This window comes from Haematobia irritans, chromosome 3, assembly GCF_050003625.1.
Source record: "Haematobia irritans isolate KBUSLIRL chromosome 3, ASM5000362v1, whole genome shotgun sequence".
In the NCBI taxonomy this organism is placed as follows: Eukaryota; Metazoa; Arthropoda; class Insecta; order Diptera; family Muscidae; genus Haematobia; species Haematobia irritans.
The window spans coordinates 186,569,932-186,642,020 of NC_134399.1; the positions used below are offsets into that span (position 1 = coordinate 186,569,932).

General features: G+C 32.6%; 1 protein-coding gene across 1 annotated transcript; it reads right to left on the minus strand.

Moving 5' to 3' along the window:
- Window positions 1-14,465: 14,465 nt before the first annotated feature.
- LOC142231348 (uncharacterized) lies at window positions 14,466-48,472 on the minus strand. Its single transcript, XM_075301961.1, has 4 exons — window positions 47,757-48,472; window positions 46,944-47,360; window positions 43,690-45,951; window positions 14,466-14,625 (listed from the first exon to the last, which is right to left on the minus strand). Exons 1-4 carry the CDS (start codon window positions 48,470-48,472, stop codon window positions 14,466-14,468), a joined length of 3,555 nt encoding a protein of 1,184 aa, XP_075158076.1.
- Window positions 48,473-72,089: the final 23,617 nt, after the last annotated feature.

A 72,089-nucleotide genomic window follows, 5' to 3' on the forward strand; every position in this document is an offset into this window, starting at 1 on the left:
GGTTCCCAAGGACAAGAACCCATCCAACACGCCAGAGCTCCGCCCAATTGAGAAATACTGGGCTATTGTCAAGCGGAACCTAAGGAAAACCAAAAAACTGCTAAGGACGAGCAGCAGTTCAAGGCAATCTGGCGTTCTGCGGCGAAGAAGGTGGACAAGGTGGCTGTACAAAATCTGATGGCAGGTGTCAAGCGTGAGGCCCGGCAATTCGGATTTGGAATAGCGAAAGCCTAACTGAATATTTTTCCTGAATTTTATACCAATTGAACTTGAAAAAGAAATTTAATTTGATTTTTTAAATAAACGATTTAACCGATTTACACGCGTTTTCCCTTGACCAAATTTTGACCGTATCACCCTTTATTGCAGTCATAACCTACAAACCGCAATTGCACAGTTTCCATAGAATCGGTTAGGGTTAAGTTAAGCCTACGAGTTCTATAAATATCACACGATTTGGCCACACTAAAAAAAGCATGACCGGTTCCAAAGCATTTGTCTTTACACTAATAATTTTCGTATTGATTCCGAGCCACAAAAATGAAGGATTTAAGTAAGGATACTTTTAAGACAGAATTTTCTTAAATATTAATGTTTTGCAAACTTTATTCTAGGAAGCAATTTTGAAATTAATAATTTTTTCTATATTTTTCTTTATGTGCAATTAAAGACAATATCATTAATTTTAAAGAATTTTTCACACCAGTTAAAGATAAGATGGCCTTAGTCAAAAACAAGTATATACGGCCGTAAGTTCGGCCAGGCCGAAGCTTATCATGGATTGCGTAGAAACTTCTTCTAAACACTGCCATCCACAATCGAATTACTTAAGTTGCGGTAACGCTTGCCGATGGCAAGGCATCTTAAAACCTCCTAACACCATCTTCTAAATTGTATGACAAAATTTTCCATAGAAAGAAAATTTTGACAAAAATTTCTACAGAAATAAAATTTTAACAAAATTTTCTATAGAAATAAACTTTTGACAACCAATTTTTGCATGGTTGTTAAAGACCATATACCAACATCATGTACCAAATTTCAGCCGGATCGGATGAAATTTGCTTCTCTTTTAGGCTCCGCAAGCCAAATCTGGGGATCGGTTTATATGGGGGCTATATATAATTATGGACCGATGTGGACCAATTTTTGCACGGTTGTTAGAGACCATATACCAACACCATGTACCAAATTTCAGCCGGATCGGATGAAATATGCTTCTCTTAGAGGCTCCACAAGCTAAATCTGGGGATCGGTTTATATGGGGGCTATATATAATTATGGACCGATATGGACCAATTTTTTCATGGTTGTTAGAGACCATATACCAACATCATGTACCAAATTTCAGCCGGATCGGATGAAATTTGCTTCTCTTTTAGGCTCCGCAAGCCAAATCTGCGGATCGGTTTATATGGGGGCTACATATAATTATGGACCGATGTGGACCAATTTTTGCATGGTTGGTAGAGACCATATACTAACAGCATGTACCAAATTTCAGCCGAATCGGATGAAATTTGCTTCTGTTAGAGCAATCGCAAGCCAAATTTGGGGGTCCGTTTATATGGGGGCTATACGTAAAAGTGGACCGATATGGACCAATTTTTGCATGGTTGTTAGAGACCATATACCAACACCATGTACCAAATTTCAGCCGGATCGGATGAAATATGCTTCTGTTAGAGGCTCTACAAGCCAAATCTGAGGGTCCCTTTATATGGGGGCTATACGTAAAAGTGGACCGATATGGCCCATTTTCAATACCATCCGACCTACATCAATAACAACTACTTGTGCCAAGTTTCAAGTCGATAGCTTGTTTCGTTCGGAAGTTAGCGTGATTTCAACAGACGGACGGACGGACATGCTTAGATCGACTCAGAATTTCACCACGACCCAGAATATATATACTTTATGGGGTCTTAGAGCAATATTTCGATGTGTTACAAACGGAATGACAAAGTTAATATACCCCCATCCTATGATGGAGGGTATAAAAAATAATGTTCTTTCTGAGTGTTTCAAAGTGGTTTCACCGCAATGTAGAATGCCGTTCGGACTTCGCTCTATGTTAAGAGTAAGGTCCCTTGTCATTGATTGGGCTGCACTCATGATAAGAGAGAAGTTCACCACTGTGGTATCACAAATGACTGAATAGTATAAGTGATTCTGAAATATAGTGAGCCTGAAAGTGGGAACCAGCCCGTTTGCTACGGGCTGGTTTCATCCTCTATAACCTAACCTAACCTACCACTTATGCGCTTTACAGACTATCAGTTATTCCGGACGGAATGTCGGTGTTTGTGAAGAATCTTACAGTGTGTCGGATGATGACTAAATAATCGGTAAATGTGTTATCGATCCCATAAACATGCAGCAGTATCGATTATGCCTTCGGACTTAACTTATAATGTGCACAATATATGGGATATTTCCACACGAGCACTGACGTCCGGAATAATTGATAGTCTGTAAAGCGCATTAGGCGTGGATTTCAATAAAATCTGGCCTTCATTCTTCGGGGTTGCAGCCATTTTCTCGTCAACTTTTTTGACGCAAGGCAACACCGCCAGTATCACGGCAACGAGCAAAGGTTTTATCGTCTATGTGTCGTATTAGAAACAACAAGTATGCCGTAAGTTCGGCCAGGCCGAATCTTATGTACCTTCCACCATGGACTGCATAGAAACTTGTACTAAAAACTGCCATCCACAATCGAATTACTTGGGTTGTGGTAACACTTGCCGATGGCAAGGTATCTTAAAACTTCTCAACACCGTCTTCTCAATTGTAAGTTAGTCCATACGGGGTATATATTAAACAAAAATAAACAAGTATATACGGCCGTAAGTTCGGCCAGGCCGAAGCTTATGTAAACTCCACCATGGATTGCGTAGAAACTTCTACTGAAGACTGTCATCCACAATCGAATTACTTGGGTTGCGGTAACTTTTGCCGATGACAAGTTATCTTAAAACTTCCTAATACCGTAATATATACCACGTAGTCCACACGTGGTATATATTAAATTTAAAATGGCCGATTAAATACGTATATAATTAAGTTTGACAAAATTTTCTATAGAAATAAAATTTTGACAAAATAAAATTTTGACAACATTTTCTATAGAAGTAAAATTTGGACAAAATTTTCTCTAGAAATACGATTTTAACAAAATTTTCTATAGAAATATCATTTTGACAAAATTTTCTATAGAAATAAAATTTTTACAAATTTTTCAAAAGATTTAAAATTTTTACAACATTCTCTATAGAATTAAAATTTTGACAGCATTTTATATAGAAATAAAATTTTCTATAGAAATAAAAATTGACAAAATTTTCTATAGGAATAAAATTTCGACAAAATTTTCTATAGAAATAAAATTTTGACAACATTTTCTATAGAAATAAAATTTTGCTAGATTATTTTTCTCGAGTGGCAAGCATAATTATGAACCGATATGGACCAATTTTTGTGTGATTGGGGATCGGCTATATATAACTATAGACCGATATGGACCAATTTTGGCATGCTTATTGGCGGCCATATATTAACACCACGTACCAAATTTCAACCGGATCGGATGAATTTTGCTCCTCTAAGACGCTCTGGAGTTCAAATCTGGGGATCGGTTTATATGGGGGCTATATATAATTATGGACCGATATGGACCAATTTTTGTATGGTTGTTAGAGACCATATACTAATACCGTGTACCAAATGTCAGCCATATCGGTTGAAATTTGCTTCTCTTTGATGCTCCGCAAGCCAAATCTGGGGATCGGTTTATATGGGGGCTATATATAATTATGAACCGATGTGGACCAATTTTTGCATGGTTGTTAGAGACCATATACTAACACCATGTACCAAATTTCAGCCGGATCGGATGAAATTTGCTTCTGTTAGAGCAATCGCAAGCCAAATTTGGGGGTCCGTTTATATGGGGGCTATACGTAAAAGTGGACCGATATGGACCAATTTTTGCATGGTTATTGGAGACCATATACTAACACCATGTACCAAATTTCAGCCTGTTCGGATGAAATGTGCTTGTTTAGAGCAATCGCAAGCCAAATTTGGGGGTCCGTTTATATGGGGGCTATACGTAAAAAGTGGACCGATATGGCCCATTTGCAATACCGTTCGACCTACATCAATAACAACTATTTGTGCCAAGCTTCAAGTCGATAGCTTGTTTGGTTCGGAAGTTAGCGTGATTTCAACAGACGGACGGACGGACGGACGGACATACTCAGATCGACTCAGAATTTCACCACGACCCAGAATATATATACTTTATGGGGTCTTAGAGCAATATTTCGATGTGTTACAAACGGAATGACAAAGTTAATATACCCCCATCCTATGGTGGAGGGTATAAAAAGGCCGATTAAATACGTATATAATTCAGTTTGACATAATTTTCTACAAACATTTTTACAAAATTTTCTATAGAAATAAAATTTTGACAAACATTTCTATAGCACTAAATTTTGACAAAAATTTATATAGAAATAAAATCTTGACAAAATTTTGTATAGTAATAATTTTGTATAATAATAATAATTTTAACAAAATTTTCTATAAAAACAAAATGTTGACAAAATTTTGTATAGCAATATCATTTTAATAAATTTGTTTATAGAAATAAAATTTTGGTAGATTATTTTTGGGGATCGGCTATATATTAGCGCAATGTACCAAATTTCACCACGTACCAAATTTCAACCGGATCGGATGAATTTTGCTCATGCAAGAGCTCCGGAGGTCAAATCTGGGAATAGGTTTAAATGGGGGCTACATATAATTATGGACCGATATGGACCAATTCCTGCATGGGTTTTAGAGACCATATACTAACACCACGTACCAAATTTCAACCGAATCGAATGAATTTTGCTTATCCATGAGGCTCCGGAGGTCAAATCTGGGGATCGGTTTATATGGGGGCTTCATATATATATGGACAATTTTTAGATGATTGTTAGAGACCATATACTAACACTATGTACCAAATTTCAACCGGATCGGATGAATTTTGCTCCTCCAAGATGCTCCGCAAGCCAAATCTGAGCGTCGGTTTGTATGGGGGCTATACGTAAAGTGGTCCGGTGTGACCCATTTGCAATACCATCCGACCTACATCGTTCGGAAGTTAGCGTGATTTCAACAGGCGGACGGACGGACGGACATGCTTAGATCGACTCAGAATTTCACCACGAATATATCACCCAGAATATATATACTTTATGGGGTCTTAGAGAAATATTTCGATGTGTTACAAACGGAATGACAAAGTTAATATACCCCCATCCTATGGTGGAGGGTATAAAAATATGATTTTACTTTAAATCCTGGAGGGCACGAACTATAGCCACTTATGGGTTTTCATTCAAATCTATCTATCACTATCATGCTTGAATTCCATCAAGAATAACTTTATTTCAGAATGCAATAATTCACAATGCTTTTGTAAGCTTGTAAACAAGAAAATATACTACCACCGGAATAAATCATTCAGATCCAGCAAAAAAGCGTCGCCAAAAATGTAGTGAAAATATTCTTTTTTGTTCCGGAAGTGGTACAAAATTTGCGCAGAAGCAATGGATTTAACATGAGCTTGTCGTAGGACGGATGCATACGATTTCAACAGCCGTTGCACTCAATAAAAATATGAAAAAAAAAACAAGTCATACAAAATTTGATAAAAAGAACTTCCTGTGTAGTTAAAATAAAGAACATCTTTGGGAGGACATTTTTGAAAGTGCTTTTAAAGTTGTGCCTGTAGAACAACTTCCTATTTTTTTCTCGAAAGCGATTTAAAACTGATAGCAACCTGAAGTCTATTGCAATACATAGCAACCATAATACATAGTTGCTTTTTGTTTCACTACAATTTTAAGAAACATTTCTGTGTGTTTTCCTTTAATGCTTTTTTTAAACGTTGAAGATGATACGAAATAAAAGCTGAATACAAGTATCTTTAAAAGAGAATGAAAAAGGTTTTCCATTTCAAAATTATACTCCTTGTACAATATAATATGAAAGGTGCTCAGCTTCACGTGCAACTTCACTTCATGGGTAAAATGCAACAGCGAAGCAACAGAAGCAGTCTGGGAATAGTGGGAAAGTCTATGAAAAGTTGAAACAACAAAGATGATAAAAGAATAAACGTTAAAATAACATTATACGTACAAAAACACAAAGAAGCTATTCTGTGTGTGTGTGTGAGTAACAATGAATGTTAAAGGATCCTTTGAATGCTCTCACACACACTCAAACAAATACGCTGAGCAATGAAGACTACTATTCGTGCTAAGATAGGTAAAGTTCCTACTTGTTCTTTGTGGCATCATATCTGTGAAATACGAAAGCAATTTCAGAGATACTTTCGGTACATTGGGATGTACCGAATGAGAAAGTGATGAGATCTATACGAATATTTAGTGGTGTGAAATCGGAAGAAATAGCAAAAAGAGCCTAAAAATCGAATCAGAAGCAATGAAGTTAACATGGGCTTATCATCCGGACTGGAAGCACTCGTTTTAAGCATCATCTGCGCAATCAATGAAGATTTGTTTATATTTCAGTATTTCGAATATGATTTAAAAACTAAAAAGTTTGCTCTACTCCGGCTAAACTAAATTTTTTAAAGCACTTCAAATTTTTGTAAGAAAACAAGTTTTTACGCAAATTGGTTCCCATTGCGTTATTCATTTGATCAATGTACGGTATGACTGTAAATTAAATCTCCAATTACGGAGATCATTTTATGTTTCCTAGAATGCTAGACTAGCAGATGGGCTGGCTTCAAAAGTACATCGATTAAATTAGAAATCTGTTTACTGCCATTGTAGGTACAATATTATTTTCGACTGCTCATTCTTACTTATTTTTATACCCACTATTATTATAACGGCTACAATAATAGAGCTATTGATCTGAAATTTTTGCACTGTTCGTGTTATTCCTGCACCCAGGTTAAATTCATAGATGGAATATTTTGACCTAGGTTTTAATACTGCTCCCATATAAACCGATTTGTTTACATGAGCATAAAATCCAATTTGCCTCAAATTGGAAATCCAAATTCCTGAAATAGACAGTTATGCTAAATTTTGACAAGATTTCCTATAGAAATAAAATTTTAATAAAAATTTTAAAGATATAAAAATTTGTTCAAAATTTTTATAGAAATAAAAACTTGACAAAATTTTCTATGGAAATAAAATTTTGACAAACATTTCTACAGAAATAAACTAAAAAAACAAAATTCTATAAAAATAAAATTTTGAAAAAATTTTCTATAGAAACAAAATTTTGACAAAGTTTTCTATAGAAATAAAAATTTCTATTGAAATGAAATTTTGAAAAAATCTTTTCAAAATTTTCTATAGAACTAAAATATTGACAAAATTTTCTATAGAAATACAATCTTGACAAAATTTTCTATAGAAATACAATTTGACAAAATTTTCTATAGAAATATAATTTTGACAAAATTTTCTATAGAAAGAAATTTTTCACAAAATTTTCTATAGAAATAAAATTTTGAAAAAAATTGCTATAGAAATAAAATTTTGACAAAATTTTCTATAGAAATAAAATTTTGGCAAAATTTTCTATAGAAGTAAAATCCTGAAAATTTTTTCTATAAACATAAATATCCTACAGAAGTAAAATTTTTGAAAAATTGTCTATAGAAACAAAATTTTGATTATTAATTTTGTTCGGCTTGAAACAATCGATTATTGATTTGTTTTAATATTTATTTCCAATATTTCGGTTAGTGCCACTAACCATCTTCTGGGATTTTGTATGTGAGTTCGTGTGCCGCTGTTCGTTCTGACTAATAATCAGAATAATAAACATAAAATAGGTCAACAACACTCAAAAATACGTGAAATAAACTTTTGAAAAAATTTTCTATATAAATAACATTTTGACAAAATTTTCTATAGAAATAAAATTTTAACAATATTTTCTATAGAAATACAATTTTGACAAAAATTTCTATAAAAATAAAATTTTGAAAAAAAATTCTATAGAAATATATTTTTAACAAAATTTTCGATAGAAATAAAATTTTGACAAAATTTTCTATAGAAATAAAATTCTGACAAAATTTTCCATAGAAATAAAATTTTGACAAAAATTTTTATAGAAATAAAATTTTGACCAAATTCCCTATAGAAATAAAATTTTGACAAAAATTTTTATAGAAATAAAACGTTGACAAAATTTTCTATACACATACAATTTTGAAAAAATGTTCTATAGAACTAACATTTTTAAAAAATTTTCTATAGAACTAACATTTTTAAAAAAATTTCTATAGAAATAAAATTTTGACAAAATTTGTACAGAAATAAGATTTTGACAAAATTATCTATAGAAATAAAATTTTGACAAAATCTTCTATAGAAACAAAATTCTGACAAAACTTTCCTATAAAAATAAAATTCTGACAAAAATTTTGTATAAATATAATTTTGCCAAAATAAAGAAATAAAATTTTGACAAAATTATCTATAGAAATAAATTTTTGATAAAACTTTCTTTAGATATAAAATTTGACAAAATTTTTTATAGAAATAAAAGTTTGATAAATTTTCTATAGAAAAAAAATTTTCTATAGAAATAAAACAACATTTTCTTTAGAAATAAAATTTTGACAAAATTTTCTATAGAAATAAAATTCTGAAAAAATGTTCTATAGAACTGCAATTTTAACAAAATTTTCTATAGAACTACAATTTTGACAAAATTTTCTATAGAAATAAAATTTGGCAAAATTTTCTATAGAAATAAAATTTTGACAAAATTTTTTATAGAAATAAAATTTTGACAAAATTTTCTATAAAAATAAAATTTTGACAAAATTTTGTATAGAAATAAAAATAAAAAAATGTTGGCAAAATTTTCTATAGAAATAAAATTCTGAAAAAAATGGTCTATAGAACTATAATTTTAACAAAATTTTCTATAGAACTAAAATTTTGGCAAAATTTTTTATAGAAATAAAATTTTGGCAAAATTTTCTATAGAAATAAAATTTTGACAAAATTTTCTATAGAAATAAAATTTTGACAAAATATTCTATATAAATAAAATTTTGACAAAATTTTCTATAGAAATAAAATTTTGAAAAAATTTTCAATAGAAATACAAAATTTTCTATAGAAATAAAATTTTGAAAAAATTTCAATAGAAATGAAATTTTGACAAAATTTTCTATAGAACTACAATTATGACAAAAAAATTTATAGAACTAAAATGTTGACAAAACTTTATATAGGAATAAAACTTTGACAACAATTTAACAAAATTTACTATAGAAATACAATTTTGACAAAAATTGCTATAGAAATAAAATTTTGACAAAACTTTTGTTTTAGTTAACATTGAATTGTTTTTGTATGTTCGATGAAAATTATGCAAATGTTTAGTTCAAAAAATTTTGGAGATATACTTGGTATAAAGAAAATTTCATTAGGATCGGGAAAATTTCTTTAATAAAAATTGAAACCGAATAAATTTTTTTTTAATAAAGGTAAGTTAATTTTAGCACTAATATACAAGCGGACAACTCTACTCGTACGTAAATTATATCTGTCTTCAACTTTGTATAGCGCTTAAGACATTATAAAATTTTAATTTTCCTTAATATGATTTTTTTTTAATAATAGAAAAAGTGTATTACTTTTAATAATTTTTATTAAATTTGACAAGAAAGTTATAAATTATTTGTATTGGGTAAGGTAAGGAGAGCTTTTCATGTATATTATGATAGTTCTGTCGTGATAGAGAAAATCCACCGTGAAAATCTTTTTGGGGTTTTGGTCGAAACTGGGACTGAACCCATGATGCTTTGTATGCAACGCGGGCATGCTAAACATTGGACTCAACGTTACCGTTGAGAACTTCTAGAAAATTTCTAGAACATTTCTAGAGAGTGTCACAAGCTTTGAAAGGTGGCACACTAATTTAAAAAAGTGGCACGATTTTTCATAAATAAAATTCAACAATTACACGCATTTATATCAGTTTATTACATATATTGTAGTGAAATAAATTTCCTTAATTAGACTAATATTAATTTTATGACAATTTAGTTTAAAATCTGTACAATTTAATATTCAGCAAATTAACCCGGATTATCTGCTATAGAAAAATTTCCCTGCATACTTTTAGGCGTCAATAATATGTGTACGCTAATAATATTATGGTAGAAAAAGAAAGATTGCTCACAAATATAATATTCTATTCGGGAAATCTACTCGGCATTTGCGATTGAAATGTATAAAATATATTATGGCATAAAGGAGTATAATTAAAAAGTGGCGCAGTATGACAAAAAAGTGGCACAAAATAGTAAAATATATCACATTTAGTGGAACACAAGTATCACAGGAGTTGAGACCGAAAATAGGCATCATAACAGGACACACACAGAAAAAAATCACGAAAATTTTTCCAATTAAATTTTAATGGAGTTAAAAAAAATATTCAATTAAAAATTTAATTGATTTTTTAATTGAAACAAAAATCAATCACAAAAATTAATATTATCAATTAATTTTTAATTGACTTTCAATTAATTTTTTAATTAACTTTCAATTAATTTTTTAATTGACTTTCAATAAATTTTTTAATTGATACTATCATTTCTGTGATTGAAGACATTTCAATTAAAAAATTAATTGGATCAATTAATTTCGTGATTGAATTAGATTTTTTTTGTGTACACTTGGGAAGCACATCGTGAGTATTGGCTTAATGACTGATGATATTTGTAGATGGTGCCTGGACCCGGAGGATACGGAAGACTCTTACCACTCTCTGTGCCAGTGTCCCCCATTATCATTTAGAAGAAATAAAATATTGAGTTACTTTTTCTTTCAGGATATTACTGATGTACGGGACTGTAATCTGGAAAGGATATGCTGGCCTTTGTTAAGGCTTCTGGATGGAAGACCTAGAAACCCGCTTGAAAACGCAAATGTGCAAAAAATTGATCCTGCCGAAGGAATAATGGAAGAGGAAAGACACAACTATTAGGAATCACAAAGGACCAAAATCCCAGCAAAAAATTTGGAAGTTCTTCTTAACCCTTTCACTTTTAATTTAATTTTAATTCAATTTTTTATAACTTGTTTTTTTTTCATACTTTTAATGGGTAATTTTAACTTTTTTGCTTCAAATAGGTTAAAAACAGACTAAGAATTCATAAAATTTTGTCGAAAAAAATGCTAAATCCAATTTGAAAAAATTGTGAATTTTTGAAAATGTTTGACGTTAAACGTTTCAGACAAGCTTTAGAATTGATTAAAAATTATAAAAAATTATAAAAATTATTTATTTGACAAAATATCACAGAATTTTTTAATTTACATCCAAAACATTGAATTCGGATCACACCTAAAGCCGTTGCACTGAATTTGCAACAGCCGTTGCGAATTCAGTGCAACGGCTGTTGAAATAGAGGAATTCCGTCCTATGACAATCCCATGTTAAATTCAACGCTTCTGCGTCAATTTTGCACTACTTCCGGATCCAAAAAGAACATTTTCATTACTTTTTTGGCGACGCTTTTTTTGGTTGGTACTTCAAGAGCTATATGAGCTTGTTCTGAAAACTTGATTATTGAATTGTAACCAAGTAGCCTTACCAAAAGAAGCGCTATTTGGCCTATAATACCTTTCAAAGTGTGAGAAAAAATACAAAAAAGATCCCGAAAAAGGTATCAGCTATAGTTTTGGTATAAACGTCCATTTACTAGAGACATACAGTAGAAAAAATTGTCTCAAATTTTTAATATTTTTCATTTAATGTTAAAGAAGTTTATAAAAATGTATTTTAGTGCTCTCAAATACAGAAAATATTTTAGCTTATTTAGATTAAAGCCTATACTTTAAAATAACATCGTGAAATAAATCGAAACTAAGTTCGAAAATAGAATTTGATGGATTCTTCGAATGTCCTTCTAAGTGGACATCGGTAGTGAAAGGGTTAAGGCACAACTTTAAAAGCACTTCCAAAAATTTCCTCCCAAAGATGTTCTTTATTTTAACTGCACAGCAAGTTGATTTGAGTAAATTTGTTTATAATTCGTTTTTTTTCATATTTTTAATGGGAAATTTAAAATTTTATTGTTTCAAATGGGTTAAAAACAGATTAAAAATTTATAAAATAGTGCAAATTATTTAAATTTTACCGAAAAAAAGTTCTAAATCCTTTCTAGAAAAATTGCGAATTTTTGAAAATATTTGATGTCAAACGTTCCATACAAGCGTTATAATGCATTAAAAATTATAAAAAAATTTTAAAAATTATTTATTCGTCAAAATATCACAAAATTTCTTTATTCACATCCAAATCACTGGATTCGCATCACACCTTAAGAAGTGATGCAAAATCAGTGCAACGACTGTTGAAATGGTGAACATCCGTCCTATGACAAGCCCATGTCATATCATCGCTTCTGCGCCAATTTTTCACCACTTCCGGACCCACTTTTAGTGGAAACCAATTCACTTTTCTTTGGATTTGGTGCCATCCTCTATAACCTCACCTAACTATAACTGCTTAAAAAAGAGGAAAATTTGTTTCTAAAGTGCCACAACGATAGCACTGATTGCATTACGGTTGCCCCCTTTTATGACGTTACAATTTGTAAAATATTTTAGTTAAAATTTTCTAAATCAAATTTTTATTTTTTGGTGCTGTTCAACAATTAAAAAAAAAGAAATTTCTCGAAAGTTATAGTAGCAAGAAGAGTTTAGTTTAGGGTGCCATACAAAAAGGGGGACAATTTTAAACTATGATCATGTCAGTCCCTAAATCCCCCTAATGCTTATTTAGATTTTCCAAAGTTCCCTAATAAATAGGAATGATTAACAATTGACCTAGTTAAAGGGAAGACCATGGATTTGAACTTTATTGAATATCAACATTTCCTTTTCAATTCGATTTTCCAAGTTTACTTTCATAAAGGAGTAAAGGGAAGACAGACATTAAAATGGTTGCAAAATGGCCATTAATGCATTGAATAATAGAGTCATAAGCAACGACCATTGGCTAGCATCAACATATGCACTTTCAGTGGCTCTATTCATGCCGGAAGGTATACATAAGCGAGAAGGTATATGTATGTGTGTATGTGTTTGGTTGGTTAAGGGCTGGAGGACTTCCGGTGTTTACAGCATGTTTAACTCGTAAAAATAACACGTTGTTGCCACTCTCTACTATCAATATGCTACTATTACTACAGAGTACGACCAAACTACTACTACTAATGCGACTCGTACCCATTCGAACTCAAAGGAAATGATAAAGAGGATATAAACCATTTTACGATGACAATAGTTTTGTAATGTTTTAATGGCTATGGTATTTGTGGCTATAGTGGTGTTGATGGTAGTGGTAGTGCGGGCAAATGCAATGGCTGTGGTCATGGTAGTGGTGGTTTTGACAGTCCGTATGTCCCTGCTTGTTAGCGGTTGAAAGTTACACAAACTCTCTCTCACACACACACATATATACACTCGCATACAAATCCATTGGTCAAGTTTATAATAGAGCTGGAAAATGGATAGAAATTGCATGGTATGGGTACGGCAAATGTAAACACTTACAAAGGAACATAAATAACAGCTCGAACAACAACAGGAAACACTATTTATGTGGTGGATATGCGTGTCCACGTATATCAGTGTGTCTCTTGGATGGTTTTGCGTGTATGAGTGTGTGTGTATGTCAAATGCACATATAACGGAAAAATACACACAGTAATGATTGTGAACTATTAACGATGCAAAAACGGCCAAAACGGAAGTTGTTCAAACGGAAACGGAAATTGTATTAAAATTCACTTGTTTCTTCTTAATGCAGGTGCTTTTGTTCCGACGCTTAAACTGCATGACTAAACCCCACCACCAATAAAAAATAATTCACAACTATTTCTTGTAAATTTTTCACACATTGACTAAAGCCAGATTAAAACCGGAGATAATATCGTAGTTGTTTTTTTGATTTCAAATAAAATAAATTAATGCATTTTCTTTGTTATTGCATATAGCAAGCTTTTTTTTGTGGTAAAACTAGCACTGTTCCGTTTTAATATACGTATGTAGATTTTTTTGATAAATATTATTTTAATTCACTTTTTCACATCATTAATCTTTATTATTATATTTTTATTAATTTATATTTATTATTCCTTTTTTTCTTTTACAACTTTTTAAATTTTTTTAGTAGTGGACACACTATTCGGTTTTTTTGCTATTCGCTACACCAGACGAGTAACATTAACGTCACGTTAAGTGGTCGCACGACAACTAAATTGTTTCGTTTATTAACAGTAACTCAATAGTCCTGAAAATCCTCGGGACAAATCATAGAATCTCGTCGAAATACGAATGGTAAACTTCGCTAGCGGTACAAAATCTCAACATTCATACGACTGCAAGTGGTCGATGTTGCTTGGTTTGTGTTGAGTCAACATGTTGATAGAAATTGGTAAAATGCTGCAAAGCTTCCTTGATATAGGGATGGATGGATGTTTGATTGTTGCGAGTGAATATATGTTTGTTTAACTTTGACGATAGCAGTCTTCTGTTAAGGGTAAAGGATTGTGATTTCATGTATGGGTAATAGATTTATACAGTTGCCAATATAGGGTTTAATATAAATTTCTTAATCTTTTCGTGTAAATAAGGAATTTTTCTTTAAATTTTCTTTCCTTTCCTTGAAAATTTCTTGAATTCTTTTCCTAGAATTTTCTTTCCCATATTTTTAGATTTAGTATACAGTATTTTTATAGCCTCCACCATAGGATGGGGGTTATATTAACTTTGTAATTTCGTTTGTAACACATAGAAATAATATCTACGACCCCTTAAATATATATATTCTGGGTCGTGGTGAAATTCTGAGTCGATCTGAGCATGTCCGTCCGTCCGTCTGTTGAAATCACGCTAACTTCCGAACGAAACAAGCTATCGACTTGAAACTTAGCACAAGTAGTTTTTATTGATGTAGGTCGGATGGTATTGCAAATGGGCCATATCGGTCCACTTTTACGTATAGCCCCCATATAAACGGACCCTCAGATTTGGCTTGCGGATCCTCTAACAGAAGCAAATTTCATCCGGTCCGGCTGAAATTTGGTACATGGTGTTAGTATATGGTCTCTAACAACTATGCAAAAAGTGATCCACATCGGTTCATAATTATATATAGCCCCCATATAAACCGATCCCCAGATTTGGCTTGCGGAGCATCTAAGAAAAGCAAATTTCATCCGATCCGGCTGAAATTTGGTACATGGTGTAAGTATGTGGTCTCTAACAACTATACAAAAATTGGTTCAAATCGGTCAATAATTATATATAGCCCCCATATAAACCGATCCCCAGATTTGGTTTGCGGAGCCTCTACGAGAAGCAAATTTCATCCGATATTTCTGAAATTTGGTACATGATGTTGGTATATGGTATCCAATAACCACACAAAAATAGGTCCACATCGGTCCATAATTATATATAGCCCCCATATAAACCGATCCCCAGATTTGGCTTGGGGAGCCTCAAAGAGAAGCAAATTTCATGCGATCCGGCTGAGATTTGGTACCTGGTGTTAGTATATGGTCTCTAACAACTATGCAAAAATTGGTCCACATCGGTCAATAATTATATATAGCCCCCATATAAACCGATCCCCCGATTTGGCTTGCGGAGCCTCTAAGAAAAGCAAATTTCAACTGATCCGGCTGAAATTTGGTACATGGTGTTAGTATATGGTGTTTAACAACTATGCAAAAATTGGTCCACATCGGTCAATTATTATATATAGCCCCCATATAAACCGATCCCCCGATTTGGCTTGCGGAGCCTCTAAGAGAAGCAAATTTCAAACGAACCGGCTGAAATTTGGTACATGGTGTAAGTATATGGTCTCTAATAATCATGCAAAAATTGGTCCACATTGGTCCATAATTATATATAGCCCCAATACAAACCGATCCCCAGATATGTCCTCCGGAGCCTCTTGGAGGAGCAAAATTCATCCGATCCGGTTGAAATTTGCAACGTGGTGTTAGTATAAGGCCGCTAATAACCATGCCAGAATTGGTCCATATCGGTCTATAGTTATATATAGCCGATCCCCTATCAAACAAAAATTGGTCCATATCGGTTCGTAATCATGGTTGCCACTCGAGCCAAAAATAATCTACCAAAATTTTATTTTTATAGAAAACATTGTCAAAATGTTATTTCTATAGAAAATTTTGTCAAAATTTTATTTCTATAGAAAATTTTGTCAAAATTTTATTTCTACAGAAAAATTTGTCAAAATTTTATTTCTATAAACATTTCGTCAAAATTTTATTTCTATAGAAAATTTTTTTCCAAATTTTATTTCTACAGAAAATTTTTTCCAAATTTTACTTCTATAGAAAATGTCAAAATTTTATTTTGTCAAAATTTTATTTCTCGACTTCAAATTTGGAACAAGTATGTGTTTTGGTTCAGAATAGAACGCTATTGATTTTGGAAGAAATCGGTTCAGATTTAGATATAGCTCCCATATATATATATATATATATATATATATATATATATATATATATATATATATATATATATATATATATATATATATATATATATATATATATATATATATATATATATATATATATATATATATATATATATATATATATATATATATATATTTCGCCCGATAAGGACTTATATGGCCCCAGAAGCCAGAGTTTAATCCTAATTTGCTTAAAATTTTGCACAAGAAGAACAATTAGTACTATAGTCAAGTGTGCCAAATTTTATTGAAATCGGTTAAGATTTAGATATAGTTCCCATATATATCTTTCGCCCGATATGGACTAATACGGTCCCAGAAGCCGGAGTTTTACCCCAATTTGGTTGAAGTGTTGCACTAGGAGTACAATTAGTAGTGTAGTCAAGTGTGCCAAATTTGGTTGAAATCGGTTCAGATTTAGATATAGTTCCCGTATATAGCTTTAGGCCGATTTACACTCATATGACCACAGAGAGAAATTTTTTGCTCCGATTTAGTTGAAATTCTGCACAGGGAGTAGAATTAGGATTTTAGCTATGCGTGCCAAATTTGGTTCAAATCGGTTCAGATTTAGATATAGCTCCCATATATATGTTTTTCTGAATTCGGCAAAATGGTCAAAATACCAACATTTTCCTTGTAAAATCGCCACTGCTTAGTCGAAAAGGGTATTTTATATTCGGCCCCGCCCGACTTTAGACTTTCCTTACTTATTTTAATTACTGTGTTGTAACATAAGTAGTTTTTAACAGAGATTTGTTTTAAAAAAATTATAATTATTTTATATTCCCAAAAAAAAAACCACCCATGTTGTAAGAACCTCTTCCCTATGGAAGCTAACACCCTTCATTTGGTTTGGCGGAAAATAACCTGCAATTCGAGGTTTTCGAGTGCTGTTTTGACGACTTGGTCAACAAGGGGTTGGCGTTGTCAAGGAGCAAGATGACTTCGCCTTTTCTCTTGGGTATATTTAGCCGAATAGCCTCATTTGAGCGGTCCAGCTGGGCAATTGAGAGTTCCTTGTTGACAGCGACGTTGCGTTTATATACACACAGAAAAAAATAGTATCAACATATTTCCAATTAAAAAGTCGATTGCAGTTGAGAACTTTTTCAATTAAAAAATCAATTGATAGTATTAACCTTTTAATCAAACTAGAAACATTAAGTAAATTAAGTCAATGATTGAAATTTTTAAATTTTCAATTAAAAATAATTGACACAACTAACATTTGAATAAATCTCGGAAGATTACGTCTGCGAATAAATTATGAATATTTTTAAATTTTTAATTAAAAATGTATTTAAAACAATCAAATTAAAAAGTTAAAAAAAAAATAGTTACCTTCTTAATTACAAACTTCATTGAATTTTGCAATAGAATCAATTAAAAATCTAATTGAAATGTGTAAATGAAATATATTAATTTTTTAATCAAGTATATTTTATGGCCAATTTAAATTGAGATTTATACTATCATTTTCATGATGAATCAAATAGTAATTGGTTTAAGTAACTGAAGTAGAAAAAAAGTTTTGTATGCACAAAAAATATTACCAAAATATTTCCAATTAAAAAAATTTCAATTATTTGATACAATTAACTTTTAAAGCATGATAGAAACATTAAGTTAATTAAGTTAATGATTGAAAATTTTTAATTAAAAATTGTTTGATATAATTAACAGTTAAAGTCAGTTAAAAAAATGATGGTCATTTTTTTAATTACAAATTTATTCCAAATACTATTTTTTTAAAACAAACTAAAACAGATGCTAACTAAAAATTGAACCGGATCGGATGAATTTTGCTCCTCCAAGAGGCTCCGGAGGTCAAATTTGGAGAACGGTTTATATGGGGGCTATATATAATTATGGACCGATGTGGAGCAATTATAGCATGGTTGTGAGAGACCATATACCAACATCATGTACCAAATTTCAGCCGGATCGGATAAAATTTGCTTCTCTTAGAGGCTCCGCAAGCCAAATCTGGGGATCGGTTTATAGGGGGCTATATATAATTATAGACCGATGTGGAGCAATTTTAGCGTGGTTGTTAGAGGCTATATACCAGCACCCTGTACCAAATTTCAGCCGGATCGGATAAAATTTGCTTCTCTTAGAGGCTCCGCAGGCCAAATCTGGGGATCGGTTTATATGAGGGCTATAATAATTATGGACCGATATGGACCAATTTTTGCATGGTTATTAGAGACCGTATACAAATACCATGTACCAAATTTCATCCGGATCGGATGAAATATGCTTCTGCTCAGCCAAATCTGAGGGTCCGTTTATATGGGAGCTATACGTAAAAGTGAACCGATATGGTATTTGCACTACCATCCGACCTACATCAATAACAACTACTTGTGCCAAGTTTCAAGTCGATAGCTTGTTTCGTTCGTAAGTTAGCGTGATTTCAACAGACGGATGAACGAACATGCTCAGAATTTCACCACGACTCAGAATATATATACTTTATGGGGTATTAGATGTGTTACAAACGGAATGACAAAGGTCAATATACCCCCCATCCTATGGTGGAGGGTATAAAAAAAATAAAAATAGAGTCTCTGCAGGATTCGAACCCGAACTTCAAGATATGATTTTAATTACTGGTTTTAATGAAAGGAATCACTTTTGGTCTACACAGGTAAATTATGATTTTTTAATCCCAGGTAATACTACAAGTAGTAAGTTTTGGATTACCGGTATTACTGGAAGAATCACTAGTACTTACCCAACTTTTGCTGGGATGTATTCGATTTCTCTATATAAGACACAAATAATGTAATTTACCCAGGCCAGATCCATATGAACTAAAGGCTTTGGGAATCTTTGTCATTATTGAAATATGTATCTTGTGAATCACAATTTTAGGGGGCCAATTTCATCTTCAAATTCTCTACGCCGTTCTGTATGTTCAGCATCATCCATGATCTCGTCCTCTTCGTAAATGCAGCTGCCTGAGTTGCATTTCCCCATACGTTACAAAGTAATACCATAAAAATCGTGACCAGAGAGCATATGAGTGATGTAGTATGTCACTACCCCATATCTTCGCACAAGACATTTACCTTTTGTTTCATTCCTCAATCGTTCCTGCCGTTTATATCTAGCCTCTTGTTGGATACTCGGTAGCAAATTTGTCGCGCCTTTTTATTTGATCTCGAATTTCTTTTCCGTTCAATGGCCAGGAGGTCTATTGAGATCGTTCCTGGTATTACTAATGCGGCTTCACCAGAAACTCTGCGTTATGCTGAATTAATTATCATATCTGCCGTTCTCTGCACATTAAGCTCTGGTTCGTCGACGTACACTCAAAAAAAAAACAATAAAAAAAAGTGAACCCCATTTTTCACTAAAGCCAATTTAACTATAATTTAGTTCATGGAATGTTTGTTTTGAGAAAGTTTTTTGACTTTAATAATTTTTTGTGTACGTTAGTTAAATTAACTAAAAAAAGTTTGTCCAAAACATTTCACCGTTCACATCAAGTTGTGATGTTTTCGTTTGACAGTTACCATGGAAACTAAAGGGTGGTTAAATTTTCAAGGGTCGATGTTGATTTTGAATAAAACACAAACTATTTAGGAAATTATTGTAATTTTATTGTATTATGAAATATTGGTATTACTCAATTATGTATGGAACAAAATATCGGCCAAATGGGGCGCCGCGACCTCGGTGGCACACCTTCATCCGATGGTCCAAATTTTCGATGACGCCGAGGCCTAATGGAGGTTCTATGCCGTTAATGTGCCGAATTATCTCATCCTTTAGCTCTTGAATTGTTGCTGGCTTATCGACGTACACCTTTTCTTTCAAATATCCCCAAAGAAAAAAGTCCAATGGTGTCAAATCACATGATCTTGGCGGCCAATTGACATCGCCATTACGTGAGATAACACGGCCATTGAATTTGTTGCGCAAAAGAGCCATGGTTTCGTTAGCTGTGTGGCAAGTTGCACCCTCCTGCTGAAACCACATATCGTCCACATCCATATTTTCCAATTCGGGCCATAAAAAGTTCGTTATCATCTCACGATAGCGAACACCATTCACAGTAACTGCCTGACCGGCCTCATTTTGGAAAAAATACGGCCCGATAAAGCCGCCAGCCCATAAACTGCACCAAACAGTCACTCTTTGTGGGTGCATTGGTTTTTCGACAATCACTCTTAGATTCTCATTCGCCCAAATGCGGCAATTCTGTTTATTGACGAATCCACTGAGGTGAAAATGTGCCTCATCATTGAAGATGACTAAATTCGAAAATTTTTGATTTGAACGCCCATTTTCATAATAAGTCTGGATAACTTTAACACGTTGTTGGATGTCTCCATGGTTCAAATTGAGTAAGTCTGAAATAGAGAAATGTCAAATAAAATTCGGAAAAAAAACTTGGCGTTTAGGTGTGGTTCACATTGTACATCGGCGCTTATAATTTACAAATTCACATTTACTCGAAATTAACATATTTGCAACGTATATTCAAATAATTACCGCGAGCGTAAAGGGAAAAAATAATTTAAGTTATTTGCACATGTCCATATTCTTCAAAGCCTTTGTTTATTACTTTGTTTCTATGAAACCTATTTCAACATTTTGACATATATTTTGAAAAGGGTATGTTATTCGGGGTATATTCCACATTAGGTGGGTACACATTCTGAAACTGACGTGTTTTTGAGGAAAACTTGTGTTTTGGACTTAATTTTTTATATGGGGAAAACGACTCGTTTTGAAATGCTTATAAAGGAGAAACATTTCACACCCCAAAACATGCCGTATAAATTTGTGTCTCCCTCAAAATAGTTCCGAATTTCTTAGAATTTGTAAATTTTACTAATAATACGCCCATTTTGAACTTCGTATAGCACTAGAGACATTTTTGCAATTTTTCCATTATATTATGAAATTCACTTTTATTAGTGAAAAATAAGAGTTTTGTTTAATAAAGTTTCTTGAATCTGTTGAAAAATGTCTACTTATTTTGTGAAATCAGCGTGAATTCTGCGTTTGTAGTCCAAATCACTTAAAATTTTCGAAAATTATCCTAATTTTTCTAAAATTAAACCAAATTGTCCTTCCTGGTGGAGTCACTGTTTTTTTTTTTTTGAGTGTAAAGAAACAAAATGCTATTTTTGAAACAGAAACATGGAAACCGGCTAACATAAAATAGTTGTCACGATCAAAAACATAATCTCCCAGAAAATAAAATGGTTGTTACCAACATATTACATGTTCACCCTCACAAAAAAAGAAGTTTGCTCCAGCAGGTGATCATATTCCTTCTCTGGGTGTAGTTAAGACATAAATAAAATCATTCATTTAGATCATAAAATCTACTAAATTTACCAGAAAAAAAAAATAAAAGTAAATTTATTTGAATCTTTCTCTCCCAAACGGTGTATTCTATTCAACGTTAATGTAATAGGAAATACACGAATGCGGCAGTACGGATAGGCCACAGATAAAAAGATAAATCTCGCTACACGAAAATGTGAAATACATGTCATCGTGACACTTTAATCTTTTACTCACCTCAATGGAAACAATAAACAAAGGAAAATATTACAAATATTCACATACTCTTCATTTGTGTCAATACACAACAAGAGAATGTGCGGGAAAGAACGTTAAACCATTTCTCCCATCTACTAAATACTACCCACACTATTAAGTAATTGCAAGGACAGTGGTTACATATATAAACATAGCAAAAAAGTGTCACCAAAAAAGTAGTGAGCATGTTCTTTTTGGATCCGGAAGTGGTGCAAAATTGGCGCAGAAGCGATAAATTTACCATAGGCTTGTCATAGGACACCTGTCCACCATTTCAACAGGCGTTGAACTAAATTTGCACCCTAAGAGGGTATGATCCTAAGTTTTGGATGTGAATTTAAAAATCCTATTATAGGGGGAGTATTAAGTTCGAGTTTAGCCGCTAATTTTCACTAAAGTGAAAACTAAATCAGTAAAAAAAGTCATAAAATTATATATATTTGTTGCAGATTTCATTATAACTTGATGGGGAATATCCTAAAGCAAATTTTCACAAAGTTTGTATTCCTTAAAATGGAGTAATAAAGAAAAGTAATCGTGAAAAAAATACGATTTTAGCGGCTAAACTCGAACTTAATTAGGTGGGTATGCAAAGTGCATGTGTTTTTGCTAGAACAATTTGAGAGCCTACTGTTTTAAAATTCTAACAATCACTTTCGCTACATGATTTTTTAAGTCTGTCCATATTTTTGTGAGAGAAGGCTGTTGATAGTATTTGAAAAAAGTGAAAACAACAGCCTTCTCTCACAAAAATATGGACAGACTTAAAAAATCATGTAGCGAAAGTGATTGTTAGAATTTTAAAACAGTAGGCTCTCAAAATGTTCTAGCAAAAACACATGCACTTTGCATAACGCAGAAAATGCCGTAGTGCAAACAACGAGTATGTATACAAAGGTACCGTTAGAAATTTACAGATAAACACGTTTTGTGTTCTAAATGCCTTATAAATTAATTTGGTAGATGTGAATAACGATGTGCATGTGGTTTCGATCGGACATCATGACAACACAGCAAAAACTATTTGGTGGTGTGTAGGGTGACCTATTGACTTTTTAAAATCTCTGTAACTTTTTTGTTTATGAATATAAGTAAATACTTCAAAAGCAAAAGTTTCATATTTTGTTAAGATATTTATAATGGCTATAAGAAATGGACATCATAGGGGTATACGAAGCGAAATAAAAAAATTAAATATCAAATTTGACGTCGGAGTCAAAAATGACCAATGCACGAAATATAGCCCCTGATCAACCACGAACAACGATATGCGTTTCTTTTCGATCGGACTTCAAATGACGACACAGCACAATAAATTGTATTTCGGGGGGTCGTAGGGTGCACGGGAAAAAAGTTTTGGTGTTCTTCGAATATGCTGCAAAACTGGGGGGGGGGTGACTGCATCAACTTTTTTTCGTGACCCTATCTAATATACAATAGTAAGTTCGGCCAGGCCGAATCTTAAATACCCACCACCATGAATCAAGTATAATAGTTTCCTTTGAAAATTTCAGGGAGGTTTGATGACAGATATTTTCCCAAGCAGATCAGTTCAACCAGTACGCTTCCCACAGATAAATGTAAAGATGTTACCTATGAAGACTACATCAGATTCTGAATTTATAAGAACCATTTTTTGTGTGAGTTTTAGAGGAATCATAAACATCTCTTGTAAGTGTACAAGAAAATGATGAAATAACGCCTTGATTTGAAATCTATAATCTGTGGATTTTCATCCTAATTATTTAAATGACTACGAGAAGTAAAATCTGGAAACTTCGTATTCAGTTTCAAGCAATTTTCATGATCAGTGCGCCTTCTATACCCTCTATAAGTGAAATCGGTCTATATGGAGGCCTTACCAAATGGACCGATAAAACTAAATTATATACACTTTGTTATGGGTGTAAAATGCCAGCATATTTTCAATTTGTGGCAAATCGGATAAAAACTCCAATTTCTAGAAACCCTAGAAGTTAAAGCGGGAGTTCGGTGTAATAGGGGCTATACCAAAACATGGAAAAATACACGCAGTATTAAGTACATTTAATTGTAGTTCTAGAATCTCGACCCCAAATTTTAGAGCCGGTTTACAAGGTGGCTATATCAAAAACTGTACCGATACTCAATATATACGGCACACCCCCTTATGGTTCTAGATTACCTCTAGATTTCCAATTTCAGGCAAATTGGATAAAAACTACGAATTCTAGAAGCCCAAGAAGTAAATATGGAGATCGGTCTATATGGGGGCTATATCAAAACATGGTCCCATAATCATCATTTTCGGCGCATCTCTCAATTTTCCTAGAATAACATGTTGGCTGATAAGTCTAGGGGCTAACAAAGAAAAACACATTTTTTGTTAAAATTCATTTTTATTATTCAACAAAGTTCTCTTCAAGAGCGATACAACAATTATAACGACCTTCCAATTTGTTGATACCATTTTGGTAGTACTCCTTCGGTTTTGCCTCAAAATAGGCCTCAGTTTCGGCGATCACATCTTCATTGCAGCCAAATTTTTTCCCTTCGAGCATCCTTTTGAGGTCTGAGAACAAGAAAAGGCCGCTGGGGCCAGATCATGATTTTTTGCCATCGTTCTCAAGGACTTGTGGCACGGTGCGTTGCTTTGGTGGAACAACACTTTTTTCTTCTTCATATGGGACCGTTTTGCCGCGATTTCGACCTTCAAACGCTCCAATAACGCCATATAATAGTCACTGGTGATGGTTTTTCCCTTCTCAAGATAATCGATAAAAATTATTCCATGCTCATCCCAAAAAACAGAGGCCATTACTTTGCCAGCGGACTTTTGAGTCTTTCCACGCTTCGGAGACGGTTCACTGGTCGCTGTCCACTCAGCCGACTGTCGATTGGACTCAGGAGTGTAGTGATGGAGCCACGTTTCATCATTGTCATATATCGACGGAAAAACTCGGGTGTATTACGAGTTAACAGCTGCAAACACCGCTCAGAATCATCAACACGTTGTTGCTTTTGGTCAAATGTGAGCTCGCGCGGCATCCATTTTGCACAGAGCTTCCGCATATCCAAATATTGTTGAATGCTATGACCAACACGTTCCTTTGATATCTTTAAGGCCTCTGCTATCATTTTGTGGATTTTTTTGATTTTTTCGTCGGTAACCACCTCTTTCGGGCGTCCACTGCTCATTTCAACACGCTTGAATTTTGCACACCAATCAATTATTGTAGATTTCCCTGGGGCAGAGTCCGGAAACTCATTATAAAGCCAAGTTTTTGCTTCCACCGTATTTTTCCCCTTCAGAAAACAGTATTTTATCAAAACGCCAAATTCCTTTTTCCATTTTTTTTTCACAATAACAAAAGTTGCTTCACAAAAGACGCTCTATCTCACAAACTAATTGACTTATAGACGTCAAATTTTGACACGAATCATTTGAAAGTTGGTACTATATAAAAATAATATGCATTTAATACTAGCGACGCCATCTATGCGTCAGACCGGGGACTTATCAGCCAACCTGTTACCTCTAGATTTCCAATTTCACGCAAATTGGGTAAAAACTACGGATTCTAGAAACCCAAGAAGTAAAATCGGGAGATCGGTCTATATGGGGGCTATATCAAAACATGGACCGGCACTCACAATTTTCGACACACGTCTTTATGGTTCTAAAGTACCTCAACATTTCAAATTTCAGGCCAATTGGATAAAAACTACGAATTGTAGAAACCCAAGAACTAAAATCGGGAAATCGGTCTATGTGGTGGCTATATCAAAACATAGACCGGTACTCACCATTTTCGACAACCGTCTTTATGGTCCTAGAATACCTCTAGATTTCAAATTTTTGGCAAATTGTATAAAAACTACGGACTCTAGAAGCCAAAGAAGTAAAATCGGGAGATCGATCTATTTGGGGGCTATATCAAAACATGGACCGATAATCATTATGTTTGGCGCATCTCTCTATTTTCCTAGAATAGCTCTAGTTTTCCAATTTGACGCAAATTGGGTAAAAACTACGTAGCCTAGAAGCCCAAGAAGTAAAATCGGGAGGTCGGTATATATGGGGGCTATATCAAAACATGGACCGGTACTCACCATTTTTAGCACACCTCTTTATGGTCCTAAAATACCTCTAGATTTCAAATTTCAACCAAATCGGTCTATATGGGGGCTATACCAAAACATGGACCGATACTCACCATTTTTGACATACCTCTTTGTGGTCATAAAATACCTCTAGATTTCCAATTTCAGGCAAATTGGATAAAAACTAAGGTTTTTAAAAGCTCAAGACCCCAAATCGGGAGGTCGGTTTATATGGGGGCTATATCAAAACTTGGACCAATATAGCCCATCTTCGAACTTGACCTGCCTGCAGACAAAAGACGAGTTTGTGCGAAATTTCAGCACGATTGCTTTATTATTGAAGACTGTAGCGTGATTACAACAGACAGCCAGACAGACAGACTGACAGACAGACGGACAGACGGACATGGCTATATCGTGTTAGAATTTCTCCCTGATCCAGAATATATATACTTTATATAGTCGGAAATCGATATTTCGATGTGTTACAAACGGAATGACAAACTTATTATACCCCCGTCACCATTCTATGGTGGTGGGTATAATAAATAAAAATTATTGGTTTAAACATTAAATATTAAAAATTTTAAATATTTTGTATGGTAGCGTTTAGTGTTTTCTACTGCTTGGAGTCTATTTGGAATTTAGTGGGCTAAGGTTTTCGTCAAATTTACAGGAATTGGGCTCCATATATCCATATGGACGTTTTTGAGAGTTTCTTTGCGAACAATTTTAAAGTTCTTCAGCTTTGTCTTCATATATGTCAATAGCTGTTCAATTAGATTAATTTCCGGGCTCTGTGGAGGGTGAGGTAATACTTTTTTGGTGGTGTATAGCAAGTATTCCATAAAAATATGGGACGAATGCTTGGGTTCATTATCTTGGACAAACAAAAATTCGTTTTCCATACCCATTTTTTTTTGGCAGATTCAGTCAAATTATTCTTCAGAATATTTAAATTATCTATTTTGTCTGTATTTCCTTCCAGAAATATGAGGTTTCCAATGCAATTTGTATGCCGTCACATCGCACCTACGTGGTAAACCGTATGTGTAATAAATATTTTTTGCTTATATTTTTTATTTCCCTAAACAGAACTAAATCTTACATAATTTTCCTTTTGTATTGTATCCGGGATCTCAAGCTTTCATTTAAGGTATAATATAATATATTTTTATAATACATATATATTTAGTTTATATTTTTAATGTCGTTTCACAATTTATTTCAAATTGATTGGCGTACAACTTTGTTGTTTTTGCTGACTGTATGTTATGTATATTATAACAATACCTTTATTTTCAATATTACATCACATCTTTTTCTAGCCACTGTCTTTGGAAAAATTTACCCATTCGCTTAAGCACCACTCTCATATATTTTCGACACTTTTAATGAAATGACGACAACTGTAATGGAATCAACAACGGTAACATCTATCCAGCCATTCATTCATCCATCCATCCGCTCGTCACCGTCACTAGGATGATATCTTAGAAATGTTTATTGCTGTCATATGTACAACATCAGCCAACGACAGACACAATCAACACCACCTTGCCAATAATTTGCGACCTGTGTGTGGGGGAAGGAGTGTTGTCGTTCCACTCCACCCGCCGAGTGTTAAACGAAGATGGGCGAAAAGCCATTCCAAATACCAAAGTTTAGATGTGCATTCGTTTCGTAAAACAAAAGAAGTGAAAGAAATCCTTTTTCGTTGAAGCCTTGTGTGAGTGCAAATGTGTGACACATGATTATTGTTGAAGGAAAGTTTTCTATGGGCGAGTGCAAAGAGAAGGAAGATGTAGCAAAACAAACAAAAAAACCTTTTCACTTGAAATGCGTTGAAATTAAAATGATTTTTTTTTCAAAAGTTATTTACGTTGAGTTCTCTAGGTAAGTGATTCTCACTTTCCGATAAGAATTCTCTAATTTGAGTGTTTGGGTGGATATGTGTGAGTTTGTGTGTTACCAGGTTTCATCAAATGAGTGTATGGGGAGGAGTATGAGTAGGAGTGATTGTGGTGTTTCTGGTGACTGTTATTGTTCTTCTCGATATCATTCAAATGATACAGCAAATCTTCACGCAAATGATTTCTTCAATTTTTTCCCATTTTCTTTTTTTTTAGATGTGCCTTGTTTGCCCTGCTATCACATCAAATAATGGCTAGGGGTTTCGATGTCATTACTGTCTACTTTTAACATGATTATTTTCGGTTTCCATAAAATTACAAAAGGTTATTGCTTAATGTAGAACAGTGGCGTTATGACTCAATGGGATTCATTTGTTGATAGCAGGTGTTTGGTGTAATATAAAATAGCGGAGAAGAAATAACAGAATTTACGACAATAAGAACGTGTATTACGTGTATTACGGCATATGATCACACGTCCAACACGTCTGAAATTATTCCATTAATACCTATGGGACAGGGGTACAATAGCTTCGAAAAATAAATTTGATAAAGCTTAATGTATTTTGTTTTCAACAATGTCTGCTTGGGTTTCTATAGTTTCAATGTTGACAACCTCGTTTGAAATCTATGCAACCTATATTTTATGACACGCATTTTAAAATTAAATGCAAGTTTTTTCATTAAATTTAGAACACGATCATTGAAATTTACTTCCCACCCATAAAGTCGTGATCTTTAATAATAATACTTATTTTGAGGATTAAACTAAAGATACGAGGGCAGTTCGGAAACTTCTTAGCCTAGCACAAAAATCGCGGTATAAACAGAAAAAATTTAAGTGTTTTGGACACTTCCATCTCTGTTATGAACACATGTTTAATTTTGTTTCGATCTGGCAACTCCTTCATATAGAAACAGGTGTTCAAAAAAGACGCATCCGCAATTTTTTTACAATGGCAAAATTAGAAATGCGTGCTGTCATTAAATATTTGCATAAAAAAGGTTTATCGGGACAAGAAATTCATAATGATATGCTGAATGTGTTAGGTGAAAGTGCTTCTTCATATGCAACAGTAAAAACTTGGGTTGCTGAATTTAAATGGGGTCGTACAAGCATTGAAGATGAACCACGTAGTGGATGTCCAAAAACAGCAACAACAACAGTAATTGTAGCCAAAGTGCATGATATGGTATTAAATGATCGGCGAATAAAAGTGAGTGAAATTGCTAATATCATGGGCATCTCAAATGATCGAGTCTATTTAATTTTGCAATGAAAACTACAGATGAAAAAGGTTTCTGCAAAATGGGTGCCGCATTTGTTAACAGTCGATCAAAAACGCATAAGAATGAAAATTTCTCAAGCTTGTTTGGATCGTTTTAAGCGAAATAAAATGGATATTAAGCGTCTTTTCATAACTGTTGATGAGACATGGATCCACCACTATACTCCAGAGACAAAAGAACAATCCAAACAATGGACTGAAGCTGAAGAAAGTGCCCCAAAAAAGGCAAACACAATTCAATCGGCTGGTATGGTTATGGCAACAGTTTTTGGGACTTCAAAGGTATTTTATTTATTGACTATCTGCAAAAGGGTAAAACTATAAATTCAGAGTACAATTGCAACCCTTTGGATCAATTAAATGTACAAATTCGAGAAAAACGTCCTGGCTTACAACACAAAAAAATAATTTTTCATAAACGACGCATCAGGGCACAAGAGTGTTTTAACAATGGCTAAAATCAACGAATTAAAGTACGAGTTGCTTGACCACCCACGTTATTCTCCTGATTTAGCTACCAGTGACTTTTACTTTTTCCCAATTCTAAAAAAATTCCTTGCTGACAAGCGTTTTACCTCAAATGAAGATGCAATTACAGTTGTAAACCACTATTTTGAAGACCTTGAGGAAAACTATTTTAATCAAAGGATAGAATTGCTAGAAAAGCGTTTGACTAAATGTATTGAAGTTTCAGGAGATTATATTGAAAAAAAAAATTTTTTTTTGAAAAACTAACTATTCTCTTTCATTCATAGGCTAAGAAGTTTCCGAACCGTCCTCGTACTTTAGTTTAATTTTTTTTCGAATTAAGAAAACATTTGAAGTATCCGTTATAGTTAGGGTTTTAAAGCTGACATTTAATTTTACGCTGACATTTAATTTTCGATAAATGAGATTTGCATCCTAATTTTAATTATATAAAGCCTACACTCAAAAAAAAACGTTTAAGTGGCTCCAAAGATTTTGGCCTTCCCTTAAGGATTTTGGTATTGATTCCGAGCCAAATATGGGGTCTTTATATTAAAGATAAAGTGATATTTTAGCGACCTATCTGGCTTTAAATTCAGGATCAATAAAATTTGAATACAGATCTCATTTATCAATTGTTCATTCTCTTTTCGCGGTATATTAGGGCTGTTTTATTTTAGTAGTGGATGCAACATTTATATGGGCTATCCAGAACATCGTTGCACTGGTGTTCTATCCAGAGCATCTCATCAGTGCAAGTCGCGCCGATGTTGCCAGATGGTATATTGATGAAGTGATTATTATTGTGACTAATTTATTGAAAAACATGAAATTCAAAGCGGTGCAGTCTTATAAATAATCGCAGCCGAAAATATTTATTACTAATTGGAGCATTTCATACATTAAAAATGCAAGATTTCACCTCTTGTCTGCAATTGTTTTTATACAGCTGATGACAGTGGTGCATATATTTGGAGATGTCCTGGATAAACGGTTTCTTTTAGTCCTTCACACCTTAGGGTATCCAGAGCTAAAAGAAAACAGCCAATCTGAAAAATCAAAATTTTAACGAATATTTCAAAGTAGAAAAGTTTTCTTAATTCAAAAAAAAAATAAATAAATAAATAAATAACAAAAAATAAAACTTTAAACCAAAGATGCTAAATCCTCAAAATAAGTCTTAGCCTATATTTGAAACGTTTTTAAATTAAATCTAAAAATTCAATATTAAGTAAAATTGGTCTTAGTTCAAAGACATAAGGCTTTAACGGAGGGACGCAAATTTCCAAAATTTGTGTCCTGAATTTATAACAAATATTTTGAAGCAAACTTTATTTCACTTAAAATTTCTTTATTTTAAAGAAATTTTTTATTAATATTTTGTAAGTTTTTGCATATGTTTGCAACACCCAGACGGAGGCGAGATAGACACATGATGTCTTTGGCAATATTGCTCACGATCAGTTCCTGAGTCGATATCGTCATGTCCGTCAGTCCATCCGTCTGTGAACACATATTTGTATTCAAAGTCCAGGTCGGAGTTTTAGGCCAATTAGACTTCAAACTTGGCACAAGTTTCTGTTTTTATACAAGTAAGGAAAGTCTAAAGTCTGCCGGGGCCGACTATATTATACCCTGCACCACTTTCTAAATCCACATTTATATCAAGTCCGTCAAATGTGTTGGGTGCTATATATAAAGGTTTTTGTCCCAAATACATACATTTAAATCTGACTCCATTTGAACAAAATTTATAATCTATAGACTTAAAATTTAAGTCGGCTAATGCTCTGGGATGGTACACTATGCTAGTAAAAACAAGTAAGTAAAGTCTAAAGTCGGGCGGGGCCGACTATATTATACCCTTCACCCCTATGTAGGCCAAAATTTGTATTACCATCTCAACTACTTCATATTTGCTGGAAGCATATAAGTTCAAATCGGACGAAAGATATATATTGGAGCTATATCTAAATCTGAATCGATCTTGACCATATTAGGGACATACATTAGTATCGTTAAAAGTACCGCTTGTGCAAAATTTGAAGCAAATCATGGCAAAACTCTGGCTTTTGTGGTCATATAAGTTCAAATCGGACGAAAGATATATATGGGAGCTATATCTAAATGTCAACCGATTTGCCTGATATTTTGCAAGATTTTCGAGATTCATAAAATATTTGGATGTACGATATTTGAAGAAAATCGGTTGATAAACACGCTAACTATGGCCAAATCGGGGATAAATATATATGGCAGCTATATCTAAATCTGAACCGATTTTTTCCAAAACAAATGGCGATTGTCTCTGTCCCAAGAAACGGTCCTATGCCAAATTTGAGGACGATCGGACTTAAAGTGCGAGCTGTACTTTGTGCACAAAATTACATATACAGACAGAGGGACAGACAGACGGACATCGCTAAATCGACTCAGAATTTAATTCTAAGCCGATCGGTATACTAAAAGATGGGTCTATGACCACTATTTCTTGGCGTTACATACAAATGCACAAACTTATTATACCCTGTACCACAGTAGTGGTGAATGGTATAAATATGGGAATCATTTTAATCTGAACCAATTTTGAGGCAACTTCGCAAAAGTGTATTTATGATTTATCGGTCGATAGATATGTATTAGAAATAAAGAGAAATTTGAGTCACTTTTACAAGTTTTCGACTTAGCAGTAGCGATTTTATAAGGAAAATGTGGGTATTTTGGTCATTTTTGTCCAAATCAGAAAAGCATATATATGGAAGCTATAAAGAAATCTGAACCGATTTCAACCAAATTTGACATGCATACATAGTATTTTAATTCTACTTCCTGTGCAAAATTTCGCGTAAATCGGACTACAACTTTGAACTCTGTGGTCATATGACGGAAAATCGGGCGAACGATATATATATGAGAGCCATATCTAAATCTGAACCGATTTCAATAAAATTTAGCACACTTGACTACACTATTAATTGTACTCCTAGTGCCAAATTTCAACCAAATTGGGCTAAAACACTGGCTTCTGGGGCCATATAAGTATGTATAGGTCGAAAGATATATATGGGAGCTATATCTAAATCTGAACCGATTTCAATCAAATTTTGCACAATTGACTTTCAAGAAAATCAGGGTAAAACTCTGGCTTCTGGGTCTATATACACAGAAAAAAATATCACCATAATATTTCCAATTAAAAAGTTAATTGAAGTTGAAATTTTTTTTCATTTAAAAAATTAATTGATACAATTAACTTTTTAATCATGATAGAAACATTAAGTTAATTAAGTCAATGATTGAAAATTTTAAAATTTGTAATTAAAAAATTAATTGATACAATTAACTTTTTAATCTAATTCGGAAGACTAATTAAAAATGTATTTCAAACATTCATTTGTTAATCCAAATAAAAACTCTAAGCCAATTCAGAAAGTAATTAAAAATAGTTACCTTTTTTAATTAATAAATTAATTGAGTTTTGAAATCAACATCAATTAAATTTTTAATTGAATCAATTAAAAAATTAATTGAAATTTGCTGAAAAAATCAATTAATTTTTTAATCAAGAATTTTTTCTATGCCCAATTAAAACCGTGATTGATACTATCATTTTCGTGATTGAAGACATTTCAATTAAAAAATTAATTGGATCAATTAATTTGGTGATTGAATCAGAAAATTTTTTTTTGTGTGTAAGTGCATATCGGGCGAAAGATATATATGGGAGCAATATCTAAATCTGAACCGATTTCTTCCAAAATCAATAGGGTTCTATTCTGACCCAAAAAGGAACACGTGCCAAATTTGAAAGCGATTGGACTTATATTGCGACCTAGACTTTGATCACAAAAATGTGTTCACAGACGGACGGACGGACGAACAGACGGACATGGCTAGATCGATTCAGGGACCCACCCTGAGCATTATTGCCAAAGACACCATATGTCGACCTCGTCTCCTTCTGGGTGTTATAAACATATGCACTAACTTATAATACCCTGTTCCACAGTGTGGCGCAGGGTATAAAAATATCACAAACTTTTTAACTCACATCCAAAAACACTGTAGTCGGATCACACCTTAAGAAGTAATGCAAATTCAATGGAACGGCTGTTGAAGTTAAGGACATCCGTCCTATGACAATTCCATGTTAAATTCATCACTTCTGTGCCAATTTTGCACCATTTCAACAAGAGAAACTTTGTTGGTAACGCTTTTTTTTTTAAATCCATATACTTTAAATTTAAAAATGTTTTTTAGCTTCAAAAATACTTTAAACCAAAGATGAAAAGTGCCCAAATTAATACTTAACCTATATTTAAAACGTTATATCCAAAGTTTTAATATCTCAGTTTTTAATTTTTATCCGATTTGCATGAAGATATTAAAATAGCCGATTTTATTTAACCTTTAAAAAGCACTGAAAAATATTGTCGTGAGATCGTAGATTGAATGTCTTTAAAATATGAATCTATATTTAGTTTCCCAGCTAAACAATTCGGAAGTTGTTCCAAATACACAACTTTAAAAGCATTTCCAGAAGATACACTTCCAATGATGTTCTTTATTTTAACTACCCAGGAAGTTCTTTTAATTCAATTTTTTTATAACTTGATTTTTTCATACTTTTAATGGGTAATTTTAGCTTTTTTATACCCTGCGCCACACTGTGGAACAGGGTATTATAAGTTAGTGCATATGTTTGCAACACCCAGAAGGAGACGAGATAGACCATGGTTTCTTTGACAAAAATGCTTAGGGTGTGCTCCTGAGTCGATATAGCCATGTCGGTTTGTCCGTCTGTCCGTGAACACATTTTTGTAACCAAGGGATTAGGTAGTAATTTAAGTCCAATCGACTTCGAATTTGGCACAAGTGTGTGTTGTGGGTGAAAATATAACCCTATTGATTTTGGAAGAAATCGGTTCAGATTTAGATATAGCTCCCATATATATCTTTCGCCCGATATGCACTTATGCGGCCCTAGAAGCCTGAGTATTACCCCAATTTGGTTGAAATTTTGCACTAGGAGTACAATTGGTAGTATAGTCAAATGTGCACAATTTTATTGAAATCGGTTCAGATTTAGATATAGCTCCCATATATATCTTTTGCCCGATATGGACTAATACGGTCCCAGAAGCCAGAGTTTTACTCCAATTTGGTTGAAATTTTGCACAGGGAGTAGAATTAGCATTATACCTATAGCTTTCGCCCGATTTACACTCATATGACCACAGAGACCAATTTTTTGCTCCGATTTAGTTGAAATTTGGCACAGGGAGTAGAATTAGCATTGTAGATATGCGTGCCAAATTGGGTTGAAATCGGTTCAGATTTAGATATAGCTCCCATATATAGTTTTCGCCCGATTTACACTCATATGACCACAGAGGCCAATTTTTAACTCCGATTTAGTTGAAATTTTGCACAGGGAGTAGAATTAGCATTGTTGCTATGCGTGCCAAATTAGGTTGAAATTGGTTCAGATTTAGATATAGCTCCCATATATAGCTTTCGCCCGATTTACACTCATATGACCACAGAGGCCAATTTTTAACTCCGATTTAGTTGAAATTTTGCACAGGGAGTAGAATTAGCATTGTTGCTATGCGTGCCAAATTTGGTTGGATACGGTTCAGATTTAGATATAGCTCCCATATATAGTTTTCGCCCGATTTACACTCATATGACCACAGAGGCCAATTTTGAACTCCGAATTAGTTGAAATTTTGCACAGGGAGTAGAATTAGCATTGTTGCTATGCGTGCCAAATTAGGTTGAAATCGGTTCAGATTTAGATATAGCTCCCATATATAGCTTTCGCCCGATTTACACTCATATGACCACAGAGGCCAATTTTTAACTCCGATTTAGTTGAAATTTTGCACAGGGAGTAGAATTAGCATTGTTGCTATGCGTGCCAAATTTGGTTGGATACGGTTCTGATTTAGATATAGCTCCCATATATATGTTTTTCTGATTTCGACAAAAATGGTCAATATACCAATATTTTCCTTGTAAAATCGCCACTTCTTAGTCGAAAAGGTGTAAAAATGACTCTAATTTTCCTAATGCTAAATTCAATCTGAAAAAATTTTGAATTTTTGAAAATATTTGAGGTCAAACGTTTCCGACAAGCGTTCGAATCCATTAACCCTTTCACTACCGATGTCCACTTAGAAGGAAATTCGAAAAAGACACTTTCCCACTTAGTTTCGATTTATTTCTAAAGTAAAGTAGAGGCTTTAATCTAAATAAGCTATAAATATTTTCCATATTGGTGAGGTCGAAAATACTTTTTTATAAACTTCTTTAGCAATAAACGAAAAATATGAAAATTTGAGAAAAACTGTATGTTTCTAGTAAATGGACATTCATACAAAAACTATAGCCGATACTTTTTGGGGTTCTTTTTTTATTTTTTCTCACACTTTGCAGGATATTATAGGCCAAATATCGCTTATTTTCGTAAGGCCATTTGGTCACAATTCAAGAATCAAGTTTTCATAATAAGCTAATTGAGGTAGGTTTTCAAAATGGCAATTTTTGTTCTACATGCTGTTAGTACAAGTAAAAACAGAAGAAAAATTAAAGCTTTTAACCTTAGGTTTATTTCGGTAGTGAAAGGGTTAAAAATTATAAAAAATTATTTATTTGCATTCGGATCACACCTAAAGAAGTGATTCAAATTCAGTGCAACAGCTGTTGAAATGGAGGACTTCCGTCCTATGACAAGCCCATGTTAAATTCATCGCTTTTGCACCACTTCCGGATCCAAAAAGAACATTTTCATTACTTTTTTGGCGACGCTTTTTTTTCTGGGTTAGCATAGAATATGCATTTCTCTGATGTGTACTTTTTTAATTGTCCAAAATCGTTAGATTTTCATTCTGACGCTATAGTTAAGTTATTCGAATACAAATTGGGTATCCTAAAATGAAAGAAAATTTTGTTTGACTGAGGCTTTTATAATCCTTTGAGCTTTATAATTCTGAAAAATTCTTCAAAATTAATGAAATCGTCTTTAAATTTGTCGATTTTTTGCATCTTTACTACTTTTTGTTAAATTTGCTCCCACAGAAAAGATAGTGTGCTACGTTCTATAGATTAGTTTTACCATAATTTCCAACATGCATAGAAAATCCCTTTCATTCTATAGCGCACAAACACACACAAAAACCCACAGATGTGTTTGTCACAAATGTGTTTACCCAAATAAAATGCAAAAGTTTATGTGTGAAAGTAATACAATTTGTAAAGTAATTTATCTAAAATTGTTTGGTTTCCTATCACCTTCAATGAGTCATTTAATTTTGTTTCTCTTTTGTGCCTTTACCATGGTGAGATATATTTACTGAAGTATTGTAGACAATAGTGTAGAATCGAGAACGACCATTAAAGTTTTATTTATTTTAGTTTCCCAAATTTAACAAAACAATCTTATCATACTTAACTACAACATTAGATTCCCTTTCTAATAAGCCCTACACACTACTCCAAAAATCCACATTTGTCGATATTTTTATAAACCAAATGGAAATTGAAATCAAGATAAAATGGATTTTGGAAATGTAATGTGACTTATCAAAAATTACATATAATTATTTAAGAAAATTTTTCCAAAAATCTACAAACATTAAAAAATAAGTTTTTGATAAAATTTTTAAGTGTTTTCAGGATTTTAGATTGCATCAACAAGGGAAAAATAAAAAGCTAATTTTACAAAAATGGAGAACTTAATCATAATGGACTTTGATACTATTACTTAAAGGCCGGTACTCCGTTCGGTTTTCGCGTTGAAACTCCATACAAAACCAAAAAAATGCGAAAAATTATCGAAATTTTTTCCATTTGTGGTACTTCGTTTTTTTTTCGAGTTGAAAACTGACGTTTATATCATGGCACCATTTGCAATGTGAATTAATAAATAATATATTTATTAAAAATATTTGTGTGGGTTTATAACGCAAACACGGCTCATATTTTTGTTCCGAAACTATACAAAGGAGTAGCAGATGAATTGCCCAAGGAAAAATAAAATGCTAATTTTGTAATAGCAAGCAGAATCCACCAACTTAATTCAATATCGCTCCCTGTTACCTAAATAAACACCACTTTCGATGAGCGAAATAATGGTTTCTATAAAATTTTTTCGCAAGAATGAACATAGTACCGGCCTTAACAGAAAATTTTAAAGTTTAGTCAACGTATGGTTTTAAGCTGAAATCAAACAAATATCAAAACTTTATTTCTATAGAAATTTTGTCAAATTTTATTTCTATAGAAAATATTATCAAAATTTTATTTTTATAGAAAACTTTGTCAAAATTTTATTTCTATAGAAAATTTTGTCAAAAATTTTATTTCTATAGAAAATTTTGACAAAATTTTACTTATATGGAAATGATTGTCAAAATTTTATTTCTATAGAAAATTTTTTCAAAATTTTACTTTTATGAAAATGATTGTCAAAATTTTATTTCTATAAAATTACTTTGTAAAGATGTTACTTCTAAAAATTTCCTTTCTATAGAAAATTTTGTCAAAACTTTATTTCCATAGAAAATTTTGTCAAAATTTTATTTATATAGAAAATTTTGTCGAAATTTAATTCCATAAAAAATTTTGTCAAAATTTTATTTCTAACATATAACATTTTTTTGCAAAATTTTATTTCTATAGAAGATTTTGAAAAATTTTATTTCTATCAAAATTTTTTGAAAAATTTTATTTCTATCAAAATTTTTTGAAAAATTTTATTTCTATAAAAATTTTTTTGCAAATTTTTATTTCTATAAAAATTTTGTTGCAAAATTTTATTTCTATAGAAGATTTTGGAAAATTTTATTTCTATAGAAAATTTTTCAAAATTTTATTTCTATAGAAAATCTTGTTAAAATTTTGTTTCCATACAAAATTTTGTCAAGTTTTTAATTCTTTAAAAAATTTGTCAAAATTTTATTTCTATAGAAAATTTTGTCAAAATTTTATTTCTACAGAAAATTTTGTCAAAATTTTATTTCTATAGAAAAGTTTGTCAAAGGTTTGTTTTTATAGAGCATTTTGTAAAAATTTTGTTTTTTTTTCAAATTTTTATTGCAATAGAAAATTTTGTCAAAATGTTATTTTATAGAAAAGTTTGTCAAATTTTTATACGTATAAAAAAATGTATCAAAATTTTATTTCTATTAAATATTTTGTTGAAATTTTATTTTCATAGAAAAGTTTGTTAAAATTTTATTTCTGTAGAAATGTTTGTCAAAATTTTATTTCTATAAAAAAGTTTGTCAAAATTTTATTTCTATAGAAAAGTTTGTCAAAATTTTATTTCTATCGAAAAGTTTGTCAAAATTTTGTTTTTATAGAACATTTTATAAAATTTTGTGTTTTTTTTCAAATTTTTATTGCAATAGAAAATGTTGTCAAAATGTTATTTTATAGAAAATTGTTCAAATTTTTATTCCTATAAAAAATGGGCAAAATTTTATTTCTATTAAATATTTTGTCAACATTTTATTTCTATAGCAAATTTTGGAAAAATTTTATATCCATAGAAAATTTTGTAAAAATTTTATTTCTATAGAAAAGTTTGTCAAAGTTTTGTTTTTATAGAACATTTTGTTTTTTTTTCAAATTTTTATTGCAATAGAAAATTTTGTCAAAATGTTATTTTATAGAAAAATTTGTCAAATTTTTATACGTATAAAAAAATTATCAAAATTTTATTTCTATTAAATATTTTGTTGAAATTTTATTTCCATAGGAAAGTTTGTTAAAATTTTATTTCTATAGAAAATCTTGTAAAAATTGTATTTCTCTAGAAAATTTTGTCATAATTTTATTTCTATAGAAAATTTTGTCAAAATTTTATTTCTATGGGAAATTTTGTCAAAATTTTATTTCCATAGAAATTTTTGTCAAAATTCAATTCCATAGAAAATTTTGTCAAAATTTGATTCCATAAAAAATTTTGTCAAAATTTTATTTCTATATTTTTTTTTTTGCTAAATATTATTTCTATAGAAGATTTTGAAAAATTTTATTTCTATAAAATTTTTTTCAAAAATTGTATTTCTATAGAAGATTTTGAAAAATTGTATTTCTATAAAAAAAAACTTTTGAAAAATTTTATTTCTATAAAAATTTTTTGCTAAATCTTACTTCTATAAATTTTTTTCCAAAATTTTATTTCTATAGAAAATCTTGTTAAAATTTTGTTTCCATACAAAATTTTGTCAAGTTTTTACTGCTTTAAAATTTTTGTCAAAATTTTATTTTTATAGATTTTTTTTTTTCAAAATTTTATTTCTATAGAAAATTTTGTCACAATTTTATTTCTATAGAAAATTTTGTCAAAATTTTATTTCCATAGAAAATTTTGTCAAAATTTTATTTCTATAGAAAATTTTGTCAAAATTTGTTTTCTATAGAAAATTTTGTCAAAATTTTATTTCTATAGAAAATATTGTCGACATTTTATTTCTATAGAAAATTTTGTCAACATTTTATTTCTATAGAAAAGTTTGTCAAAATTTTGTTTTTATAGAACATTTTATAAAATTTTGTTTTTTTATTCAAATTTTTATTGCAATAGAAAATGTTGTCAAAATGTTATTTTATAGAAACCACTTAGAGAAGCTTTGAAACACTGAGATATGTCACCAGCATTACTGAGGTGGGATATTCCACCGCTGAATAACTTTTTGGTGATCAAAGCAGTAATCGAACCCACGACCTTGTGTATGCAAGGCCGGCTTGCTAACTATTGCACCACGATGGCTCCCATTTTATTGCAATAGAAAATTTTGTAGATTTTTTTTTTTAAATTTAAAATTTTATTTGTATGGAAAATTTTTTAAAATTTTTGTCAAAGTTTTATTTCTATAGAAACTTTTATCAAAATTTTATTTCTGTAAAAATTTTTTGCAAAATTTTATTTCTATAATTTTTTTTTGCAAAATTTTATTTCTATAAAAATTTTTTTCAAAATTTTATTTCTATAGAAGATTTTGCAAAATGTTATTTCTATAGAAAATTTTGCAAAATTTAACTTCTATAGAAAATCTTGTTAAAGTTTTATTTCTCTAGAAAATTTTGCCAACATTTTATTTCTATAGAAAATTTTGTCATCATTTTATTTCTATCGAAAATGTTGTCAACATTTTATTTCCATAGAAAATTTTGTCAAGTTTTTATTTCTTTAACAATTTTGTCAAAATTTTATTTGTATAGAAATCTTGTCAAAATTTTATTTTTATAGAATAATTTTCAAAATTTTATTTCTATAGATAATTTTGTCAAAATTTTATTTCTATAGAAGATTTTGTCAAAATTTTATTTCTATAGAATATTTTGTCAAATTTTATTTATATAGAAAATTTTGTTAAAATTTTATTTTTTAGAAAAGTTTGTCAAAATGTTATTTCTAAAAAAAGTTTTGACTTTATTTTACTCACTTCGACTATTCAGTCCATTGTGATATCACAGTGGTGAACTTCTCTCTTATCACTGGGATAATCCACCGCTGAAGAACTTTTTGGTGATCGGTCGAAGCAGGAATCGAACCCACGACCTTGTGTATGCAAGGCTGGCATGCTAACTATTGCACCACGTCGGCTCCCGTTTTATTGCTATAGAAAATTTTGACGGAAATTTTTTCAAAATTTAAAATTTTATTTGTATAGAAAATTTTTTAAAAATTTTGTCAAAGTTTTATTTTTATAGAAAATTTTGTCAAAAATTTATTTCTAATTTCCAATCTACCAAAAATTAAAAAAATCTACCATTTTTGGTAATGTTCTGCTAACTGTAGTACCCGTGATCTCTATTGTAGGCATAGATTTGTACATTTGCATCTACTATAGAGGGAATAACATTTTTTTGATATTGTCATTCATATAATTAGTTTTTCTCTCGCATTGAAACAATTCGTTAAGAATATTATCTTCTTACAAGGCATTTTCTTCTTGTTCTTCATTCAATTTAAATCTCCAATTACTTGTGCGTGTGTGCGAATATGGCAAAAGCACAAAATATTCAATACCATGAAATCACCAACACATTCACACCCGCACTGCCATTGCCATTGGTTGTTGAAAAGAAATTGCTCAATTATTTTTAATGCCTTGTAAATTCAAATTTTATGAACTTTTTCTTCCGGTCTACATAACTGTTACACTGTTGTAAGTGCCAATTAACAGTTATTGCTTTCTTAAGTTATTAAAATTTAAGACTCATTGTGGAGTAAATGCATTCAATGAATTATAGAAATAACGAAACAAAGGAGTGAGAGCAATACAATATTGGATTATTTTTCCCATTTGCAACTATGTATTGGTAGTATTATTGAATATAATTGTTGAAAAAAATATATATTATATCAATTAAAATTAATTATGAAATATTTTAATGTGATAAAAACTCCTCCATTTCATGGAAAATATTTTGTTAAAAATAAACAAATTTAAAATATAATGAATGTTAAAAATGTTTAAATATATTCCGGAATTAGTGTACATTTTGATAATATCCAATGAATTTTTAATGGGCTTGTCATGAGAAAATTCGCATTTTTTTTTAAGAACAAGAAATCTTTGACCTCACGACAATGTTTTTTCATTGTACTAATGATGCGTTGGGGAAATTTTACCTTGTAATAACTCTCATATGTCTCGAACTTTTAGGAAAATTGCTTTGAAAAGAAATTCTGAAATTTTGAGATAGGCGAAAACTCGAAAATTCGAATTCTCCAATTATTCAAAAAAATTTTGAACGATAAAATTTAGAAATAAATTGAAAAAGGCGGAAAGTCGATATTTCGATTCTGATTTCAATGCCTAGAAAACTCGTAGAAAGTTTCCCGTCTGTAATTTGATTTATTAGTCAGTATGTGTGAAATTTTTTACATGCAGCCGAAAAAGAAGCCGTATGAAAAAAAAAAATCTGTATCACACACATGCAGCTACTAGGTGTCAACGGTATTGAGCCCGACAAAAATAGTCTTTGATATACAAGCGGACATTAAGCTTAAAAGCACGTTATATGCAAGTTCGGTAAGAAAAGGAGTGAGAGATAGAATGGCATGTGCAACTTATGAAACTAGATGGCAATACCCATAAATTGGCGAGTTGCGTTTTTCTTCGTATTGCTCTTCATATCCCAACTCATCAGGGTAAGAGGTGTAATAATTAGCAGGAAAAAAATTTACAACTTAACAAATTAAAGAAAACTGTTATCGCAGACAATGTATAAATATTTTGGAATGTAGTAAGAAATAATAACATATTGCGAAGTATTAGTGAAGTGAGGAACTTCCGTTCCGTTTTTATACCCTCCTCCATAGGATGGGGGTATATTAACTTTGTCATTCCATTTGTAACACATCGAAATATTGCTCTAAGACCCCATAAAGTACATATATTCTGGGTCGTGGTGAAATTCTGAGTCGATCTGAGCATGTCCGTCCGTCCGTCTGTTGAAATCACGCTAACATCCGAACGAAACAAGCTAGCGACTTTAAACTTGGCACAAGTAGTTGTTATTGATGTAGGTCGGATGGTATTGCAAATGGGCCATATCGGTCCACATTTTTTTAACTCATTTTATTTCATATATTAAATTTACAATATGTACATTTTGAGGTCTCAGCGCCTTAAGGCTTTAAAGAGACCAAACCATGGCAACTTTAGCTAATATTCAACGATTTCATAAATAGAAATTCTATATAATTTACATAATATTTGGATTACAAAAGCATTGTCAAATTATCTAATAAATATGACTTTAGTTCATTTTTAAATGAAGATATAACACAAATGTTTTTTAATCTGCCTGGCAAGTTATTGTATTCAGTAGGGCCGGCAAATGATATTCTTTGCTTGGTTAAATCTATCCGACAACGTGCTACATTCAAATTACTGGATTGTTTAGTTACTCTCCCTGTTCTGGTAAAATTTTGATCAAATTGTAACGATCTTGTGTTTAATCTATGTACAGATTTGAACATATATAACAATAACTTTTGCTTATATAAACCACGAATTGGCAATATATTTTTAGCATGATTCTTATATAAAAGTGTTGTTGGATAACGCAGTGGCAAATTGTAGACAACTTTTAAGGCTTTGTTCTGGGCGGACTGTAGCTCCTTTAAAGTTCTCGTTGAACGATGTGCATAAATTATAGGTAAATATGTCAAGTGGGAATGGATAAGTGAGTGGTATATCATCAGTTTTGTATCAGTAGTTAAAATATTTCTAAACTTATGCAAAATTCCAGTGGCGGATGATACTTTTGCCTTTACACTTTTTATGTGTTCATCCCAAAGAAGATTGCTACACAAATTCACTCCTAAATATTTGACCATCTTAGACTCTTGAATAGTTTCTCCATTAATTGGAACAGTCATCTCTCCAGTTTCTCTTACATTTGTGGTAAACATAATGAACTTAGTTTTTGATGAGTTCAAAATAAGTTTAGTTAATCGAGCATACTCCGACAATATTGATGCGTCGTATTGTATCTCCGTCTGCAATACTGTTTCATGTTTGTATTTGTAAAACAGACACAAGCCATCAGCAAACATTACTAACTTCCCATTAAAGTTTATATTTTTTAAATCATTTATATATATCTTGAAGAGTAGTGGTCCTAGTACACTTCCTTGCGGAACACCATAATTTACTGGCAATTTATTGCTCTTGGATTCGCCTACTTGGACATATTGAAATCGATTACTCAAATAATCTTTTAGAAGCTCCACTGTACGGCCAGATACTCCAATGTAACGTAGCTTTTCTAGCAATATGTCGTGCTGTACTAAGTCGAAAGCCTTTGAATAGTCGAAAAATACTCCAGCGACTCCTTTATATCCAGAGTCTAGTCCAGCACAAATATATTCTATAACATACACCAAAGCTGCATCCGTTCCACAACCTTTAGTGAACCCAAACTGATTTTCATATAAAATATTATTCTCATTTAGAAACTGAGAAAACTGATTACATATGATTTTTTCAAAAATTTTGTCGATAATTGGCAACACTGCTACAGGCCGAAAATCTGTAACTCGTCTCGAACCTGGAACTTTAGGTATAGGAATAATCTTATGAATTTTCAGCACGTCAGGATATTTCCTATTTTCTATCATTTCATTGAAGATTTTTGCCAATATTTCACCAACCAATTCCCCTCTCATACAAATCATTCTCACTGTTATGTTGTCATAACCGGAACTTTTGTTCATGGTTAGAGCTTCGATAACATTTATTATATCCGATCCACAAATCTCAACTAAGTCCCATGAAGTAAACTGCTGTACTAATGTACCAAACATATTTATGTCATCATATTGGTAATGTTGAATGCCATTTTTTAGATCAAGAATCGATTTAACAAAATATTCATTTAAGGTTATAGCTTTCTCTACATCATCACTAATTGATCTTCCATTTTCATTAAAAAGTTCCAACGTTTGAGTTTTCTGTCTCCCCAACTCATTATTTAAAAACCGCCATGTTCGTCTTGCATCTGTTCCACAAAATCCAAAATTTTGCTGGTAGTAATCATTCAACAGTTTTTTATTACATAACTTGATTATTTTGCTTATTCTTTTCAGTTGCTCATTCAAACTATAATTAGTTCTTTTTCTTCTTCTCTTTTTTAATAAATTTTGCTTAAGACATATCAAGTTATGTAACGCTTCATTAATCCAGGGGGCCATTTTCATTCTCATATTTATTCGCTTCGTGGATGTTTCGGTACTGCGACTTGCAGCAGTTGATAGTAACTGGACAAGTTTTTGACATAAATCAGGAGGATCTATAAGTTGACCAAATTTCGTATAATTTATTTTCTCTTGATATTCCGTAAGATACTCATTCTTATCCGAATGTAATGTCACATCACAAAAAACAAAATTATGATCAGAGAGTGTGTTTTCAACACTGCAAACCAAAAATTTCGAAGGGTTGTTGCTGAAAACCCAATCTATACATGTTCCACTGGATGGTCTAGTTATATTTTCATGACAAGAGTGCAAGTTATAATCGTACATCAGATTTTCCCACAAATTTAGTGACCGATTACACGCAAAGAAAAAAAACGTTTGGAAAACGTGTACCGAAAACGTTTTTCTTTTGTTAGAGTTTTTTGAATTGCTTCGAAAATTTTAAACTTTTATCACCAAAAAAATTCGTTTGTTACAAAGTTTTTATTTTTTCAATAAAAAAAGTTATTTTTGAAACAACAACAGAGTCCATTTCGTTTATATCAAACACTCTTCTTTTCTCACTTTTGGTCTTTAATAAAACACATTTTACAGTTCAAAATTTAATATAGTACAATGTAATGTTGACCATTTTTTTCGGAATCTTCCGAACATATGTAGAATGTATGTAAAAAAAAAAAAAAAAACTTTGGTCGAAGCAGGGATCGAACCCACGACCCTTGGCATGAGAGTCAGACGTAGCAACCACTGCTCCACGGTGCCAAACTAAATGTTTGTTTCTGTTAAATAAACTTTGTTTATTCGGTTCGTGGGCGCCGCAAGCTATGCTATATAAATATAACTTATATGGATATTTATCTATTGATGACCATAACAGGTACATAGCTCAGTGGTTAGTGTGTTGGCTTACAAAGTGCATGGTCCGCGGTTCGATTCTCCGTCCAGGCGAAAGGTAAAAAATTTTAAAAATTTATAAAATCGTATAATTTCTTCTACATTGTTTGTATTACAGAAAAAGGTGCTAAGAACTAAAAATCTTCGTGGAAGTGAGAAAGATGTGAGGGAAAATGCAATTAGCCAGAAAAAAAAATTTTTGAGTTAGTCTTTATGAAATTGTTTTTACATCCTGGAAAAGAATAAACGTTTATCACAAAAAGTATATACTTTTCTTCCAAATACACTTCCTTACAGCGAAAAGCAAATGAGAAACGAACTTTGTTTGTCTAAAATTTCGTTTGGGAGGAAAGAATTATTTTTTTGCGTGTAGGTCCCAACAAGTCAACATTAACATCACCAACAACCAAAATATTACTAGATCGAAATTCCTTCAAGGCCAACTCCAACTGTGCAATAAAATTACTGACAACACATCGTTGTGATCCATATATTGATAGTATCGTAATTTTCAAATTATTTAGTTTGATCTCAGGTAATTCAATCGCAACAATATCCAAATTATTTTCGCTTTTATTTATAACAGTATTGTGTTTTAAAGTTGATTTGACGAAAATTGTTGTCCCACCGAAACCATCCATTCGCACACAGTGTACAGCTTTGTAGCCATCAATTTTGTATAGATTTACATATTGTCTACTGATCCAGGTTTCCTGAATAGCAATAACATCAGGCAGATTAATAAGTTGACTTATTTCATTTTTAAATTTATTAAATTTGTTTATCGAAGAAATACTTCTAACATTAATAGATAATATATGAAAATTTATCTGATTATTATTACAAATAAAAGTATTATATGAATTTACATTTTTAAAGTAATTAGAGAGCATTAGCTATTGAGTAAATATTACCAATAAACATATAAATTAAAAAAAATATATATAATAATACAATATTTTAATGGCCATCTTGATCTACATCATTATCATCATCATCCTCGTCATCAATATCATAAACACCAGACGGACATTAGTTTTGGTTATACCACCAGCATACTTTTTCAAGATTTCATCCACTTCCTCCAACGACCGTATTCTCATTTGTCTCGAATCTTAATTTTTCTTAGCAAAAACTCTACCACCGCTTGTATAGATAAATTTAAATCCAACAGATTTCAACGATTTCGCATACTTAAAAACGCTTAGTGTTTCTTTGGATAGAAAATCGTTGACATAGACCTTTTTCGTATCATCTAATTCACTCAATTTCTTTTTTTCTTTCATGAATGTCACCTTGCTTCTGTTGTTTACGAATTTGACCACAACAGATGATTGGTTGTTTCTTTGTTTAAGAAAATACGCCTTATCGATTTTATCTTCTGATATTTCTGCTCCAGACTTTTTTATAATATCCATAACAACATCAATTGGTTTAGCATTATTGTCTGTTTGAATACCATTTATTATACAGTTATTCTCTACTCTAGCTTCACTTAAAAATGCAACAGTTGATGTTAGTTGTTTATTACTTTCTCTCAAGTTTCGGTTTTCTCTTTGTAAGTTTTTTATATCTTGAGTATTCTTTCTCACGCCATTTAAAATGTCATCATATTGAGATGACATAAACTTCATCGTCTCTTTCAGTTCTCTCATTTCTTTGAACATCATTTTAAATTCATGTTTATTGTCAGTTGTAGGCTCACACACATGACACTTAAAACCAAGAGATTCATCGTCCAAGAACTTTTCTACTTCCACTTTGTTCAGCTTTGTACATTGCAAGTGGAGAGTTTTTTTGCAATAATCACATTCTATCGCTCCATCACTATCCAACACTGTTGTTTGGCATTGTAAACATACGATAATGTTTTTTTGAGTATTAATGCTTTTTCTCACATTGTACGGCATTTTTCATATACAGCGATCAGAAAAAACTTAGCTGATAACAATAACAGTATCTCTCGTTTGTTTAACTTTGTTTACACCACGAAATTATTATATTTTTTCTCCGCTAATACGCACTGAATAAAAAAGACGTTTGTTCGCTTAAAGTTGCCACAGTGGACTTGACTTTTACGTATAGCCCCCATATAAACGGACCCCAAATTTGGCTTGCGGATCCTCTAAGAGAAGCAAATTTCATCCGATCCGGCTAAACTTTGGTACATGGTGTTGGTATATGGTTTCTAACAACTATGCAAAAATTGGTCCACATCGGTCAATAATTATATATAGCCCCCATATAAACCGATCACCAGATTTGACCTCCGGAGCCTCTTGGAAGACCAAAATTCATCTGATTCAGTTGATATTTGGTACGTGGTGTTAATATATGGCCTCAAACACCAATGCAAAAATTGGTCGAAATCGGTCCATAATTATATATAGGCCCCATATAAACCGATCCCCAGATTTGACCTCCGGAGCCCTTTGGAAGAGCAAAATTCATCCGATCTGATTGAAGTTTGGTACGTGGTGGTAGTATATGATATTTAACAACCATGCCAAAAGTGGTCCATATCAGTCCATAATCATACATAGCCCCCATATAAACCGATCCCGAGGTTTGGTTTTACAGGAGCAAATTTCATCCGAGTCAATTGAAATTTGGTACATTGTGCTAATATATGGCCGTTAACAACCATGCCTAACTAGGTCCATATTGGTCTATAGTTATACATAGCCCTCAGATAAATCGATCCCCAATCACAAAAATTGGTCCATATAAGCGATATCCCATATAAGCGACACCCATATTTCAATTCTGGCTCCCTACACTGAAAAAAAAGCATACCCGGTTCCAAAGATTTTGTCTTTACTTTAAAAAATTTGGTATTGATTCCGAGCCAAAGAAGCGGAGAATACAAGTAAGGATACTTTTAAGACACAATTCTCTTTTAAAATCGGGTGTTGTGTACTTGATTCTAGGAAGCAAATTTTAATTTTTCGCTTTTTCAGCTTTTTTCTTCATATGCTATCAAAGTCCTTTAAAAACAAGTTAACGACGACTTTATTTTCCAAATTAAGACTCGACTTCTAGTAGAAATTATGCTGTGTTTCAAGTAAAAAACGTCTTTAAAATAAAGTGTTGAAAAACATGTCCTATATTTGAACGATTTTTTGCTTTGTAGTCAAGATGCAAAAAGACGACAAATTCAAAGACAATTTCATTAAATTTAAAGATTTTTTCAAAATTATTAAAGTCAAGTTGACCTTATCCCAAACATTTTTTCTTTCATGTTATGATACCCATTTTTAAATCAAATCACTTAATTATAAGGACAATACGACTTCATTGAAAAGCTTATCGACCTTTGGTCAAGGAAAAAAACTTTATACTAGAGAAATGCGTCTTCTATGCTAAGCAAAATTTGCATTCGTATTTTAAAGACATGAAATCTTTGACCTCACGACAATATTTTTTTCAGTGTACGTACCGTGCAATAGTCCATATCGATCCCTAATTATTTGTAGACGTATCAAAATTTAGAAAACGATTTATGATACCACAACCCAATTAATTAAATTGTGGATGACAGTCTTACGTAGAAGTTTCTACGCTATCCATGGTGGAGGGTACATGAGATTCGGCCTGGCTGAACTTACGGCCATATATACTTGTTCTTACTAAAATCTTAAAAACTATTTTTTCATACTCAAAAAAAAAAAATGTGACAGTAGTGAAATCAATAAAAAAGTAAAAAAAAATGTACAGTTGACTAAAATACTTTTGTTCAAAATAATAAATTAGTACTTTGTTGAATATCCTTTGGCTTTAATAACTGCTTGTAAATGACGTTGCATTGAGTTCACCAAGTTTTCGATAGCGGTCTTTGGTATATTTTCCCCGAATCTCTCGTTTTCATAATTCTTTCTCGACATGAGCCACAAGTGCTCTATTGGATTCAGATCCGGGCTTTGGGGAGGATGCGGCAGAACCGTATGGGCGTTACGGAGTAACTACTCCCTAACGACATGCGCCATATGTTTCGGATCATTGTAGTGCATGAAGGTAAATCTTGCAATTTGTCAACACTTTTAGGGATATGCTCCTTTAATATATCTAAATAAGGAAATTTTGTCATATTACCCTCTATGAAACAAAATGAACCGACTCCGTTCGCTGTCAATGCACCCCAAATCATGACATGACCAAGCTTTAAAGTTCCAACTACATTGCACGGATCGAATGATGTGCCTTCTCTTCTGCAGATAAAACTTCGACCGTCTGAGCCAAATAAACTAAATTTTGATTCGTCATTGTAAATAACGTTTCTCCAAAACTCATTCGGTTTGTCAATGTATTCCTTGGCATATGCCAATCTTTTGGCCACATTGATTCTGGAAAGAAGTGTTTTTTTTCTGGGGCGTACGCCTTGTAGTTATTTTTGTGAAGAAAATTTCTAATGGTTTGTGGGTTTACATCAACAATGGATGCCTCTTTGAGTGATTTGGAGATATCAACAGACGACATTTTTGGGTTCTCCATTACGAGACGTAAAATTTGTCTCTTGGTCACATCGGAGCTAATTTTGGAGACCCTTCCAGTTCCATTGTTTCTATACAAATATCCATGAATTTTATAATTTTTTAATATGTTATATACCGTTGACTTAGGCTTGTTCAAAATATCCGCAATTTCACGAATACTTTTGCCTTCAGACTGATGTTTCACCATCAATTTTTAACTTTAACTTGAAGTCTGCTTACCCATCTTGCCGATTACACTTCTGAACATAAAACACGATATGTAGCAACATTTCGATGTACCGTTTAAAAATAAATAACGGTACTCAGTAGTATTCCTAGTAATAAGCTGCAATTTAGTGTGTCCCACTTTTTGTTTGACTTGGAAAAGTAATTATTTTAAGCGTTTGTGGGAAATATGACATAAAAAGTAAAAATTTCTTAAATTTCGTTTTCAAGCATAAAAATACGGTTTAGTACTAACATTTATCTCTTTACATCGATAAAATTGGATGCACTGTTATAAAGTGATTAGCTAACGAAGTTAGAAGCAATGAGTGTCCCATTTTATTTTTGAGTCACTGTATATAAAATTTCAGACAGACGATCATACGCACAGATGGACATACCCAGCAAAAAAAGCGCCGCCAAAAAAATAATGAAAATGTTCTTTTTGGATCCGGAAGTGGTGCAAAATTGACGCAGAAGCGATGAATTTAACATGGGCTTGTCATACTTTTCCAAGTCAAACATTTCAACAGCCGGTGCACTGTGTTTGCATCACTTCTTTAGGTGTGATCCGAATTAAATGTTTTGGAAGTAAATTAAAAAATTCTGCGATATTTTGTCAAATAAATAATTTTTAAAATTTTTTATAATTTTTAATGGATTCTAACGCTTGTCGGAAACGTTTAATCTCAAGTATTTTCAAAAATTCACAATTTTTTCAAATTGGATTTAGCATTTTTTCGCCAAAATTTAAATGATTTGTACCATTTTATGAATTCTTACTCTGTTTTTAACCTATTTGAAACAAAACAAGTAAGGAAAGTCTAAAGTCAGGTGGGGCCCACTATATTATACCCTGCAACACTTTATAGATCTAAATTTTCGATACCATATCACATCCGTCAATTGTGTTGGTGGCTATATACAAGGGTTTGTCCCAAATATATACATTTAAATATTACTCGATCTGGACAGAATTTGATAGACTTCTACAAAATATTTAGACTCAATGCACTAGGGTGGAACACAATGTTAGTAAAATAATATGGGAAAATATTTAAATCTGAGGCAATTTTAAGGAAACTTCGCAAAAGTTTATTTATGATTTATCGCCCGATATATATGTATTAGAAGCTTGGGAAAATTAGAGTCAGTTTTACAACTTTTCGATTAAGCAGTGGCGATTTTACAAGGAAAATGTTGGTATTTTGACCATTTTTGTCGAAATAAGAAAAACATATATATGGGAGCAATATCTACATCTGAACCGATTTCAACCAAATTTGGCACGCATAGCTACAATGCTAATTCTACTCCCTGTGCAAAATTTCAAGTAAATCGGAGTTAAAAATTGGCATCTGTGGTCCTTTGAGTGTAAATCGGGCGAAAGCTATATATGGGAGCTATATATAAATCTGAACTGATTTTAATCAAATTTGGCACGCATAGCTACAATGCTAAATCTACTCCCTGTGCAAAATTTCAACCAAATTGAGCGAAAACTCTGGCTATTAGAACCATCTTAGTCCATATCGGGCGAAATATATATATGGGAGCTATATCTAAATCTGAATCGATTTCAACCTAATTTTGCACGCATAGCTACAATGCTAAGTCTACCCTCTGTGCAAAATTTCAACCAAATTGGGCCAAAACTCTGGCTTTTAAGACCATATTAGTCCATAGCGGGCGAAAGATATATATGGGAGCTATATCTAAATCTGAACCGATTTCAGTCAAATTTTGCACACTTGACTATACTACTAATTGTACTCCTAGTGCAACATTTCAACCAAATTCGGCAGAAAATCTGGCTTCTGGGGTCATATAAGTCCATATCGGGCGAAAGATATATATGGGAGCTATATCTAAATCTGAACCGATTTCAATCAAATTTGGCACACTTGACTATACGACTAAGTGTTATATTTATACAAAATTTCAAGCAAATCGGTATAAAACTCTGGCTGCTGGGTCCATATTAGTGCATATCGGGCGAAAGATATATGTGGGAGCTATATTTAAATCTGAACCGATTTCTTCCAAAATCAATAGGGTTCTATTCTGACCCAAATTAGGAACATGTGCCAAATTTGAAGGCGATTGGACGTAAATTGTGACCTAGACTTTGATCACAAAAATGTGTTCACAGACAGACGGACGGACGGGCGGACAGACGGACATGGTTATATCGGCTCAGGGACCCACCCTGAGCATTATTGCCAAAGACACCATGTGTCTATCTCGTCTCCTTCTGGGTGTTACAAACATATGCCCTAACTTATAATACCCTGTTCCACAGTGTGGCGCAGGGTATAAAAATAGGGGAAACACTTAAATCTGAAGCAAGTTTAAGGAAACTTCGCAAACGTTTATTTATGATTTATCGCTTGATATATATGTATGAGAAGTTTAGGAAAATTAGGGTCATTTTTACAACTTTTTGACTAAGCAGTGGCGATTTTACAAGGAAAATGTTGGTATGTTGACCGTTTTTGTCGAAATCAGAAAAACAAATATATGGGAGCTATATCTAAATCTGAACCGATGGCACGCATAGCTACAATGCTAATTCTACTCCTTGTGCAAAATTTCAACTAAATCGGAGTTAAAAATTGGCCTCTGTGGTCATATGAGTGCTAATCGGGCGAAAGCTTTATATGGGAGCTATATCTAAATTTGAACCGATTTCTTCCAAAATCAATAGTGTTCTATCCTGAGCCAAACACATACTTGTGCCAAATTTGAAGTCGATTGGACTAAAACTGCGACCTAGACTTTGATTACAAAAATGTGTTCACGGACAGACGGACATGGCTATATCGACTCAGGAGCCCACCCTAGGCATTTTTGCCAAAGACACCATGTGTCTATCTCGTCTCCTTCTGGGTGTTGCAAACATATGCACAAACTTATAATACCCTGTTCCACAGTTAAAAATATGAAAAAAAAACCAAGATATAAAAAATTGAATTAAAAAAACTTCTTGGGTAGTTAAAATAAAGAACTCATTGGAAGTGCCTCTTCTGGAAGTGCTTTTATAGTTATGCCTTTGGAAGAACTTCCAAATTTTTACTGGGTAGTTATATCGTCTTAGAATTTCTCCCTGATCAATAATATATATACTTTATATAATCGGAAATCGATATTTCTATGTATTACAAACGGAATGAATAATGTTACAAACGGAATGAACGAATAATGATCACGATCACTACCGTGATTTTGGAATCACTCACGCAGTGATCACTGTTCGTCACAAATAATTTTTTGTCTCATCTCTAGTCCTGAGTCCTGTTGGGTTCCGATACTGTTTTCAGAACATATTCCCGATAATATTCGGAGCAACCATCTGTCGTAACGGCGACCAATTACCAGCGACAGCGCTTGGTGGGATTGTTACTTGTTTGCGACCACTTTTTTGGACACGATGTAACACTATATATATAACATACTATATACCGATAAAGAGAAATCCACTTGTCGTTTTCCAGCTAAATATAAAGCAAATACACTTGAATTACATCATGAGTAGCATTGTTTTGAATGCATTAGATCAAAATGCTTATGTAAGCTTGTACGCTATAATATGAAATGTCACTGTAATATTATAATATTTCTGGTTTCTTTTCTTGCTAAGGATCCTCTTCGTTATGTGAAGGATCATCCACAAAACAGCGATCTAAGGCTAATTTAATATTTTAAGAATTTAAGCTAGAAATGGCTTAACGAATTCTACTTTTGAAGTCGACGCTGGACTGTTGCCGTCGACTTTATCTTTCTCGTGAACCTAAAGGTCACCTCTTCGAGAGATAAGCTGCTTGAGAAACTTTTCCCATACAAATGCAATGGATCATTTTTTATTTGACACGTAGCAGCATCTTGTTGAAAGTAAACTTTATCCAGACCGATATCTTCCAACTCCGATCACCTCTCTCAATAGAGAAATTCATCTCAGTAGAGCACCTCACCTCTCAATAGAGCAATGCATTTGTAGTTGATCTAACCTCATTTTCGATAACTAAGGACCCCGTCGACCTTCTCAACAACAACTTTGCTTTTGGGTTCCTCGAGACACATACGACATTTTTGATTCTTAAGGAAGCCACCGAGGCGGAATTGGGCCTTGTCAGTCAAGACCCAAATTAGTTTTGCCAAATATTACTACAAAATTTTCAAAATTTTTCTAGTATTTTAATAATTTAAATAATAATTTAATAATTTACATTTATAAATTATTTTATTATAATAATTTATAAATTATTAAACTTTTTCTTAAAATTTGTATAGTCGCATGCAGAAAGTATTAATTTTTCACTTTTCCAACGAATGCCGGCGCAAACATGGAAGTAGAGTGAGCTTGGATAATTTATAGAAAAAGTAGAAAAAAAAACACAGCCACAAACCAAAATCATATAGCACATGTGTAACTTATGGGAATTTAAAGAAGGCATTTAATGCAAAAAGAGTAGAAAACACCGACCATCTCAAACGAAACAAACGTAAGTTCACAAAGACGTTCACCAACTCTGCGGAAGGTCTTTAATGCTAGGCATTACAGTCGACAGCATCGAAAAAAGACGAAAAATGAAATACTCTGTAATACCAAAAAGGCATACGAAATACAATGAATGCCCGGGTATTTTAAGTACTTCCGTTTTGAAAAGCATGTCATATCCGCCCGGGCTTTGTCATTTGGTTTGTACGAAATTTCTTGGGTTTAGGTTTGGCTTTTCTAAAGAAAGTGGAAGATAAAAGGAAACATATGATGACATATGATGTGGGATATATTGGAAATTGGCGGTTTTAATTTTTCCTAATATTTACAGAAACTCCAAAAGAAAATTTTATTCAACCATGAAAAGAGTAGAGTTCCCCAGGAAGCCCTAACTAAAGATTAGAAAAATTGATGTAATTGTCTTTCAAGAACACAATGTTTAAGTCAAATATTGACAAAGACAGGGTTGGTATCACCAAATAACTGAAGAACCAGCTTTTTGGGTTTTTGTTACAAATACTTCTGCTGCTGCTCATTTCTTTAATTGAAGGATGTCCGGTTGGTTGGTCTGTCATTATCCGAAAGCTGTCATCAAAACGACATCGTTGTGGCATAATAATAGAAATGCTTCAATTCTACCAAACTTCTGAATGATTACTTTTTTGCTTTTTATCACAAAGGGTGCGGCAAGGGGAGATGGATACGAAGCAAAAACAATATCTCTTTTTATTTATAATCATTGAAATACCGTATGACATAATCATACAGTTGATGAGACCTCATCTCGGAGGGTGAATCAAATATAATGCACGATGCATATTGGAAATTTCGAGACAGATGTAGATTTTGTGCGTTTGAAGTCGATATTGTTACCTTTTAGACTTGGTGCAGTTGGACCGATCGAAAATTTTCTTTAAAATTGAGCTAACAATATTTTTTGATTTACGTAAATAAGGGAAAGTTTTCATTGACACAATCAAACTGTTCATTAGTGATAAGAGATATTTTATTATTTAATACCCCCAGAAATAAAATGAAATATTTTATAGCCGATTTAATTTTAATTTAGTTCATGAAAATTAGTTGATTTTATTTCAACTTTTCCCAATGTGAGAAAATTTTTTTAATTTTAATTATTGTTTGCTCACTTTAATGACGTGAACCAAAAATGTGAAAAAAGTTTTATACACATGAAGTACACAATTTTACTAATTATGAAAATAGTTTGCTGAACCTAACTTCATAAGTTTCTCAAATGAGTAAATTTACTCAAATTGTGCCTATGTAGAACTTCATATAGCGCTAAAGACATTTTAACAATTTTGAATTCCAATTTTTTCATCCAAAATATGAAATTTTATTAAACACCAGAAAAAAATGATAATTTTTAATATTTTGTTTTTTAATTTTACAAAAATTATAAACATATTTGTATCATGTTGCAATTACTAAAATATTCTACTTAATATTTTCTAATACAAACCTACGTTTTTTTTCATCGATTTTTTTCTGGGTGTAGAAAAATCATTGGAACAACGACAAGTTTCATTGAAATCATGGTTAATTTTTTTGTGGCTTAATTTTACAGAAAATTTTATTTAATATCCTAACAAAAGCGAGTAGATTTTTATCCTAGTAAAAGCGAGTAGATTTTTTAATAGATTTTTCCTTCGAGGTTTAATTGAAAAAAAAATACATGTACTGATATACAAGTCTGAACACAGATACATTTCCAGCAAACAAAGTAAAACCAAAAACAAGTATATACGGCCGTAAGTTCGGCCAGGCCGAATCCTAGTACCTTCCACCATGGATTGCGTAGAAACTTCTACGAAAGACTGTCAGCCACAATTGAATTATTTGGGTTGTGGTATTAATCCAACTTCTTAAAACTTCTTAACATGGTTTTCTAAATTGTGAGTTAGTCCATGGTCCACGTGGTATATATTAGGCAAAAAAGTTATGAATAGGTAAGTCTACAAATACTTACGAATCGACATGGACTTTTGCACAGTACGTAGAGAGCCAGAATTGAAATATGGGGGTCGCTTATATGGGGGATATATAGAATTATGAACTTGATATGGACCAATCTTTGTGTGATTGGGGATCGATTTATCTGAGTGCTATATATAACTATAGACCGATATGGACCTAGTTAGGCATGGTTGTTAACGGTCATATACTAGCACAATGTACCAAGAGGCTCCAAAACAAAATCTCGGGATCGGTTTATATGGGGCTATGTACGATTATGGACTGATTTGGACCACTTTTGGCATAGTTGTTAAATATAATATACTACCACCACGTACCAAATTTCAAGCAGATCGGATGAATTTTGCTTCTCCAAAAGGCACCGGAAGTCAAATCTGGGGATCGGTTTATATGGGAGCTTTATATAATTATGGACTGATAGGAACCAATTCCCGCATGGTTGTTGGATACCATATACTAACATCACGTACCAAATTCCAACAGAATGGGAAGAATTTTGCTCTTCCAAGGGGCTCTGGAGGTCAAATCTGGGGATCGGTTTATATGGGGCCTATATATAATTATGCACCGATATCGACCAATTTTTGCATGGGAGTTTGAGGCCATATATTAACACCACGTACCAAATTTCAACTGAATCAGATGAATTTTGGTCTTCCAAGAGGTTCCGGAGGTCAAATCTGGTGATTGGTTTATATGGGGGCTATATATAAGTATGAACCGATGTGAACCAATTTTTGCATGGTTGTTAGAGACCATATACTAACATCACGTACTACATTTCAGCTGGATCGGATGAAATTTGCTTCTCTTAGAGGCCTCGCAAGCCAAATCGGGGGATCGGTTTATATGGGGGCTATATATAATTATGGACCGATGTGGACAAATTTTTGCATGGTTGTTAGAGACCATATACTGACACCATGTACCAAATGTCAGCCGGATCGGATGAAATATGCTTCTCTTAGAGACTCCACAAGCCAAATCTGGGGATCGGTTTATATGGGGGCTATATATGATTATGGACCGATGTGGACCAATTTTTGCATGATTGTTAGAGACCATATACCAACACCATGTACCAAATGTCAGCCGTATCGGATGAAATATGCTTCTCTTAGAGGCTCCACAAGCCAAATCTGGGGATCGGTTTATATGGGGGCTATATATAATTAAGGACCGATATGGACCAATTTTTGCATGGTTGTTAGAGACCATATACCAACATCATGTACCAAATTTCAGCCGGATCGGATGAAATTTGCTTCTCTTTGAGGCTCCGCAAGCCAAATCTGGGGATCGGTTTATATGGGGGCTATATATAATTATGGACCGATGTGGACCAATTTTTGCATGATTGTTACAGACCATATACCAACACCAAGTACCAAATTTCAGCCGGATCGGATGAAATATGGTTCAGTTAGAGGCTCCACAAGCCAAATCTGAGGGTCCCTTTATATTGGGGGCTATACGCAAAAGTGGACAGATATGGCCCATTTTCAATACCATCCGACCTACATCGATAACAACGCCTTGTGCCAAGTTTGAAGTCGATAGCTTGTTTCGTTCGGAAGTTAGCGTGATTTCAACAGACGGACGGACGGACATGCTTAGATCGACTCAGAATTTCACCACGACCCAGAATATATATACTTTATGGGGTCTTAGAGCAATATTTCGATGTGTTACAAACGGAATGACAAAGTTAATATACCCCCATCCTATGGTGGTGGGTATAAAAAAAAAACATGTTAAACCAAAGATGCAAAATTATCAAAATACTCGTAAATAATAGCATATATTTGAAGATCTTTTATCTTTAATCCAAAGATTTAATATCTCAGTTATTTTTATTATCTTTAATTTATTTTCTTAATTAATTTTTTTTTTGCTTTAAGGAAAAATTGGCTTACTACAAAGACTTATGACTTTCTTTCGTGTCCTAAATTCATAAAAAAAACAATTTTTAATGCAAAGATTATGAACTTTATCTTAATTATTTTTCTTTTATTTTAAAAGAAATTGTCCTTAAGTTTGTGTAAATTGCGTGTTCTAACATTTAGGTTTTATAAACTATAATATTAGGTCAATATTTTGTAGTGTATTGGCTCGCAAATCGATATTTCGATATGTTAGAAAAGAAATAGCAATTACATCCCCATCTTATTGTGATGGGTATAAAATCATATGACCTACAATCAATATCGATGATTATAGTTGGATCACCCTTTATAATAATGCGAATGACTAGGTTGATGAAGACAACAACAACAACAGCAATAATAATATCAACAAAAACGACCACAACAATTGTAATAATAATAACTTTCACTTAAACAATAGAACTCTGAGAGGTATAATCATCACCATTGTCCCACTCATCACATCATTGTGATGTCAAATACCGACTGACTGACTAACTGACAGAGAGACAAAGAAGTCAACTCATTCAGTTGACTCAGTTACATTTTACTCGGAAGCCATAACAAACAAAGTCAGGCTGTTGTTCACTGTTCAAGAGAATGCATAAAGGAGTCAGCGGATGAATGAATGACGATTGCATGAATTGTAAGCCTATATCAACTATGTGCCTGTCTGCCCAAAAGGATTCATTCTACAATGAGTACAGGAATTTATTTTTTGTTTGGTATCCGCTTGCAATCGTTTGCTGCAAATATCAACCGCATTCGGAGAAAGGAAATCATTACAATTTGTTTTTCTTCGTTGTTGCTTTCTTTTGAAACCGTTTCTCATTATTCTAAATCGTGATGGTGTATACAGTTTTTCACACTGTTTGTAAGTTTAACAACCGATTTTTTTATAAAAGAAATACATTTAATTTCATTGACATTTTCTAAGCGAAGATGAGTTTTGGAGTATACTTACAAGCATATGGGGTATAAGTCAAAACAACATCTCCGTTGAACCCGTTGCAAACGTGTTATCTTGATTAGGCTCCGTAAAGGGTGATACGGTCAAAATTTGGTCCATATAAACTTGACGTATTTCTTTCAATTTTGCATTTACAACACCTGAACACCCCTCATTTTGAAGGTGTGTGTGTGTAGAATGTTGCTCTTTATTTGATTTTGGAATACACTCTTCACTTGTCAAAATGCCGTCCAAGCAAGAAGAGCAGCGTATCAAAATTTTGCTCGCGCATCGCGAAAATCCGAGCTACTCGCACGCAAAGCTGGCAAAATCGCTAAAAGTTGCCAAATCAACCGTTACAAATGTAATTAAAGTGTTTGGGGAACGTTTGTCGACAGCCAGGAAGTCTGGATCGGGGGGAAATCGAAAACCGGAAGCCGCTGAGACGACAAAGAGAGTTGCCGGTAGTTTCAAGCGAAACCCTAACCTCTCTCTCTCCGAGATGCCGCAAATAAGCTGGGTGTATCGTCTACAACCGTGCATCGAGCCAAAAAACGAGCCGGACTATCGACTTACAAGAAGGTAGTGAATCCAAATCGCGATGATAATCAAAATACGACGGCCAAAGCGCGATCCCGGAGGCTGTACACGACGATGCTGACGAAGTTTGACTGCGTAGTAATGGACGACGAAACCTACGTCAAAGCCGACTACAAGCAGCTTCCGGGGCAGAGTTTTATACGGCAAAAGGAAGGGGAAAGGTAGAAGATATTTTCAAGCACATAAAACTGTCAAAGTTCGCAAAGAAATATCTGGTTTGGCAAGCCATCTGCACCTGTGGCTTGAAAAGCAGCATTTTCATAGCTTCCGGGACTGTCAACCAAGAAATTTACATGAAAGAGTGTTTGAATAAACGTCTGCTGCCTTTCTTGAAGAAACACGGTTGTTCCGTACTGTTTTGGCCGGATTTGGCATCTTGCCATTACGGTAAAAAGGCCATGGAGTGGTACGCCGCCAACAACGTGCAGGTGGTTCCCAAGGACAAGAACCCTCCCAACACGCCAGAGCTCCGCCCAATTGAGAAATACTGGGCTATTGTCAAGCGAAACCTAAAGAAGACCAAAAAAACTGCTAAGGACGAGCAGCAGTTCAAGGCAAACTGGCTTTCTGCGGCGAAGAAGGTGGACAAGGTGGCTGTACAAAATCTGATGGCAGGTGTCAAGCGTGAGGCCCGGCTATTCGGATTTGGAAAAGCGAAAGGCTAACTGAATATTTTTCCTGAATTTTATACTAATTGAACTTGAAAAAGAAATTTAATTTGATTTTTTAAATAAACGATTTCACCGATTTACACGCGTTTTCCCTTGACCAAATTTTAACCGTATCACCCTTTAGATTATAGAGACACTGCTCTAATTCAATTCCACTATTAATATTCTGGTTAACTTCTATCTTGTCTATGAGTGCTGCCCCATTCTATGTTTAGTTCAACATGTACCGCACGACTCCGAATGGATTCGTGGAAGAAAATCAATTTTCTCATTAAATAATTCACTTGTTTTCTTTGTGCCGTTGCGAAAAAATCATTTTCGTTCCCACTAGTATCGTAATTGCACACTAGTTTCCACTCAATATCTAAAGATTTCAAAGTCATCATAAGTCCCTTCAAAAGAAGAATTCGAGTGCTGAATAATTCTGCTATTAGTTCTAAGATGCGAAGCAAAAGAGAGGAGAAAGTCGTCATTTGAAAAGTGTATTAGGTCTGTGCTAGGGCGCCACTTTGACTTTATTTGGGATGATCGCTTGTCTAATAATGATTTAATTTGCAACCGTTGTGGATGTTGGTCTTCAGTTTGGTCTATAATTTAACAATGCATCGTCTTACATACACTGAAAAAAAGCATGCCCGGTTCCAAAGATTTTGTCTTTAATTTAAAAAATTTCGTATTGATTCCGAGCCAAAAAAGCGGAGAATACAAGTAAGGATACTTTTAAGACACAATTCTCTTTTAAAATCGGGTGTTGTGTACATGCTTCTAGGAAGTAAATTTTAATTTTTCGCTTTTTCAGCTTTTTTCTTCATATGCTATCAGAGTCCTTTAAAAACGAGTTAACGACAACTTTATTTTCCAAATTAAGAATCGACTACCAGTAGAAATTATGCTATGTTTCAAGTAAAAAACCTCTTTAAAATAAAGTGTTGAAAAACATGTCCTATTTTTGAACGAATTTTTGCTTTGTAGTCAAGATGCAAAAAGACAACAAATTTAACGACAATTTCACTAAATTTAAAGCATTTTTCTGAATGATTAAAGTCAAGTTGACCTTAGGCCAAACATTTTTTCTTTCATGTTATGATACCCATTTTTAAGTGAAATCGCTTAATTATAAGGATAATATGACTTCATTGAAAAGTTTATCGACTTTTGGACAAGGAAAAAAAACTTTATATTAGAGAAATGGGTCTTCTATGCTAAGCAAAATTTGTGTTCTTATTTTAAGGACATGAAATCTTTTGTCTCACGACAGTATTTTTTTCAGTGTACGAACAACGCTTGCAAATCATAGAATTTTTTTAACACAATGCGTGCTCTATTAAGAAAGTTCATCGTGCGCCTGTTGTTCTCATCGATGAAGCTAATTTTTGGTAAGTATATAAGCAGAATTGCAAATTTTTGAGTGAAGATCAGCCAAAAGCATTGCAGAACCTACCAAAGCATCCAGTAAAACTTACATTCTGGTGCGATTTAACAGGTTGGCTGATAAGTCCCCGGTCTAACACATAGATGAAGTCGCTAGTATTAAATGCATATTATTTTTATATGGTACCAACCTTCAAATGATTCGTATCAAAATTTGACGTCTGTAAGACAATTAGTTTGTGAGATAGAACGTCTTTTGTGAAGCAACTTTTGTTATTGTGAAAAAAAAAATGGAAAAAAGGAATTTCGTGTTTTGATAAAATACTGTTTTCTGAAGGGGAAAAATACGGTGGAAGCAAAAACTTGGCTTGATAATGAGTTTCCGGACTCTGCCCCAGGGAAATCAAAAATAATTGATTGGTATGCAAAATTCAAGCGTGGTGAAATGAGCACGGAGGACGGTGAACGCAGTGGACGCCCGAAAGAGGTGGTTACCGACGAAAACATCAAAAAAATCCACAAAATGATTTTGAATGACAGTAAAATGAAGTTGATCGAGATAGCAGAGGCCTTAAAGATATCAAAGGAACGAGTTGGTCATATCATTCATCAATATTTGGATATGCTTAAATTGGATATGCTGTGCAAAATGGGTGCCGCGCGAGCTCCCATTTGACCAAAAACAACAACGTTTTGATGATTCTGAGCGGTGTTTGCATCTGTTAACTCGTAATACACACGAGTTTTTCCGTCGATATGTGACAATGGATGAAACATGGCTCCATCACAACACTCCTGAGTCCAATCGACAGTCGGCTGAGTGGACAGCGACCGTTGAACCGCCTCTGAAGCGTGGAAAGACTCAATAGTCCGCTGGCAAAGTAATGGCCTCTGTTTTTGGGATGCGCATGGAGTAATTTTTATGGATTATCTTGAGAAGGGAATAACCATCAACTGTTATGTCGAAATCGCGGCAAAACGGCCCCATATGGAGAATAAAAAAGTGTTGTTCCACTAAGACAACAAGTCATTGAGAACGATGGCAAAAATTCATGAATTGGGCTTCGAATTGCTTCCCCACCCACCGTATTCTCCAGATCTGGCCCCAGCGACTTTTTTCTTGTTCTCAGACCTCAAAAGGATGCTCGCGGGGAAAAAATTTGGCTGCAATGAAGGGGTGATCGCCGAAACTGAGGCCTATTTTGAGGCAAAGCCGAAGGAGTACTACAAAAATGGTATCAAAAATTGGAAGGTCGTTATAATCGTTGTATCGCTCTTGAAGGGATCTATGTTGAATAATAAAAACCAATTTTGAAAAAAGGGTTTTCTTTGTTAGACCGGGGACTTATCAGCCAACCTGTTAAAGACGGATGGCATCATAGCACAGTAATTCTTCAAAGATGATACGAATCGTAAAATAATTGTAAATGGCGAACACTGCCATGATATGATGTCAAACTTTTTTGCCCAAAATGCAAGAGCTTGACTTGCATGACATGTGGTTTCAAGAAGACGGTGCCACACAGCACGTGTAGCAATGGAGTTATTGATACATTTTGACAAAATTTTCTATAGAAATGTTATATTTACAAAATTTTCTATAGAAAAAATTTTGACAAAATTTTCTATAGAAATAAAATTTTAACAAAATTTTCTATGGAAATAAAATTTTGACAACAATTTCTATAGAAATAAAATGTTGACAAAATTTTCTATAGCAACAAAATTGTGACAAATTTTTCCATAGAAATAAAACTTTGACAAGATTTTCTATAGAAATAAAATTTTGACAAAATTTTCTATAGAACTAAAACTTTGATATAATTTTCTATAGAAATAAAACTTTGACAAAATTTCCCATAAAATAAAATTTTGCAAAATTTCCTATAAAAAAAATTGAAAAAACTTCCTATAGAAATAAAACATTGACAAAATTTTCTATAGAAATACAATTTTGATAAAATTTTCAATAGAACTAAAACTTTGACAAAATTTTCTATAGCAATGAAACTTTGACAAAATTTCGCGTAAAATAAAACTTTGACAAAATATTCTATAGAAATTAAATTTTGACCAAATTCATCTATAGAAATAAAATTTTGACAAAATTTTCTATAGAAATAAAATTTGGACAAAATTTTCTATAGAAATAAAATTTTGACAAAATTTTTGTAGTAATGTTAACAAAATTTTTCAATAACAAGTATATACAGCAGTAAGATCGGCCGGGCCGAATCTTAAACACCCGTGGTGGAATCAAATATTAGGGTTTCCTTTGAAATTTTAGATGGTTTGAGGACAGATCAAGCAGAGCAGTTCAACCAGTACACTTCCCGAAGATAAATTTAGAGATTTTACCTATGATCAGATTCTGGATTTATAAGAACCATTTTTGTTTGAGTTTTATAGGTATCATTAACATCGCTTGTAAGTGTGCAAGAAAATTATAAAATAACGTCTTGATTTGAAATCTTAAATCTGTAGATTTTCACCCGAGAAATAAATTCTGGAAATTTTACATTGAGTTTCAAACAATTTTCATGATCAGTGCGCCTTCTTTAATCTCAAGAAGTGAAATTGGTCTATATCGAGGCATTACCAAATGGAGCGATACACGTTTTTGTGAGCCTTAAATACCAGAATATTTACAATTTCAGGTAAATCGGATAAAAACTACGGTTTCTAGAAACCTAAGGAGTTAAATCGGGAAATCGCTCTTATGGGGGCTATACTAAAATACGGACCGATACTCACCGTTTTCGGCACCCCTATTTATGGCTCGAAAATACCTCTAGATTTCCAATTTCAGGCAAATTGGATAAAAACTTCGGTTTCTATAAGCCCAAGAAGTAAAATCGGGAGATCGGTCTATATGGGGGCTATACCAAACCATGGACCGATATTCACCATTTTTGGCACACCTCTTTATGGTCCTAAAATACCTCTAGATTTCCAATTTCAGGTAAATTGGATAAAAACCACGGTTTCTATAAGCCCAAGAAGTAAAATCGGGAGATCGGTATATATGTGGGCTATACCAAAACATGGACCGATACTCACCATTTTTGACACACCTATTTATGGCCCGAAAATACCTTTAGATTTCCAATTTCAGGCAAATTGGATAAAAACTTCGGTTTCTATAAGCCCAAGAAGTAAAATCGGGAGATCGGTCTATATGGGGGCTATACCAAACCATGGACCGATATTCACCATTTTTTGCACACCTCTTTATGGTCATAAAATACCTCTAGATTTCCAATTTCAGGCAAATTGGATAAAAACAACGGTTTCTATAAGCCCAAGAAGTAGAATCGGGAGATCGGTCTATATGGGGGCTATACCAAAACATAGACCGATACTCACCATTTTTGGCACACCTCTTTATGGTCATAAAATACCTATAGATTTCCAATTTCTGGCAAATTGGATAAAAACTACGGTTTTTATAAGCCCAAGAAGTAAAATCGAGAGATCGGTCTATATGGGGGCTATACCAAAACATGGACCGATACTCACCATTTTTGGCACACCTCTTTATGGTCATAAAATACCTCTAGATTCAAAATTTCAGGCAAATTGGATAAAAACTACGATTTCTATAATCCCAAGACCCCAAATCGGGAGGTCGGTTTATATGGAGACTATATCAAAACCTTGACCGATATAGCCCATCTTCGAACTTGACCTGCCTGCAGACATAAGACGAGTTTGTGCAAAATTTCAGCACGATTGCTTCATTATTGAAGACTGTAGCGTGATTACAACAGACAGACAGACGGACATGGTTATATTGTCTTAGAATTTCTCCCTGATTAAGAATATATATACTTTATATAGTCGGAAATCGATATTTCGATGTGTTACAAACGGAATGACAAACTTATTATACCCCCGTCACCATTCTGTGGTGGTGGGTATAAAAATAACATTTTGACAAAACTTTCTATAGAAATAAAATTTTGACAACTGCACTCAAATCGATGATTTGACGGTGGCTAAGGAAAGGAGATATGTTTGTACAAATTTATTTCGGCATAAGCCGGCTATCGTGTAAACCTTTTTTCGGAAGGTTCAAGTGTTGTTCACTTTTGGGTGCTGGGATGCTGATGAGGAATGTGGTAATTCCGAAACGTGCGTCCATCCAACCATCTTTCAGTCTATAGGGCTTTGTCCAAATAAATCTGACAAACTTTCTTTTCCTCTGTTGGTTAAGCTACACTTGTAGTTTAGTCAATGCATGGTTTTAAGCTGAAATAAAAAACAACAACAATGATTAAAGAGAAAACCCGACAATAACAAAACGAATCAAAAAATGATATAAAATTTTCAATATAAAAAAAATTTTACAAATTTTTCTATAGAAATAAAATTTTGACAAAATTTTCTATATAAAAAAATTTTTACAAATTTTTCTATAGAAATAAAATTTTAACAAAATTTTCTATGGAAATAAAATTTTGATAAAATTTTCTATAGCAATAAAATTTTGACAAAATTTTCTATAGAAATGAAAATTTGACAAAATTTCCCATGAAATAAAACTTTGACAAAATTTCTTATAGAAATAAGGAAATTTTATACAGGCACAAAATTTTGGCAAAATTTTCTATAAAAATAAAATTTTGACAAAATTTTCTATAGAAATAAAATTTTGACAAAATTTTAACAAATTTTTCTATAGAAATAAAATTTTAACAAAATTTTCTATGGAAATAAAATTTTAACAAAATTTTCTATGGAAATAAAATTTTGATAAAATTTTCTATAGCAATAAAATTTTGACAAAATTTTCAATAGGAACAAAATTGTGACAAATTTTTCCATAGAAATAAAATTTTGACAAAATTTTCTATAGAACTAAAACTTTGACAAAATTTTCTATAGTAATGAAAATTTGACAAAATTTCCCATGAAATAAAACTTTGACAAAATTTCCTATAGAAATAAAATGTTGAGGGAATTTTATATAGGCACAAAATTTTGGCAAAATTTTCTATAAAAATAAAATTTTGACAAAATTTTTTATAGAAATAAATTTTTTCTTTAGAAAGTTTGACAAAATTCAATTGTTTTTTAGACATCTGTTGTTGCTTTTTTGGGCTTTTAAGGTCAGGTATTTTTATGCGAATAGATTAATTTATTCCATTTTTTTTTCATCCAACGTTTCGCTGGGTGATTCCAGCTTCTTCAGGGATGGTATATTTATTGAATCTGGCAATTTTTATAATGTAATAATTATTAATTTTAATTTTACATCATTATATCAACTGGTTAGTAAAAGGAAATATACTTACATTTAATCTTTAGTCAGGTTATTTTCTATTGCACTTTTAAAATTTTCTTATTCGCTAACATATAACACGAGACAAACACAAAACTTGAAACATTTGCTGAAAATAATCAGATTTAAAACTAAATATCACAGAGCTTTCCTATTATCTAGATCACAATTGAATATCGACTAAAATAAAGCTATTGTATAAATTGCGTTTGTATCAAAATAAAATTCAATTTTTTATATAATTATATGTTAGTCCCGTTTTGGGTGCAATCTAAGATCGTTAAAACGTTTAAAATACACCAAAAAATTGGCGTTAATAGATTTGTGGTAAAATGTTCTTCAAATTTTGGTAGGTTATTGTTAGCTCAAATGGCAATCATGGTCACTATGTTTCAGGGAACTTTTGCTTTGAACAGCGACATTACGGGTGCCATTTGTGAATATGGAGCATTGGGGTAGATAAATATTCGCATAAGTATTAGCACAGCGCCCTAAACCATATATTGGTCAGGGTATCTGCGAAAAAATGTGCCTACCAGAAACGCTTATTTTAAGCCCTATAAAATGAACCACCACCTGTTTAGCCCTTGGTATCCTTCCGTCTGACCCTGCCTTTGTTGTTTGCAGTATTTATGTCGCTATTATTAACGGATTTTGATGAAATTGGTACAGTGTTGATGGAAGGATGGGGAATATAGGTGCAGATACAACAAAAAATTAGTACATTCAATGTCTTGACTGATTGATGTTTTCATCAAACAAAAAGGAATACCTAACAAGTACTAAATGTACCAAAAATTACTTCCTGTGCCAATAGTTTAAATATTTAAAGAACAAAAAAAATTTAAATAAGTTGCATTTCAAATTAAAATATTTTTTAATTTGAAATAGTTTCATATCATTTTTAACATGTGGCTTTTCTCCAATTTTAATTTGGTGTGCCAATATTTATGTGTGTCACTGTATATATAAGAGCCTTCTTTCATTATATGTGAGTCGTTTATACCTCTTTGATACCTTTGTTCTACAAACTATATGCAATTCGGTGTAGTGTAATCGGAATTCGGATACAATTTCATCACTATTTATTTATTATTTTCAACCTATTCCTATTCGCTATGACAAAAGAACAAAATAGTCTTTATTTACAATGATTCTTGGAATTTGATGATGAAATGTAAAAAAAATAGAAGAGATGTCACTAGTAGATCTCTGAATATACTCATTCCCGTGTCCCACCCACTACCTCACATAGGAATGTTCGTTCGTTAAAGAATGACTAAAAGAAATGTCGAGGAAAACCGCAAATATTCTTTTTCATTAAAATCTAAAACTGAACATTGAAAAATGAAACAAATCCAACAATAACGCTACAATGGCATGCATTGTGTCACAATAAAAATGCAGAAAAGGAAAAAACTAAAAAAAAATCCACTCGAACAATGCAAAACAATTAATTTTAAATAATGACAAACGTTTGCTGTTGGTATGTGAACTCTTAGCTCCCCCCGCCCCAATGCAGATGTGTGCGCAGCGCGGTCTTTGTGATGACTGGTATCTGACAATTATTTCAATGCTCTTATGGATTTTTATGTAATAGTTGCATTTGTATATGGACGATTCCAAATGTTGATTATGTATGAAAATCTTCTCTTTTCATCTTGGAAACTTCAATTTTTATACCAGCGATACAAAAACATTATAATTAATTTATTTTATGAATAATATTCTCCAAAAACATCACATGATGAATTTCAAAAAGTGGATAAATAAATTATATAATTTAAAAAGCTTTTAGTGTTGAAGGAATGTATACATAATATTTAACATAAATTCATCCGATCCGGTTGAAATTTGGTACGTGGTGAAATTTGGTACATTGCGTTAGTATATGGACCTAACAAAATTGGTCCATATCGGTCTATAGTTATATATAGCCGATCCCCAAAAATAATCTACAGAATTTTATTTCTATAGAAAATTTTGTCAATATTTTATTACTATAGACAATGTTGTCAATATTTTATTGTTAAACAAAATTTTATTAAGATTTTATTTCTATATATTTGGTACATTGCGTTAGTATATGGCCCTAACAAAATTGGTCCATATCGGTCTATAGTTATATATAGCCGATCCCAAAAAATAATCTACAAAATTTTATTTCTATAGAAAATTTTGTCAATATTTTAATACTATAGACAATGTTGTCAACATTTTATTGCTATACAAAATTTTTTTAAGATTTTATTTCTATAGAAAATTTTTGTCAAAATGTTATTTCTATAGAAAATTTTGTCAAAATGTTATTTCTATAGAAAATTTTGTTAAAATTTTATTTCTATAGAAAAATTTGTCAAAATTTTATTTCTATACAAAATTTTGCCAAACTGAATTATATACGTACTTAATCGGTCTTTTTTGTTTAATATATACCCCGTATGGACTAACTTACAATTGAGAAGACGGTGTTACGAAGTTTTAAGATACCTTACCATCGGCATGTGTTACCGCAACCCAAGTAATTCGATTGTGGATGACAGTCTGTAGTAGAAGTTTCTACGCAATCCATGGTGGAGGATACATAAGATTCGGCCTGCCCGAACTTACGGCCGTATATACTTGTTTATTATTGTGCGTTTTTTAGCTTTATAGTCAAGATAGAAAAAATGATCGAGTAAAAGATGATTTGTTAAACATTACAGCAAAAAAAAATGTGGAAGTTATTCTAACTAGATAACTTTAAAAGCACTCCCTAAAATATTCTCCAAAAGAAGCTTTTTATTTTAACTACCCAGGAGGTTCTTTTGATTCAATTTTTATACCTTGCGCCACACTGTGGAACAGGGTATTATAAGTTATAAGTTAGTTTGTAACACCCAGAAGGAGATGAGATAGACACATGGTGTCTTTGGCAATAATGCTCAGGGTGGGTCCCTGAGTCGATATAACCATGTCCGTCTGTCTGTGAACACATTTTTGTGATCAAAGTCTAGGTCACAATTTAAGTCCAATCGCCTTAAAATTTGGCACATATTCCTAATTTGGGTCAGAATAGAACCTTATTGATTTTGGAAGAAATCGGTTCAGATTTAGATATAGCTCCAATATATATCTTTCGCCCGATATGCAGTAATATGGTCCTAAAAGCCAGAGTTTTATACCGATTTGCTTGAAATTTTGTACAAATATAACACTTAGTCGTGTAGTCAAGTGTGCAAAATTTAATTGAAATCGGTTCAGATTTAGATATAGCTCCCATATATATCTTTCGCCCGATATGGACTTATATGGCCCCAGAAGCCAGATTTTTTGCCGAATTCGGTTGAAATTTTGCACTAGGAGTACAATTAGTAGTATAGTCAAGTGTGCAAAATTTGATTGAAATCGGTTCAGATTTAGATATAGCTTCCATATATATCTTTCGCCCGATATGGACTAATATGGTCCTAAAAGCCAGAGTTTTAGTTCAATTTGGGTGAAATTTTGCAAGGGGAGTAGATTTAGCATTATAGCTATGCGTGCCAAATTTGG

Bases quoted from the DNA above. Each gene is read 5' to 3' on its own strand.
- LOC142231348 (XM_075301961.1), bottom strand. From the start codon at position 48,472: ATGCCGTACAATGTGAGAAAAAGCATTAATACTCAAAAAAACATTATC. The intron at 47,361-47,756 runs GTATGCGAAATC...TATTAATGTTAG, and splicing joins GAAACACTAAGCGTTTTTAA to AAGTATTTCTTCGATAAACA. The intron at 45,952-46,943 runs GTTGGGACCTAC...AAATATAACTAG, and splicing joins GGTGATGTTAATGTTGACTT to ACCATCCAGTGGAACATGTA.